This window comes from Aplidium turbinatum, chromosome 7, assembly GCF_918807975.1.
Source record: "Aplidium turbinatum chromosome 7, kaAplTurb1.1, whole genome shotgun sequence".
Classification (NCBI taxonomy): domain Eukaryota; kingdom Metazoa; phylum Chordata; class Ascidiacea; order Aplousobranchia; family Polyclinidae; genus Aplidium; species Aplidium turbinatum.
In genome coordinates this window covers 26,536,348-26,608,436 of record NC_137478.1, presented here as the reverse complement: position 1 = coordinate 26,608,436, position 72,089 = coordinate 26,536,348, and the positions used below count along the sequence as shown (strand labels likewise).

At 38.8% G+C, this 72,089-nt stretch overlaps 1 protein-coding gene across 1 annotated transcript; it reads right to left on the bottom strand.

Annotated features, from left to right (window-relative positions):
* Positions 1-27,222: 27,222 nt before the first annotated feature.
* Positions 27,223-66,612, bottom strand: LOC145774825 (uncharacterized). The gene is made up of 10 exons (XM_082586148.1): positions 66,472-66,612; positions 65,981-66,170; positions 54,587-54,699; positions 52,571-52,743; positions 51,437-51,682; positions 47,511-47,665; positions 46,613-46,798; positions 35,138-35,329; positions 34,776-34,979; positions 27,223-27,434 (listed from the first exon to the last, which is right to left on the bottom strand). The coding sequence occupies exons 1-10, from the start codon at positions 66,534-66,536 to the stop codon at positions 27,333-27,335; spliced, it is 1,626 nt and encodes a 541-aa protein (XP_082442274.1). The 5' UTR covers positions 66,537-66,612; the 3' UTR covers positions 27,223-27,332.
* Positions 66,613-72,089: the final 5,477 nt, after the last annotated feature.

The window sequence follows — 72,089 nt, the reverse complement described above, 5'->3', positions numbered from 1 at the left end:
CACTACAAACTTGTCCCACACAAAGATCGATGAGTATAGGCCTACATGCAAATTGTATAGTGATTTTAATTTGTGTAAATAATCGTGTAAACTTTCCAAGTACAGCATTTCAAAAAAAAAAATTTATTGCAAAATTCAATACCAAACTCAAGTATTTCCTGTGACGGTTGCTAAATAGTTGCACTTTATTAACAAAATCTGATAGTAGTGATAGCAATTGAAGGCAGTTGTTTTGTTGGCTTATTAGTATTCAAGGCTTTATTACAACTAAGAGTTCATTTGAGTGCTGGGATATTTTTTACATGCAAAGTTTGTAAGTTTAGACAAAAGGTCCTGAGATGATTGCAATACAATGATGACATCATGTTGACTGGGATATCTGCGCCAAACATTGATCTTTGTGAAAACGCATGTCACGTTATGAAGCAGAGATCGTCACAACAGTCAGAAACACGTAAATAGTCATGAAAATCAACTATGCTTTTTCCTGATGACTTATGTTTTGCCAAAGTTACTTGCTAGTGCAACTTCATGTTGCATTTTTTTTGGAGACCCGATAGAAAAAAATTAACATAATTTTAGCATGGTGTCGGCATGATTTCGGTGTGTCAGGTGGAGTTTGTCGTTTAAAAAATCAAAGTCGGATGTTTCGGCTTGACCTTATAGTGATTTGTAGAGCCGGAATCCAAAGGGCGTTGGTATTCGTTTTGGCAAGTCAGTCAATGGAATTTGCTGATTTGAAGAAGTGATGGTTGACGTCGGACATTCTTGATTCAGTGCGCAACTTGTTCTTTTTCGGTTCCCATAACATTGTTTAAGTCACTGATTACACTACTTCTCATAAGACACTACAACTTTTCGTGAACAAATTAATTGCGCAGTTAAAAAGTTTACTTCGCTCAAATGAAGTCTAATTTGACAATCCTTGTAACACAAAACGCACACAAAAGCAAAAAACGAAGAACATGTTTTGTTTTTACTTTTCATTATTTACAAGAAAGTTTTGAAAGCCGCCGTAGTCGTTACATGAACCATGGCGATGAACATATCCGTTCAGCCTGGCTCATTGATGCAAGATCCAAAAGACCACTGCCAGCATAAGGAGAAGAGAATTTCCACCAAATCTGACGTGGTTCTTTCCAGTTGCTGATGGTACAGTTTCGACCTAAGACATATTATTTAATTTGTTAATTACTATAATTAGCCTATATAATCGCAATTCAGTCGAATTCAATTTGATAAAACTGTTACCATGTATATTTTATGTCATGCTATATTTAAAATATAGGCTAAATTGAAAATATGATATTTATAAAAAACATTTTTGATTCTGTTGCAAATTTTTAATTTTTATGTTTTTTTATCATCAACAACCAATGTCAAATTTTTAGGCAAGAACTTGCTTCAATTTTCCAAACAAGACTAAGTTAAATAACATGATGCGTTCTACTGGTGCAAATTAAGCTAAAAAAAACTATCACAAGATGTATAAAGTGATAATCTGCTTTTATTGACTATCTGCTATTATTTAACTAAATGCCCGGTGAACAGCCTCTATTAGGTATTATGCTGTCGTCGCTGTTAACTGCAATGATTTTTCAGCGATTGTAGCTTTTTCAATTTTAGATTGGATTTACGAAGCGGCTGCATTTTTATGGTCACTTTTTGTGCAGAAAAGAATATAATTCATACCATTCTAAACATTTTAAGTATGATCTGGTCGGGAATCGAACCATCAAACTATCTGAACCATATAACGTTAACTGGCATGCCAACGATTCGAAGATTTTGCAAATTGGCAGCAAAACCAGCTGGTGTAATCAACAAAGCATGTGGTTGCGGGAACTTTCCTGTAGCGCAATCCAATTGGGTAATCTGTCCTAAGACAAACTGCACTGAAAGCAGGAGCAATAAAAACAGTTTTTTTTAACTTACCACACGGTCTGGACTTCCAGTGGCAGTCAGTTGGAGCCTCAGAGGAGATTCGCCAGTAGCTGTGATTGCAATGTAAACTGGTCTTGATGCTGAATTCTTCACACTTCGCTTTTGCTTGTCCTTTTGCTTAAAAGTGAACAGGCCAACACTAATAGACAAGCCACCGTCCTGATTATCATTGATCACAATGTCTACACCTCCCTAAAAAAAATTGTTCAGAATCATAGCATATATTATAAACTGTAATCAAAATAGGCTCATTATATTACAGAAAAGTCGTTTTATTTACTACAGTATTTTATTGTAGGCTATGGTTTTTTTTTCTGTGTCGACCACAAATTGAATAATTACCCCGCTCAGCGAGAAAGAGGCGTCGAAAATTACAGAGCTTGGCTTTGGAACGGTTGCAGAGATGTAGACATCACCAGTGGATGAATTTGTTCCCAAATCAAAATTAAGTGTTACTGATCCACCAGCAGGCAATTGGGCTTGGGAGTAACCGGTGTCTCCCGGATCGACAGTCATGTCCACAGGGCTGGTGTCCTGAAAAAGATATTTGTTTGAGTTTATGTCGAGTTTCTGTCCAATTTTACATTCAAATGAACCACACAAACGCCAAACATGAATCAAGAAAACTTAGTGGATGAAAATAAAATACTTTATTAAAAAACAAGACTTTCAGAAATAAAAGCTCATGGGATCTGCCTTTAAAAAACTATCTAATCATGTGCCATAGCTGCTAGCTTTTTTAGGGTTCTTCTTCTTTCGTGTAAAACAGGATTGTTCCGATTTCAGGGCAGGTGATGGAAAGTCAAGTGAGTGTAGCTTCGTCCAGTACTGCTATGCCTTGCATCAGGGGTGGCTCGTCCAAATATACTATAATGACTGCAGCCTATACCGTGGTAAATAAGAGTGATGAATAGGCTATAGTTATATTTTTGGGTCAATGGATAAAAATAATATACAAATCTTAAAATTTATAAAAAAGAAGAGGTGTACCAGCAACAATTTAATATATTGGCCCATGATACAAGAAAAGAATCCACAAAGGATACGAACTGATATGCATAAATTAATAACTGAATAAAAAATATCAGTAAACTCTCAAGTAGCCTATAGGCTATATGTAGCTTCACACAAAGTGAAAATTACGAAACTTTTAATTCATTTCTAGTCTGCTTCAACATCAGCAAGAGGAAAGTTGATACAGGCAGATAACCTTGAGACAGACAATAACTTTTCTTGTACCCCACAGATTACCATCTACCGCTGTGCAGGGGCTCCCACAGAAATCAGGACTGGTCTGAAGCAATACTGTTCGCCCGTTAGTTCAGTGATTACACGCTCGGCTCAAGATCACTTTGAGATTACGACTTTCTCAAAAGGTTTTGCACACTTTGTGGGCTTTTCTTGTATAGTTAACTTTGCAATGCTCATTAAACGCACTGCAAACTCAGTTTAGGGAGGTGGTGGCTTCTCAATTTTTTTACAACTTCTGAAACACTGTTCTTCTCCTAAATATTCCTCAGTTTCTGATTTATCGTCCCTGCTCTCATCAACAATTTTTTTTGTGACTGATACGCTCTATTTTAATAATTTCAATTTTCCTGGGTTACTCCATTCTATATTTTTTATGCAATTTGGTCTATTTTCCTTTTAATTGATATTTGCAGTGAATAAAACTCGTTGTCTTTTTGGCACAACCATTCTCTTTTTTTCATCTACTGTAGCCTATTGAACAACCAAGTGAAATCATACTCTCCTAGTCTTCGGTTATGTCTTTCATACTTTTTAAATAGATTTTTCTTTTTTCTCTCAACAGTTAATTTATCTTGTTGAATTGCAAATTTGGCTTATTCCATAACTGGTTTACTTCGCCTGTTATCAACACAACTCTCTCATTTTTGCTTTTCACACATGAAGATAAAGTTTTGCATCTATCGAAGATATGTTTTTCTTTGGCATTTACAATAGCATTTAATCGAGACTATTCACAGTTGTATGCTTTTTCGAAGTTTTATATTTCTGTAATCGCACCGAATTTAAAAATCTTTTTTTTCCCCTTTTCACGTGGAGGTGCAACTTTTTAAGTTTGTAACTTTCAAGTTTAAAATACTGTAGAAGTCATTAAAACACACTTCAAAATATCTTATTACCGTGCAATGAGAGAAGAATGTACGTGACAACGCTTTCAATACAGAGGGTGAGTTTTTTACTTAGGCTTTGTTACTGATCAGTATTTTCTTTCAAAACATGAAAAACCTGCACTCGTGATAACATAGAAAATGAAAGATTTGTCAAAAAAAAAGTGTTCATTACCTTGACCAAAGGTATAAGAAAAGCTATAAAAAGCAGGAACAAATACTCAAATTGAAGGTTTGCCATGTCAAAATAACAAATAAAAATAACTGCAAACTGCATTAAAAACTGATAACCTGCTTTTTTTGTAACTTGGGCATGTTACATTTGCTTCTTTTCACTAACCGAAAAATATTCTGCAAGTTTTTTCTGTATATTTTGATGATTGATATAGTCTGTAACCAAATTTATTCGTCAATCAAAACAATTACAAACCACAGTGATGATTTTAGCTTTTTTTGGTTTATCTATGTATTGTTGATTTTCATTGAACAACAAATACTATTAATACTACAAAAAGTGCTCAATGCCAAGCAAAAAGCCAAGCAGAGCGAATTAAACCACATATAGTCATTAATCTCTAAGCCAGTGGTTCTCAACCGGGGGTCCGCGGACTCCTTAGGGTCCGCGAAGCGATTTCAGGGGGTCCGTGAAAGTTTCCGAGTTTGCAGCATGATTAATAAATTACGAAATTGCAAAATTGGTTGGTTGTGCTTTATTTGTGTAACTTATTATTACCGTGATTTTCAAACTGTACTTTCCAACGAACTGGTGACAAAGGTTTGGTTTTTCCTAACTAAAAAAATGTCATATAAATGAGTTAATTTTTTAATAAGGCGATGTTCAACTTAATTCTTTTGAGACAGCGGTTTATTGATCAATGCTTAACTTAAAATGCAAACGTTAGTCAGCAGTCTTTCACCACTCACAGTTTTCAATGACTGTGATTATAACGAATTAATATTGATTAGAAATGAAAATAGGAAAAACTCTTTGTAACAGTCGCAAAATTCTATTGATTTTTGATAAAATTTATAGGAAAACATCAAATCAACATAGGGGAGATGTGGGACCAATGATACAAGGGGACCAATACAACACAGCTCGTTTTTGATCCCTACTAAAAATTAACTATTTTTTTGGTAGTTATTGGAACGAGATTACATAAACCTTCTTTGCCACGAGGTTTGAAAGTTAGGTTGTTGCAAATGCAGAAATGAGAGACAAAAGTATGTTTTTGGCAGGCAAAAGTAAAAAGTAGTACTTCTGGAAAACTTTCAATATTATGTTCAAGTGTGTATTATAGCAAATGCTAAGTTTTTCATGTACTAGGTAGGAAGGTATTCTACAAGATTGGTAGGCTTTATGAGAGATAATAAGTCGAGTTTTGTGAAACCATCGTTTAATTCAAAGTTTTTGAGATGGGGGAGCTTTGAGACACTGTCAATTGAGACCATGTCTCAAAGGTCCCTGTCTGAATTTGAAAGTATTTTTTGCAGAAAATGCCTATGTTAAAGCCATCTGAAGGCTTAAAAAGGAATTTTTTAAATGAAGCTTCAAATAATGCTTTGCATGACATTGTTTAATATAACTTATCTGTGAGAAAAGCTGCCAAAAAACATAAATTTGATCATACCACTCTTGGCAGATACTTGAAGGATGGATGAAAAATGAGCCATTTTCTGAAGTGTTGTCACACTTCATTAAATTTATGAATTTCTCCAAATCAATCTAGGTATTTCTGGAAACGTACAATGTGAGAATTCTGTAACTTCTGATGAGCATCACCAAACAGGAGAAACTGAGCCTTGTACCTCAGCTTCTTTACAAAAAAATGATTCGATTTTGTTATCTTCAATACGGCCATATCCAAAAGGAGTTGCAAAGGGAAGAAAGAGAAAATCACGAAAACGTAAATTAGTTGTGAACATCTTCAGAATCTAACACAAGCAGTGTTGTGGAAGTTCATCTAGAAACTGACGTTGAGAGTGTTTGCACCGATACCAGTGATGTTTCATGTGAAGAAAATGCATTGCAAAACATAATTCCTGATTGTCTTTCTACTGGAACCTATGTAGTGGCCAAAGTTCATGCAAATGCAGATGTTAAATTTAAACATTTCATCGGCCGGCTTGCACATGGACCTGATCAAGATAATGACTATGAAATGAAGTTTTTAAAACTAAATTGAGAAAACATCGGACAAAATGAAGGACTGTTTTGTGCTCCCAGAAAATAAAAATGTGGCTTATGTGTCTCATTGTGATATTGTATGTCTTGTGCCAGACCCAACCTCTGTTGCCAAAACGAAACGCTTGTCTGGTGTTTTGAAATTTGCAATAAACTTGTCACAATATCACATTGCTGTCTGTGACGACCCCTCCCCAGCCAACTGTTACTGTTTAAACAATTTTGTATTGAATCAGCTTGTTCGTTCTTCCATCTGTCCATGTTCGTTCTAGAAACTTCTTGTTCTTTGCTTTTACACAAAATGCAATCTTTCTTCAGAAAAAGTACAGTTTTCGTGTAAGTAGTAAACCTGTCTCATTGGTCCCATTGGTGTGTTGCAAAGGTCCCACCCAGGTGGGACCAATGATACAAAAAAGTGAACTTTTAAAAAGTGAAATAATTTTTTAATCTCTGGTCCAATCCGAAGCCTTAGCTATGCATAAATACAGTAAGAAGATGTGCTTCCCTCAAACGCTTAAGTAGCCCTGTACTGCGAAAATCACGCGCGACAACGGAAAAAATACTCATTTTGTTTCATTGGTCCCACATCTCCCCTATAGAGTAATGATTTTTGATGCTGTGTGCCAACATAATGCTCATAACATAATTTCGTCAATGTCATCAATCGGCATAAGTGCGTAGCGAGTTCAGCAAATTTTTCTAAGTGTGTCGTTTCGAAACTTATGAAACATTTGATTCCATTATAGGAGAAGCGATATACTAAAATTTCAGATAAATTTTTTAAGGGTCCGCGACCGCTTCGAAGGTACCACAAGGGATCCGCCAAAACAAAAAGGTTGAAAACCACTGGTCTAAACCATTGGTAGCCTGTTTCACTTTAAAAGGGGGATCATCAGAAGGTCCTTATCCTTATTCAAATAGAATCTGTAGATTCTTTTAGGGTGAAACAGACTGTCAAGGGTTGAGTTGATTTTTATTAAATGTTGTGTACATTCCGTGATGGTGCAGGTTCGTTTCTTGCACCGATTATTATTTTCAACGATTTTTCATCGCATACTCCACCTTTATCCAATCTTGTCTGCTTCATTTTTGACTTGTTTTCCATGTTTTTTTAGATGTCCCCATTTCCTCTTCCCATCCACCTACAAACCTTAAACAATTCTGAGAAAGTTGTCGAAACCTTAATCGTGACTCTTTATTACTAAGTCTTACGTTTTATTACCTTTCCCACAAACAATATTGTGACTATTACCAGTGTTGTACGCGCCAATGAAATAAATTGACGGCGTCAGCGTCAGCACGAATTGCCTAAAAATTTTACGGCGTAAAGTAAGAAATTGACAGAGTCAGCGTCAGCGCTATTTTAGCCAGGGTCTCACAGAACGGAAGTATTCGACTTCTAACGAGTTTGGTTTTAGAGACTGTTTCGAGCTGTGAAAGAGGATTTCGTCTTTTCTCGACTCAGATTAACCCGGGATACGATAAACAAACTTGAAGCTGCATAATTGGATAGAGGAACAGCTGCCACAGAAAAAGATTGTTCATTGCTATCAGTCTGAAAGTCAAAACGTCAAACAAAATTTAACTCTCATTGTGAAACGAGATTTTCCATGAAAACATAAAATGACGCTTAGCGCTTAACGCTTAAAATCAGCAAAATAGTTGACGGCGCTATCACTTCCGATAACTAAAAAATAAACTGACGGCGCTAGCCTCAGCGTCAACAAAAAGTTGACGCCGTCAACGTACAACACTGTTTATTACTAAGTCTTACATTTTATTACACTGCCCACAAACAATATCGTGACTCTTTATTACTAAGTCTTACATTTTGTTACACTTCCCACAAACAAAACACTTGCCAATCTTGTTATAGTTGTTGTTACATATCTTGCATGTAGGCTACCCACTTTTTACACTCTTTGCATTGCATTGAATTCAGCATCACTATTTTACCACGTGTTGTACATGGATCCACTTTGTTTTTAACAACTGTTTCTTCTGCTCCTTTTACTATCGCTTTTGCATTATTTGTCAAGATTTACTTTTATACCCTTAATCTGGAATGCTTCTTTCTATTTTTACAGTTTTTTCCAGCCCCTCCATTCTAAAACTTACTTGTCAAGACAAGATCATCTGCATATAAAGTTTTACTTAGTCCATCATTTCTTACTCCTTCAATCACAGCATCAACAACGACAGCAAATATGAAAGGTCATAGTAGCTACTTATCCTTGGTCTATACCCCGGTTTGGATTGTACAAAATCTCATCTGAATGATCTCATTCCATTCTCACTTTTGTTTGTGCGCCTTCTACATTGACATCGCCACCGACTCTTACCAGCACCTCTGAAATAAGCTACTTCGTTTCTTCATTGCCCAATCCATCACCTTTTCTTAAAGAGTCTGCAAATTTTTTTTTCTGAATCCGCAAAAAAATATGCACAAATTTTTTCTACAACAAGAAAAGCTAAAATCATTATGATTGTTAATGAAGATTCTTGGCGAGGAATAAAGTTGGCTACAGACTATCATCATCATCAAGCTATAGCCTACGTAGAAAAACTTGAAAAATACTCTTAAGGTGATGAAAACAAGCAAATGTGACATACCTAAATACCCAAGTTTAAAAAAGTTCATGTACTTAGTTGTTAATGCACTTTATAGTTGTTTTCGCTTATTCTTTTGCTATGTCAAGCTGTCAATTGCAATATCGTCATTTGTCCTTGCTTTCTATAGCTTTTCTTACACCATTTGTCTATAAAGTATGTAGAAATTTCTTGAAACAATTTCTTTTGCATATTTGAACTAAAATTAGTAGTTACATTAAGTTACAGCGATTTAACTAAACCAAATTTAGGGGGTGCGGAGGTGGTGGTAGTGGAAATCCGGTGACTCTCGTATTTTTTGTGGTTGAATCTGACCTAGAATAGTCACCAATTTTCAATGGCACAAGTTGAATTTCCAAATAAAGAGAAATGATGCACCCTAATTTACATGTCTTCTTTTAGTAGACTTTTGATTTTTTTTTGCAACAAACTTGGTCCATGAACAATTGTACTCTCCCCTACGTAGCTATTACCTGAAGTGCAACAGGAAAATCGCACGCTTGTTGCAGTCGTGTTGATAACGCCTCGGTGAGATCATCAAATCTTGCTAGCTCGAAAACGTACTGCGCAGTCGGAGTACTTGCTATGCTTTTGATTTCCTCCTCATTGTAAGAGTTTCCTACGCCGACAGCGTAAACAAGGACACCGTGACTTTTTATCTGTAACAGTAGCCTATGTCATCAATTTTTAATCAAACATATTAAATTAAGTATATGGCCTGAAGTAAGTTTGCAGTTTCAATTTTTTTTTTCTAAGCTTTAGCGGTGAAATCTACATCTAGCGATTTTTCAACCGCTTTGGTTCACTGGTTTTGTGATATATACAATTATACATAGACTATACATGTAATATAATACATATATTTGTACAGTGTTGTACGTTGACGGCGTCAACTTTTTGATGACGCTGAGGCTAGCGCCGTCAGTTTATTTTTTAGTTAACGGAAGTGATAGCGCCGTCAACTATTTTTCCGATTTTAAGCGTCAAGCGCTATGCGTCATTTTATGTCTTCATGGAAAATCTGGGAGTTTCACAATGTATTTTGGCCAGCGCGACTCATCCGAATTACCCGCTTTCGCGTTGGATGGAATGTCTCCCTGGAATACAAGCGGAAGAAGTTCGCCAAATGGTGATCACTCATATCGTGAGCAGTATCGAGAACGAGCAGGATCAGAGAGAGAAAACGAAAAATCAATGAATGTCATCGCGGAGGTTGAAGAAACTTTATTTCAAGAGCTCTATACCCCTGAAAAGAATGATGTTGGTGCAGTGGACCTCGTTAAAATAAGATTTATATAATATATAAATCTTATATAGCATATTATGCTAAGCTATCACAGCAAGTGCTAGGAACAATTATAGGCTACCTTTCCGAGTAAACGTTTTCAAGACAAGCCGCGCTGCTGTGGAACGCATGTTTTCGCTTGGAAAGGACTTATGCGTCCCAAACGCAGAAGATTGTCAGACAAACGTTTTGAAATGCTTGTGTTTCTACTGGGAAATAACTAATAAGCTAAAGCAGCTAATTACAATACAGTCTCAAAACATAACATCTACTCTTTAAAAACAGAGAGAGACTGTTCACCAGGCATTTGATAATAAAATTAATTGGCGTTCTTCTGGTGTCTATTTACTAGGTTACCTCCTAATGATAAAGATGATAACTAGCTTTTGTATTTCCGACGTTTCGTCAGTCAGCAAGACTGACTTTTTCAAGGTGGCTAAAACAGGTTAACACAACCTGTTCAGCAACGATGGCACAACACAAAAACATACTGATAAAATGAATAAAGTAAAGCAGCAAGATGCGTGTTTTAATTTGTTGCGTGTTTTAATTCTGATTCTTGCTGCTTTACTTTATTCATTTTATCAGTATGTTTTTGTGTTGTGCCATCGTTGCTGAACAGGTTGTGTTAACCTGTTTTAACCACCTTGAAAAAGTCAGTCGTGCTGACTGACGAAACGTCGGAAATACAAAAGCTAGTTATCCTCTTTAACATCAGGAGGTAACCTAGTGAATAGCCACCAGAAGAACGCAAATTACTTTTATTACCTACTCTTTATTTATACCTACTGGTAGCCTACACTTGGTTGAAGTGCTTCCGTTTTGTGAGACCCTGGCCAAAACGCTAAAGCCGTCAATTTCTTTAAGAGCTTACGCAGTATTTAACGCCGTAAAGTTTTTAGGCAATTCGCGCTGACGCCGACGCCGTCAATTTATTTCATTGACGCGTACAACACTGTATTTGTAATATATACATGTGCTGTGATTAGTTAGCCCAAAGATGTCACTCAAAAAGCAACACAATGTTACACTGGCCGGCCTAAAAAAGTTACTTCACCAAGAATTTAAAGTTTTGTAAGCCTATGACCTGGTCACACTACATCGCTTTTAAAAAAAAAACACATATGAGTTTGACAACTCATTTTTGTTTGAAGCTTCACAGTTCGTAAGCAACAGCAAATCTAAAAGAAGCGCTTGGTCATATGTCCCCTAAAACTAAGAAATGTGCATTTTTACGATAAAACAAATCAATATTTGTGAAGTTATTGCTCTTATGCAGGCCCAATTAGCTCCTTTGGCGCAAGTTTATCGCCTCCATTAGCTTACTATCTTTTGGACGACATATTTGAAACTTGAAGCTACGGTGCTTCATCAAAATATTTTTCGTCATTTGTTACAGTCGATGATTTTCATTTTAATACGTCTCTTGGGATCCGCCTCACCCGTTGTTCCAGACGGTTGTTCGCCTGGTCAAACGTCATGTAGAAACCGTTCGGGTCTACTGAATATTACGTCATGGAAATTCCTAAAACATGAGCCAAAATTGCACCATCGTCCGTAAGACTCGTGTCAAACCTGTTTAAACCTGTTTCAGTTGAAACCTGTTTGGACATGAAATTGCGTCACACGAACTGCTCTCGTGCCTTTGAGTTATCACAAATTTTTCTGATTCATTCTCGAAGTTGTTTGTTGGAAGTCGGTCGCACATTTAACTGGTTTATTTGGTGCTTGCTAGCTGGACAAATTCTCCGTCTTTTATCCAAGTAATCTGTATCGTAGTGACAGTTTTTAGAGGTGCAAGGTGTTGCATTTCGATTTCGATAGCCGCGGGCTAATTTTACAGGAATACACTTTAAGAATAGACGTTTCAAGAAGTGTTTCTTTCTCGGTCGATTCATACAGACGAACGGATTCGGGAATCTTATGTTACAATTTTCCCACGAAGAGATTATGGTTTACCGCTGTGACCATAAAAAATAAAAGACGAGTTCTTGTCAGTTGGTAGGTCAAGAAGAAATTAAAGCAAAAAAAAATAAAAAAACGATTTGTTAGCTGGTAGGCCAAGAAGCACTTGAAGGCATAAAAATAAACGACGTGTTTGTTGTCAGCTAGTGCAGAAGAACTACTTAGAAGTACAAGAAATAATAAAAAAAGATTTGTTGGTTGGTAGTCTACACTCTTACAGAAGCAAAGAAAAGTAAAGACAATTCTTCTCAGTTTGGTACAGAAGAAAAATAACTTTGACATTCATTGGCAAGAAAGAAGATTAAAAGACAATCCATCTGTGCTTGTAGATTCAAGTGGAAGAATCCAAGCAAGTTTTGTGGACTTTAGGACTTCATACCCGTACAGCTACGGTATCGTGCATTTAAATTCTTTTTTGTATTTTTACGGTCTTGGCAGTTAAGTTTTTTATAACTACTGTAGCCTAATAATTTTGTGTGTTTGTGTAACTTCATTTTTTTATATGTTAATTTAGCCCCAACATTTAATATGTCTACACTCGGTGGCGACAAGGACTCGACCGCCGTAGACTCGACTGAGTTTAAGCCTGATGATGTTCTTTGCGGTCGGGCAGGCCATTCTGGGGAGGGACCCAATAACGATGAGGCTAAGTCAGTTCGAGAGGCCCGGCATCTTAGACGGGATATTTTGACTCAAATTGGGGAACTTTCTGTAGCCCTAGGTTCTTTGAGTGATAAGCAGGAACTGTTAATTTTTAGATCTAAGTTATCTATTTTAGAAGAGGAATTGCTGCATTTCCATGCTCTTTTGACTAAAATCTTTAACTCTGCAATCTTGGCAGAACTTCGTGATAGGGTAGATCCCGAATTTAACTCTTTAAAACATAACTTCGAACAAAAAGAAAGTGAGTTCTCAGATAGGTTGGATGCTGACATACATCCTGAGGATAGCGCCTCAAACGTAAGCACTAGGATGTCTGAGAGCTCGTCACGGATAGTTACACAAATTAACCTACAGTTAAAACGAGAGGAGCTCCAGATACAAGCTGAGGCCGAAGCGAGAGCTGAGGCCATACGAGCTGAGGCTGCTGCGAGAGCTGCAGAGGCCGCCGCGAGAGCCGAAGCGAGAGCTGCTGAGTTCGCACTCAAAGACGCTCAGTTGAGGGCTGAACAACGAAAAGAGGTAGTTTTAGCTGAATATCGATCAGAGGCGGGCTCCCGGCGTAGCTCTAAGAAGAGCTCTTCTAGGCATTCCAGAAATGAACATCAATCGCAGTTTAATTTACATAACCTTTTCCAAACGCCCGTTCAACCTGTGAGTGGACCAGGGCAATCCACACGTTTTCCAGCTGTTTCAGGAGGTCTTGGGGCCGCGGCTAAGGGTCTTCCGAATGCTGTAGAGCCAAGGTCTGCGAATTACAACCGAACTCTTCCCCCAGAGCGTACAGGTCACGGGGCCGCCATTAGCAGTAATGCTTTGCCCCCTTCAAAGTTTTCTGCGCCGCTAGTTGTGGACCGCCCAGTTACACGTAATTTGGGTGGTTGTGAGAGGCGTATCGCGTCTCCTGATTTTAACGTGTGTGAGGATCGTGATCGGGCTGTGCACGTGACTGAGCCCACTCAGCCCCTTAAGGGATATAGCTTGTCTTCTCCCGCTAAATCGAGTTCTCAACAGCAGGATTGCTTTTTTGAATACCAAAATAGTAGCACGTTTTTCGATAAGGCGGCCTTGATTGGTTACGATGGTAATAATATGCCATTTATCTTCTTTAAAAATCGTGTTACGGCCTTAATGGCAGCTTCGCCCTTTAAGGGGACTCGTTTGACTTTGTTACAAGCAGCTTGTGTTAGGACAGCTGCGCAAACGATTGCTAATTTGGTTTCTGACACCCCTGGCTTGTCAGAGGAAGACAGGATAGAAATGTCGTTAGCTCGCTTGTCCCAGCGTTTTGGGGTTCGTGGAGGTCTTTTTGCAGAACCGGAAATTAGAAAGTATCGCTATGGTAGCAAATTGACTTCGACCTCTTCCAGTGATCTGAAAGAGTTTAAAGATGAATTATCGCAGTGTTTGCTTTACGCGCAAGCTTATGGTCAGCGTGACAAATTGGACGGACGTTTTGTTTTGGATTTGGCTAAGCGACTCCCGTTTGACGCTAAGCAGCGTTATCTTGACTTTTTAGGTGATCAGTATGGTGGCACTGATGAGCCTACCTTTCAGAGTTTGTTTGAATTTGTAGTACGGGAGGAAACGCGTAAGTCGACTGATTTTAGCATTATGCTAATGGGCGATTCTGGTGAGTCGCAGCAATTTAAAAAGTTTGGCAAAGGAAAATTGCCTTCATGTCCGGTTAGGCAGACGTCCGTAAAACCCCATGTCAGGGAGTTCGCAGTACTCGACTGTTGTTGGCGCACCGCGCGGTGGTGAAGCCAGACGTAAAAACCTACCGGCATGCATTTGTTGTTCGTCACGTGGTCAAGCTGAATATCATTTTTTGTCTAATTGTAAAGAATTTTTGCGCTTGACACCTAAAGATCGGAGAGATGTCATTGTGAAAGCTGGCAAATGCTTGAATTGTTTGCGCCAGCATATGGTTAGGGATTGCGTTCATGCAAATAACTGTCGTAAGTGTGGGCCTAACCACGATAGGAAACACTATTTTCTTCTGCATGATTTTTATGTGACGTCACGTGATTCTCTGGATTCGGTTGGCAAAGATGATACTGGTGCCAGAGTTCCTGTGCGTAATGTTAAGATTGGAAATGTTAAAGCAGCCTTTAACCGCGTTACTGCTGCTCGTGTTTTGAATCCAATGACTGGCAAATCGAAGTTGGTGTATTGTCAGCATGATCCTGGTTCGCAGTTGACGTTTGTTTCGAGTGATTTGGTGTGTGAACTTGATCTTAAACCGTACGACAAAGCGTCGTTTAAAATGGATACCCTGGCTGGTCAGAAAGCTACTTGTGCTGACCTTGTCAAACTCAACATCCAGTCGTTAGAGACAGATGAACTGTTTTGTGATATAACCTCGGTGGTTAACCCAGCTTGGGCTGATGATGTTAAAACTTTACCGCATAAACAAGATTTAAATGGTTTCCGTCATTTTCATGACGTGAATATGTTTCATTTGAATGATTGTAGTACTGTAGATGTACTGATTGGCAACGACAACGCTTATTTGATGTGTGCAAAAAAAGAGCGTGTTGGTGAAAATCGTAGTGAACCACATGCTTTGCTCACTCCTCTCGGCTGGTTGGCTTGTGGTGGTAAGTCATCCTTAGATGAAAGCGTTGCTAAAGTGTGCAGAGTGCAGACGTCTTCAGAGTCGGATGTCATCTCTGGCTTTCAGCGTAAAATTGAGTCTCGTGATATGGAAATAGCAGACCTGAATAAAGTCATTCAGGATTTGACCTTGCAAAATGAAACCTGTGAATTGTCTCGCAATGACATTTTGGCTAGAGAACTTGTTGAACCGAATATTGAGTTGAAAGATGGTCGATTTGAGATACCTGTTCCGTTGAAGGAAGATATTGATCTACCTAACAATTTTGTGTTGGCGTCAGATAGAGCTGCTGCTTTAAGAAAGAAAGCTTTAAAACAACCTGAACTTCGTGATTTCCTTACTGACACCATGAAAGATCTTAAATCAAATGGCTATATTGAGCGTACTGGTGAAGCAGGAAATGTCAAGGGATTTGAATGGTATTTACCATACTTTGTTACGTTACAATTAAAAAAGCGCATTGTTTACGATGGCAAGTCTGAATTTCGAGGAACTTGTGTTAATGATGTAATGTTTTCGTGTCCTGACTTGTCTCTGGTAGATGTCTTGGCTAGATTTCGGCTTGGTAGATTTGGTCTCATGGCTGATGTGACTAAATGCTTCTTTCAAATAAAGTTGCCCGAGTTGATAGAATCAGCTGAATTTCACAACGCCCTGAGACAGAGAGAGATAAACTGGGAATTTATACCTCCGTATGCTCCGGCGCAAGGTGGCGCCTGGGAGGCAATGGTTAAACAATTTAAAATCGCATTTTTTCACAGTTTGGACTCTTCAATACGTAAGCCCAGTTTTATTGAATTGCTTACGTACACCAGTAGTGCCGTTCGGATCGTGAGCGAACGCCCTTTGGTACCTTTGAGTGACGACCCTAGGGATTTTACTGTCATCACCCCTGCCTCACTTTTGACCCCATACTTAGACCCATACTGTGCTGTTGGGCAACCACATGATCGTGACCAATTAAGAAGGGATTATCGGTTCAATTTGTCACTTTCTCAGCAGTTTTGGAGTAAATGGATCGATTTTTACTTGCCAGGTCTTCAGGGCCGGAAAAAATGGCTAAAAATGGCCGAGAATTTGGAGCCTGGTCAACTTGTAGTGGTAGGTTCTCTCCAGGACATTGGTAAACGTGGGAAGTATCAACTTGGGAGGGTGCATGAGGTAGTTCCACAAATTAGGAAAGGGAAGCCTGTGGTTCGTAGAGCTAAAGTTGCCGTCTGCCCCCGTAAAGAACACCTAAGTGTAAGGGTTTGAGCCTGGTTTTGTCTGCGGTGGCCGACACTTGTCTGAGCCCAGAACAGTCGGTTATTATCGCAACCATGGTATATAGCGTCATTTTTTGCGTGTACCTAATACCTATGGTACCAATTTCATGTATCGTCGTGTTTATTCTTATTGCTGTTCATTCTTTGCATGCCCTTTGTATTTGCGTATTAACTTAAACGTGAATGATTCAAACAATTTGTGTATCATGTGTTTTTATTCATTGGCTCACAATTGTCGTCAATTCTTTTTTAGTTATGCCATGTCAGACTGTCATAACTAGGGGCCGCTATGTTCCAGACGGTTGTTCGCCTGGTCAAACGTCATGTAGAAACCGTTCAGGTCTACTTTTTGAGCAACAACTTCAGCATCACAAACACCATGTTCCAAAAGAAACCGCACCAAAAATGGACATGGAGAAGCCCAAATCATGAAACACATAATGAAATAGACTATATAATTACCAACAAACCTGAAATCTTCCAAAACGTTCAAACTCTTAACAAAGTAAATACTGGAAGCGATCATAGAATACTGAGGAGCATTGTCAAATTAGACATTCAGAAAGAAAGAAGAAAGTTACTTCGGTCAAAAAACAAACCATTAGCCTACGAATAAATCCTTTTCACAAATTGTCATTCCAGTTGGATTTGAAAAATCAGTTTCAAGCCTTGGAAGACCAACCAATCAATTACACAGGAAATACAGTTGAAGATTTAAATAACAGTATCGTTATCAATCTTACAAAAACAGCAGAAAAGTATAGAGAAGTAAAGCCTAACAATGGTTCAAAACTGTCAACAGAAACTTTAAACCTTATGAAGAAGCGTAGAGATCTCAAGCAACCAATATCAGCAAGGAACAAAATCGAAAAAGCAGAACTTGACAAACTCATCAGTAAAAAACAAAGAAGAGACATAAGAAAATACAACTCTGATGTTGTTGAAGAAACAGTCCGGAAAGGTCGAGGTTTTAAAGCTGCCAAAAGGAAGCTCAGCTTAGGAAAAATTCATATGACTGGAATAAAAGAACAAGATGGCTCTATTACGAAATGCAGAAACCGGATAATAGAAAAAACAAGAGAATTCTATCAAAATCTCTATGCTAGCAATCAAGGTCAAGGGCCGGTCGACAACTCCAGTGACAAATCTCAAATTTTAGCAACCACTCCAGAAGTAAATATCTCTGAAATAAAACATGCAATTGGTCAAATGAAACGAAATAAAGCGCCTGGTGAAGATAATATCACGCCTGACCTAATTAAAGATGCAGAAGAAACAATTTCATCACCTCTTGCCCATATGTTTACGGAATGCATTAAAACAAGAAAATTTCCTTCCAACTGGAAGAATGCTATCATCATACTTCTTCATAAGAAGGGAGACCAAAAAGACTTGGAAAACTATCGTCCGATTAGTCTTCTTCCAACAATTTACAAACTTTTTACCCGAGTAATTACCAACAGAATTGCTAAAGATTTGGACTGCCACCAACCGAGAGAACAAGCAGGTTTTAGGGAAGGGTTTTCAACTATGGACCACCTGCATACTATCAACCAATTAATTGAAAAAACAAACGAATATGACATCCCACTCTGCCTTGGACTAATAAATTATAAAAAAGTGTTTGACTCTGTTGAAACATCAGCTGTCATCTCAGCACTGGAAAAACAGGGAATCGACCAATCATACACTCAACTTCTCAAAAACATTTACGCGGAAAATACATCTATAATTCGGCTGCACAAAGACTCTGAACCATTTCAGATTCAAAAAGGGGTAGGCCTACGTCAAGGTGACACAATATCTCCAAAACTTTTTACAGCAACCTTAGAAAAAAATTTTAAGCAACTTAACTGGGAAGAAAAATGAATCAAAATTGATTGTGAATACATAAACCATTTACGTTTTGCTGATGACATCATCCTTATATCTGAGCAACCTAAACAACTACAAACAATGCTAAGTGAACTCAATACAGAAAGCAAAAAGATTGGCCTTCATATGAACTTTAACAAAACGAAAGTTATGTTTAACAAACTGGCAGACATCGGCAGCAATATTCTTTTGGACGGAGCGACTATCGAAAAAGTTGATCACTATATATATCTTGGCCAAAAAATTACAACCAACTCCAATAAAGAAGATGAAATCAAAAGAAGAATATCAGTAGATCTGAGATCGATTCCAGGTCGGGTCAAACCGAAGACTTTAAAAACGGTACCGATTGTGTTCTATCCTGCATAGCGCAGTGAGAATGAGTCGGGTAATAATGTGACAACATCGTAAACCTGATATAAATTAAAAATGAGCCCTGTCGCTAAAAGACCTTAGCTGTTGTAGAGCGACAATAAATAAAACCATAACATTATTATTAAGCACGGCGGTTACCTCAGCGGTTTGATTCTGGATCAAGAGGTTGAAGATTCGATACCTACTGCCGCTGTTGCGATTCTATTTATGCATAACTTATAAAAAGTTTTGTCCCTTTACACTACAGTATATTATGTTCGATTTTTCGTCATGTTGATGAAAACAGTTCGTGCTGCATGGGATGGGGCAGCGCTAATCAAGAAAAAAAATTATCGTTATCAGACATTATCGGCGATAATTTATCGTTTATCGTTATCGCTTAACTTTTTTTTGATTTATCGTTTATCGTTATCGCTTTAGGCATTTTTCGTTTATCGATTATCGTTATTGCTTAACTGAAAAATGAGTTATTGCGCCCAACACTGCTTGTGGTATAACTACATTTGAGGTCTTGATGAGAATGGCTCTTTTTGCGTTTATCAAACGCTGCGAAATCTCAGCTAATAGTTCAATTTCGTCGCTCATGAAATTGGATTCTTTCCTATTGTCATCGCTTCATGAACACTACAAACAAACTAGGTATCTATATAGTATAATCTTATTCTGAATGTGTCTACTTGTTTATACTGGCATAGCCTATGTCTTTGTAGTGCATGCTAGTGAATTTGTTTGGTTTTGCGATATATGGTTATCAAGGATCAATATGGATATCAGATACCACATAGATTGCAAGGTCTGAAATAAACGTTTAATAATTATCATAGAGCTAAATGGGATAACAAAAGTTTTATCAAAATCTATAAAATCTTGTCCAACCTGCCAGATCCCTCCATTTGGATGTGCTGCAGTGGTCAAAGTATATCCAAAATTGCTCTCAACCAACGCGATTCTTTTAAGAAATCCAAAATCGTTGCCAAAAAGACCAGGAATACCTTCCAGCTTTTGAATCGCAGCTTCAACTACAGGCTCTCCAGTAGCGTTTGCAACTAAGGTGAGATCGACTTGTTTATAAAAATACTTTCAGTTGCTATTTTATGATTCCGCGATATTTAAAACTACTCATCACGATTTTATACATGGATAGATGTTGTACCGACTGCTGTCTTATATTCGTCACCAGCCTATATTCTGCAGTGCAGTCCAACGTTCTCGTAATTCTACTGTTTAGCCTACGTTCAAGTTTTATTAATTCATTACCATTGCGTCTGGCAGCACTTGCCAAGGGTGACTGATTTCGCGTATATAAAGAGACTGGTGCGGTAATCTTCTTTCCTTTTTCAAATTGACACAACTTGGCGTAACACGTATTTGTCTCGGCTATCTGATGACATCGACTTGTATGCTGGGTAATCAATAAAGAAACCCTTTCGAGAAGCAACAGTAGTGCTTTGTGTATGTATACAGAATGTTAGCTTAACCACTTCTGTTACAATGTTTTGACACAAGGGAAACTAGACTTTCAATTCTTTAACATAAATGCCGTTATTGTGTAGTAATCAAATTGAAAGAGCAAAATGATATGAAATTCTTTTAAAACCAAACAATAAGTCTCCTAGGTTAACTTGAAGTCACATAGAAACCTAACACATTTTTTCCATCAATTAAGCCTAATGTTGTGTTAATGTAGCCTCAAAGGAAAATAGTATAAGCAACTTACGCTCCATAAGCTGCTCCCAACAAGCACAAACCAACAGTTAAAGAGAAGAAATGAAACAAAGTCATTAAGACTTTATCTGATACAACAGACCCAAAAAAAATTTCCTGACACAATTTTTTGTAGCTGTTTATATGTTATACAAACACTCGCTGCCAATATATACAGTAGATAGGCTACATTGTTTATGAAAGGTTTAAACTAAATTACTGTGCAATCCTTTACATTGACATACTTTGCAAAATATGGAGTTATGAGTTTGTTTTACCGAGCCTATTATACCAATATAAATCTTTCGGGTTACAATAACCTTTTCTACAGTTCCCTCACCATGTGTAGCCTATGGCTGGTCTCAATGATTTCATGCTTTTTCAGCCGTTATAAATGTTTAGGCTAACTAAAAAGTTAAACTCTTTGTTTCATTCCATTTTGTATACAGAAAGTTTCTTTATTATCACTTTAGAATGCGGCACCAAGACTTGTAACATTTTGGTTCTTGCTTGTAAGATTGACTTAGGGGGTTGTTTAAGCAACGTGAAAATATCGTTGACACAATGATAGCTGACAAAAGATGGTGTCGCAATTGAACATTGTATGTAACAACTGTAACTAAAACTATTGAGAAATACCAAAACAAAGCAAGGGGAAACCCAAGTCGTATGTTTGAATGGTTTTAGTTTCAAAAAGGAAATACAATACAGCATGTTATAATGCCAATACAAGTATTGCTTACTTTCTTTGTTGCCACCCAGACCTTAGATTTGCCTGTAGCCTTTCAACACACAATATGTAAGTATGCGAGGACATCATTCGTCTAAGCACAATGCATAGACGAACGATGTCCGAATATAGGTCTGTTGTCCGCAGAACAAACAAAAAAAGTTTTTGAAAGGAGATATTCAAAACCAATGCCCAGAATATTTTACCTAGGCCTATGGTTCCGTCCAACAAGTGCTGAAGAGTTTTTATGTGACTTGAGACAGTCACATGCCCCCTTCTAAAACTTATTAATTAAAGACGTTGAGCAAATACGATAAGGGCTAACATGAGGTAAGCTACAGCCGAAAAATATACACAACATTTCTTTAACTTTCCGGGCGTTCTGGAAATGTACCGTAGCCGGTCGTTTGGGTCAACAGTCATTTGGTCGACAGACATTTGGTCGACAGACATTTGGTCGACAGACATTTGGTCGACAGGACATTTGGTCGACAAGACATTTGGTCGACAAGCAGGGCCTCTGAGAGAAATTTTCACTAGGGGTACGAACTGGGTACGAAGAGTCATTCCGGGCCCCCTTTGTCTTGGGCAAAACGTGTGATGTTTGCTTAGGCGTATTGCACACCATACAACATTTTACTGCAGAATTGGACATTTGTGGGCAATAATAGTATCAACCTGCAATAAAACTATTCTTTAATTTTAATAGACTATGCACAATAATACTGAATATGAAAGAGGATAAATATGTCATTTCCCTCATACGATATAGGCCTACCCCGTAGCCGGTCGTTTGGTCGACAGGACATTTGGGTTAGGGTTAAGGTTAGTTAACTAACCCTAAAATGAGTCGTTCTGTCGACCTAACATCCTGTTGACCAAATGACCGGGTACCGGCCTACCCTGCAGTGCTGCCAGATAAGACTGAGCATCATAGAATACAAGTTTGTAACAACAGAGAATGGCATTGGCCTACCCATGGCCACCTGGAGATGCGGCCTGATTTGTCACATTTTGCAGATTTTGATTACAGCTACTGCCGGTGCTTGACTGACATTTTTTGAGATGTTTTTACTTTTTGCGGTTTCCTAATGACATAAAACTTTTTTGTTGCCTTGGGGAAGCAGCAGCAAATGAGAAAAAGTAAGTTGAAAAACGCAAAATCAGACTGTTATTGAAAATTAACAGTCTGACTAAAATCTTCGAAATCAAATTTTCTTTGTTTTTCAACATGTGAGAATGTTAAAACCTATTGTGTCATCTGGGGAAAGGAATAAAGAAAGCTTAAAAATATAATTTTTAGAAAAAATTATTTAAACGTTCGCCCAAAGTTAGAAAAACCTGGAAATTTCAGCAAAATGTGACAAATCAGGCCGTATCTTTAGGTGGCCATGGCCTACCCTAGATTAAATTCTATCCCATGCATCTGAATAATGACATAATGTAAGGTTTAAGTCGCCCCGATAGCTCAGTTGGTTAGCGCGTGACTTCGTGAACGAAGAAGCTTCAAGATCAAGCGGTGCTGGTTCGACTTTCGGGGTGTGCGCTTGAGCAACGCATTCTAAGGACTGCTCTCCATTCAGTGACACTTAATGGATGTAATAATTTCCAGGTAACAAGACTTCAACAATCAGAAATTCACTCTGCCAATCTCCGTAACCGGCCTTGCTTCAAGAGCCTCTACAACCAGGAATAGCCTATCAAGGCTTTGTCAGTACGAGGATAAAGATTCAAAACCAAGTTTGCCTCCTTTTTCAAATAGTTTTTAAAAAGCACAAAAAATCCCAAAAACACCCGGGCATTAACAAAAACTATCGGTTTGGGATTTTAAAAAAAATCCCGGGTTTTTCTCAACCCTGCTTTTGCTACACTATGCCCCTCCCCCTCAGGACAGGAGAATATCCAACTTTTGTGATTTAATTTAGGGTGCTTTTAACATAACATGTTTGCACGTAAGGCATTGAGTCACCACTTTAGACACCTAATTTCTTTCTGGGCTCTTTTGTTACATTACTGGCCCCCCAAGGACTAACGAGAATAACAACATTTATGCTTGAATTTAGTCGTTTAGGATAGTTTTAACCAAACATTTTTTCGCGTAAATTATAAAATCACAATTTCGGGCCCCCCAACAACCACAGGCCAGGGCCCTCAAGGGTACGCCGTACCCTCCGTACCCCCTCTTGTAGGCCCTGTCGACAAGACATTTGGTCGAGAGTTAGGGTTAGGTAACCCTGGGTTAAGGTTAGAATTAGAGCTAACCCTAACCTTAAAATGAATCGTTCTGTCGACCAAATGTCTGTCGACCAAATGTCCTGTCGACCAAATGTCTGTCGACCAAATGTCCTGTCAACCAAATGTCTGTCGACCAAATGTCCTGTCGACCAAATGTCCTGTCAACCAAATGTCTTGTCGACCAAATGTCTGTCGACCAAACGTCCTGTCGACCAAATGTCTGTCGACCAAATGACTGGCGACCAAATGTCTGTCTACCAAATGACCGGGTACCAAAATGTACTGGGTCTCTAAATTTCTTCCAGGCCCTAGTTCCAAAAGTACTCCTTGGACCTTCCTCTCTTTTCAACTCTATTGCATCTGAAATCGTAGTGTAGGCAATTATATGTGGTCACATTGGGCACAAAATAAAAACATAATATTATTATTGAGCTGATAGGCATGATAAAAGTTTTATCAAAATCGATTAAATCTCGTCCGACCTGTCAGATCCCTCCGTTTGGATGTGCTGCAATGGTCAAAGTATTTCCAAAATTGCTTTCAACCACCGCCATGCTTCAAGCGGGTTGAAAGCAATTCTTCAACTCAGTCACGTGCCCTACCCCTTCTAAATACTATTATTTAAAGACGTTGAGGAAATGGGACATACGTAGCTTATGGGCTAACATGAGGTAGGTTATATCCGAAAACGTTCGCAATTTTTAGTTTATTTTTGTACATGATATTGATCAGCCGTGGGACGTGACTGTTGTTTTTTAATAGCCTAAGGGCCTATATGTTGGGTTTTAATTGCTCATGGCGCATCAAAATTACATTTCTATTGAAATTGTAAAATAAAATGAACACGAATAGCTTGAAAAAGTAGCCTATCTCTGTCATTGATAAGCTAAAAGGGAAACCAAAAACTCACTGACAAAACCATAAAATGTCAAGATCAATTTATTGCGCTCTTGTAAGTCTTCTCAAAGTAGCGGGTGGCAGCTACAGAATGACAAATTTCGGAGTTTCATCATTTCGGGGAAGCTCAGCCCCCCGAAATATGAAAATCTTAATGTAGGAAGGGCGCTCGTTCAAGGTTCCACTTTCAGCTCTTCTGGCTGAACAACAACTTATCGACTGAACAAGTAACACTTAAGGGAACGTTCAAATATTACGTAACGCTTTTTTTCCGAATTTTTGACCCCCCCCCCTCCCCCATGTAACGCTTTTTCACTACGAATTCAGCACAAAAAACTACCATTCCGTACTCGAAAGCGTTACGTAACGTTTGCCTGAACCCCCTCCCCCCCTATGTGACGCTAACGTAACGCTTTGCATAACCCCCCCCCCTCCCCCTCGAAGGCGTTACAAAATATTTGAACGTTCCCTAACAGCTTTCTCACAACAGAACTGAAAAAATACGCGAATATAAGTTGGTAGCAATCGCCGTTTTGTGTGATTAGGTCCCGTATAGTTAGTTTAATTCCATCATGCAATCTATATGTATAGTAAATCAAGCTTTTTGCAAATAGGGCAATAAAGAATGACATAACAAATTTTGTTGCTCTTTTGACATTCTAGATGTCCGCATGTGATGTGACTCTTGCATTGAACAGCCTTTCCCACCCACGTGCCTTAAAATTTATGAAAGTGGATAAAATTTTCAGCGTGCGTTGTGTTGTGTCCTCACATCGTTGTATCAAAGCTTTGTGGAATAGTTTTCCAGCATTGTATAAACACTTCACAACTCTCGCAGAAAGGAAGAATATTAGAGAAACAGATCGGGCCATATTCAGAGCTTCAGAGGTCTCTGCATCAAAATGACCACCAAGGAATTCGTAGAAGATCTGGCGCTTTTAAAAGATTGCCTTTGGCAATTATCGCTTTTGTCAGAAACTCTCCAGACTGAGAATATCAACTTCGTAGTAGCTAATCGTCATGTCAGATTGACTGTTAATTCTCTATTTCAAAAAAAAAGCTGTTCAAGAAAAGTATTACTACTAACTTGTCCCACCCAAAGACCGATGAGTAAGGCCTGCATGCAAATTGTATAGTGATTTTAATTTGTGTAAATAATCGTGTAAACTTTCCAAGTAAAATATTTCAAAAAAAAATTTATTGCAAAATTCGATGCTGAACTCAAATATTTCCTGTGACGGTTGCCAAATAGTCGCATTTTATTAAACGAAATCTGATGGTAGTGATAGCAATTGAAGGCAGTTGTTTTGTCAGCTTATTAGTATTCAAAGCTTTATTACAACTAAAAGTTCATTTGAGTGCTGGGATGTTTTCTACATGCAAACTTTCTGAGTTCAGACAAAAGGTCGTGAGGTGTTTGCAATACAATGATGACATCATGTTGACTGCGGATATCTGCGCCAAACATTGATCTTTGTGAAAACGCATGTCACGTTATGAAGTATACTGTAGGCCTATAGAGATCGTCACAATAGTCAGAAACATGAAAATAATCATGAAAATCAATCATGATTTTTCCTGATGACTTATGTCTTGCCGAAGTTACTTGCTAATGCAACTTTATGTTGTAGTTTTTTATTTTTTTATTTGAAGACCCGGTAGAAAAAAATTAGCATAATTTTAGCGTGGTGTCGGCACGATTTCGCAGTGTCAGACGGAGTTTGTTGTTTAAAAATCAATGTCGGATGTTCCGGCTTGACCTCATAGTGATTTATAGAGCCGGAATCCAAAGGACGTTGGTATTCGTTTTGACAAGTCAGTCCATGGGATTTGCTGATTTGAAGAAGTGATGGTTGAAGTCGGACATTTTTGATTCAGTGCGCAACTTAATCTTTTTCGGTTCCCATAACACTGTTTAGGCCTACTGAATACGCTACGCAGTGCCGGTCTTTGGGGTGCGCAAACCGTGCGATCCCACAGGGCCCGCAATTTACTCAGAAAATGCAGTAATTTTTGTCTTCAACAAGTGAATTCAACAAGGGAATTAGCAACAAGAAAACATAGAGGTTCAACGGGTACAACCTATTTCGTCCCCTGAACATTTCGTACCCTGAAAAGATCAAGAAAAAACAACAAAGCCGAAGTCGCTGATCGGAGTTGCCGCAAACATTTCAAAACTTCTCTCGATCTTTTCAGGGGACGAAATAGGTCGAAATTTGATTTTTTTTTACTACGATTTCAGGGTACGAATTTTTCAGGGGACGAAATAGTTTTCATCCAGACTCAACATAGAGACATAGCTTTATTTCCGAAAAATGCTGAAGAAAGCATGATCTTATCCTTTTGCTATGCCACCGGACAGCACCATTTTACAGTAATATTTATACCCAAATTTTTGTTGAACATGCTCTCAGAATGCCCCAAATTCAAAGTAATTTGTCAAAATTTTCTGGGGGAGGCCCCCAGACCCCCGCCACTGGGTGTCGCTAGCCGACCGTCAAACCACACCCCCTCCACTTTCAAAATACCAAGCTACGCTACTGAATTAGATCATTGTCATTGGGGCCCGCAAAGCATATTCCGCCCAGGGCCCGAAATACCGTAAGACCGGCACTGCGCTACGTCTCATAAGACGCTACACTTTTCATGAACAAATTAATTGCGCAGTTAAAAAATTTCTTTTGCTCAAATAAAATCTGATTTGAAAATCCTTGCAACACAAAACACACACAACAAGCAGAAAACGAAAAACATGTTTTTTTTTTACTTTCCATTATTTTCAAAGTTTTGAAAGTTGCTGTAGTCTTTACATGAACCATGGCGATGAACACATCCGTTCAGCCTGGCTCATTGATGCAAGATCCAAAAGACCACTGCCAGCATAAGGAGAAGAGAATTTCCACCAAATCTGACGTGGTTCATTCCAGTTCCTGATGGTACAGTTTCGACCTAAGACATATTATTTAATTGGTTAATTAATAATTAGCCTATATAATGGCAATTCAGTCGAAGTCAAGTTGATAAAATTGCTACTATGTAGGTATGTCATGTTATGATTAAAATGATAGGCTAAATTGAAAATATAATATTTATAAAAAACACTTGCCTTCAATTTTTCAAATAACATGATACGTTCTACTGGTGAAAATTAAGCTAAGCTATCACAAGATGTATAAAGTAATAATCTGCTTTTATTGACAATCTGCTGTTATTTAACTAAATGCCTGGTGAACAGCCGCATTCAATTTCAAGACTATAAGAATACTTTTGAAAAATTCAAGCTCAAGAATTAAAAGCATTCATGCCAACACTGGTTCCATTCAATAAGCAGATTAATTCATATTAATAGGCATGGCCCACAAGAGGGGGGGACAACCGGTGCATTGCACCGGGGCCCGGTGAGTCCAAGGGGGCCCGACAAAATGTTTAAATTCACGCGATAAAAAGATTCATTTCAACAATTTTGCATAAAATATTGTTTTTATATTAATTCCGTATGATGAATGGGGCCCCCTTATGGGTAGCCTAGGCCCTTTTTTTAAAATTACAGAATTTTCAATTTTTTGAGTTTAGGGGGCCCGACAAAATGTTTAAATTTGTGTGTTAAGGTCAATTTTGCATAAACATTTTTTAATACTTTGAAGTTGATATTTCTTATATTGAAGTTGGTATTTCTTATTGTCATGAACAACAGCAATGCATTCATCCTAAGTTTGCTGCCCTAGTCTCTGCAGATTTCAAGGTCAGAAATGGTATTGTATGTTAATGTAAAGCTGTAAGGCAAGCACACATATGCAATGCTATGTCAGCCATGTCGGATAGTATTGCAATTTTTATCTTTGAAATGGCTGATTTTACCCACTTGTTGCCATGGTTACAATCAGGTGTTGCCAGAGTTAGGAAGGGTTAGAATTAGGAAAGGTTAGGGTTTTGATCTTTGCCCAGGACTAAAAAAAATATCCAAAATACAAGTTTTTGTTTTCAACAGCTATAAACTTTTCCTCAAATTAGGGCAGAATTCCATATCTGACAATGCTATTGAGGCTATATTTACACTATGTAGTGTTCTAGCATTTTACAGCATTTTATCTTTGTGTATAACTAGTGTGTAGGCTATCTGTGAATTTAAAGTTATATTTACAATAGTGCATTGTTTGTGAAATAATGGAGTGTTAATACTTTAACCTAATTTATCCTTTGTAAGAACACGCACCGCAAATTTTGCTTGTGATTGGTGAGATATCACGCGACATGTCGCGCTGGGGGCCCGGCAGCCACATCTGCACCGGGGCCCGGCAGCGAAATTTTTTTTCCACGAGATTTCTGTCTCATTGATTCTAGTCACTCTAAAAGTAAAATTTTCCGAAAGTGTTTTGAGAAATTGGTTGATTCAGATTGCGAAATAACTATTTGCCAATGAAATTGTGCAATGATAATAAAATATAACCTTTCCCTAAACCTACTTTTTTGAAAAGCTCTTGTGCACCGCAAAAATTATTTTAAAGAAAAAAAAAAGTTTGACTTCGACGGGCGTCGAACCCTCTTTCTGACGATGACTAGGCAAGGATGAAACCACTGAACCAACCGTGCCAAAGAGAAAACGCTGAATTCACACGGTTTTAATACAAACTTTTACCAAAATATGCAAATGAGACAAAAATCTCGTGGGAAAAAATATTTCGCGGCCCGGCAGGGCTCTTGGAGGCCCTGTTGATAGGTATTACCAGTGGCGTAGAGTGACCACTTTTCAGCGAACTTAAAGGTTAAGCGTATCGTCTACTTTTATTAAAACAAAACAAACAGCGGAGCCAACTCGGTTGAACGCATCCAGAGTTTTTTTAATACCGTACAAGTACAGTAGACTTAAACTTTCGTAAGAAGTGAACACCGAAAAAATAGTCCTACGCTACTAGGTATTATTCTGTCGTCGCTGTTAACTGCAATGATTTTTCAGCGATTGTAGCTTTTTCAATTTTATATTGTATTTACGAAGCAGCTATAGATTTTTATGGTCACGTTTTGTGCAGAAAAGAATATAATTTATACTATTTTAAACATTTTAAGTATGATCTGGTCAAGATTCGAGCCATCAAATCATCTAAAGTTCTAAACCAAAGTCTTAAACGATAATTTGGCATGGCAACGACTCGAAGATTTTGCAAACTGGCAGCAAAAGCAGCCAGTGTAATTTAACTGTAATATTGGAAACGTGCCCTTAAACTTTTAATTTATTTGAGAACTTGCCCTTTAAGTTTGTACCTTGTGTTTCACATTTTGCCTTACGCGTTTTCCATGACCTCTTGATTGGCCGCTGGTAAATACGCTTTCCTGACAGCGATGCGGCATTATTCTCCAACTCGAGTTCAACTAGTTGTCAAAGTCAATCGTTAGTGCCGCAGCTATGTGGGCGTGTACATTGCCAATTTATGTTTGAGATTCAAATAAAGTTATCTGTTCGTCTTTGGGAGTTCGTCCGAAATAGTCAGACGTAAAGGCGAGCGCGAAACATTACATGGTGTCAGATGGATTCGACGCAAGCAACGAAGAATGAAATGAACTTTCAACGAGGAAACGTCGCTGATAATTTTAAAAAATGGAGGCAGATGATCGAGTTGACGTTTAGTGGGCCTCTATCTGCGAAGTCAAATGTCGAAAAATGCAGCTACTTGCTACTGTACATTGGACAGGAGGGTCGTGACATATATAACACATGGACACTGACAGAAGACGAAAAGAAAAATCCTAAATCAATTCTGGACAAATTTGAGCAGTTCTGCGAGCCTAGAAAGAACATTACCGTTGAACGTCACAAGTTATTCACTCGAAGTCAAGGACTGGATGAACCATTCGATTCGTTTGTTACCGATCTCCGTTTGATGGCAGGTCGTTGTGAGCTTGGCAATCTACGTGATAGCCTGATACGTGATAATGTGGTGAGAGGCGTACGGTCTGACGATGTACGCAAAAGATTGTTACTAGAACTGAATCCAACGCTGGAACGTTGCATCGAAATTGTGCAAGGCGAGGAGATTTCCCAACAACAAATCACTCACGTGTTCCCTGAATCCTCACACGTCAATTACGCGAAGTTCTCCAGCCATCGTCGTCACTTCAAGTTAGAAGATCGAAGACAACAAAGAAGTGGACCGAACTGTTCCAAATGCGGGTATAAGCATGGGAGGAAATGTCCAGCAGAAGGAAAGAAATGCCACAACTGTGGACGGCCGAACCACTTTTTTTTCGTTTGTAGAAATCGACCAATTCATCAGCTAACAATCGAAGACAACAATGGTGAGTCATCATATTTTATTGGCTGCATAGACAAAAATGACTCCAACCCTGATGAAATGTTTGTAAATATCTTAATGGCTGACTACAATTTCAATGTGAAGTTTAAATTGGACTCTGGAGCTCAAGTTAACGTAATTCCAAAAAACGTGTATGAAAAGTTTTCTCACTTAAGTGAACTATCTCCTACCAACGCTACGCTAACTGCTTATGGAGGAACCATCATTCACCCACTTGGAAAAATATCCTTAAATTGCAAGTATAGAGACATCGTTCAAAACCACACATTTTACGTTGTAGATAGTCATTCACCGCCACTTTTTTGTCTAAAATCAAGTACTTCAATGGGTCTGATGAAAATTGTTTTACAAGTTGAACATCGCATGCCGAAAGTCGCTGATAGATATCAAGATTTGCTTAGAGAATATAACGATGTATTTGATGGCATTGGTTGTTTTCCTGAACCTTATAAAATCGTAATTGAGGAAAATGCCACTCCCGTTAGAATTCCACCTCGACGAATACCAATTGCCCTACAAGACAAAGTTAAAGCTGAATTAGATTCATTAGTTTCTCAAAAAATTGTTGAACCTGTGAACGAACACTCTGATTGGGTAAATTCTATTGCTATTACATGTAAAAAGAATGGCAAGTTGCGTTTATGCTTGGACCCGAGACCGTTAAACAAAGTTGTAAAGCGTCAGCACCACCAGTTACCTACGTTTGAAGACGTTGCTTGTAACATTTCTGGAGCTAAATATTTTTCAATTTTGGATGCCAGATCAGGCTACTGGCAAATACCTTTAGACGAAGAAAGTTCTAAACTTACAACATTTTCAACAAGCTTTGGAAATTACCGATTTTTACGACTACCGTTCGGTTTAAAGGTTTCACAAGATGTGTTTCAGAAGCGTATGGAAGAATCCCTGCAAGGAATTCCGAAGCAAGGCGTTATTATTGACGACATTTTGCTGTGGGCTGATACCGAAAAAGAAGCAGTCGAGAACTTGAAAACAACACTTGATCGATGCAGAAAAGTAGGTATAAAGCTAAACCTGGATAAATGCAAATTTGGTTTGTCCGAAGTATCTTACTATGGACATATTATTGGCGAAAATGGTATTAAACCAGACCCAAACAAAATCAATGCTATTACAAACATGAAGCCACCGAATTCAAAGAAAGAACTCCAAACTTTTTTGGGATTAATTAATTTTTTGAGAAAATTTGCACCACAGTTATCAGAGATTACAGCGCCATTGCGAAATCTCCTGAAGCAAGACACGTGGACGTGGAATTCAGAAAACGACGAGCAGTATCAACACGTGAAAGACTACATCACAAGGCAACCAGGTACAGTCTTACAATACTTTGAACCGAAAAAACCTGTGTGTATTCAAGTTGATGCCTCTAAAGATGGACTTGGTGCAGTGCTATTGCAACACAAAGGACCAATCGCTTATGCATCCCGCGCGCTCACATCTACTGAACAAAACTACTCTCAAATCGAAAAAGAAATGTTAGCCATCGTTTATGGTTGTGTTAAATTTCACCAGTATGTTTATGGCCGACATTTTACCATTCATTCTGATCACAAGCCTCTACAGTCCATTTTCAAGAAACCACTTTCAAGTGCGCCACCAAGGCTACAACGCATGATGATCAAAATTCAGCCGTATGACCTCAACGTCGAATTTCGACCTGGAAAATCTATATCGGTTGCAGACACGTTGTCTAGAAATCACCCTGAAGACGTTGGTGAGCCCCAATTTGATACAGACAGCCAAGTTTTAATGATAGCAGAATCGTTTCCTGTTCAGACTGACTGTTTAGAAAACATTAGAAGTGCAACAAAAAAAGACAGAACATCACAAATCTTAACAAAGTATCTATTGAACAATTGGCCCAAACATAAAAAGAGCCTTGATATCCATGCTTGTCCTTATTGGAAACTCAGATCCGAGTTATCTTTGCATAATGGTTTAATTTTGAGAGGTGAACGTATCGTTGTGCCATTTGCACTTCGTAAAGAAATGCTTGAAATGTTGCATGCTTGTCATTTAGGAATTGTGAAATGTACCCAAAAAGCCCGAGATCTGTTTTATTGGCCTGGTATGTCCTCTGATATTAATGATTTGATCTCTGTTTGTGACATTTGTAAACAATTGCAGTACAACAATCCCAAAGAGCCTTTAATTCCTCACGAACCACCCAGTAACCCATGGAAAATTGTTGGAGCAGATTTGTTTCACTGGAACAATGCGAACTATTTAATTGTCGTCGACTATTACAGTAGATTTTTTGAAACCGCTTTGTTAAATAGGACCACTAGTCAAAACGTAATTCATCACATGAAATCCTTCTTTTGCAAACATGGTATTCCAAAAACCCTCCGATCAGATAATGGCCCTCCATTTCACTCAAAAGAGTTTGCAAATTTTTGTGATAGTTGGAAAATTAATCATAAAACTTCCAGCCCATTATACCCACAGTCAAATGGGCTTGTAGAAAAGTTTGTTCAAACTGCTAAACGTTTATTAGACAAAGCCTTAAGCACCAACCGTGACCCTTATCTCAGTATTTTAGAATACAGGAACACACCCATTGGACCTGAAGGATCACCTGCTCAGTTGTTGATGGGGAGAAGATTGCGAGAACTAATACCAATGACAGAAGACCAATTACAGCCCGTCTCAGTTGACCCCGCTTTTGTGAAGAAACAATTTGTAAAACATCGTACTCGCAACAAAAGGTATTATGATCGCTCAAGTAGACCCATGAGACCTCTTGTTAATGGCCAAAATGTTCGCCACAGAGTTGGAAAAAAATGGGAGCCAGCTGTCGTAACCGGTCGTCACAATTCACCGCGATCCTATAATGTGCGTGATTCTTATGGCAACACCTACCGGAGAAACCGGAGATATTTAATTAATGTGGAGCCGACATTCAAATTTAATCCTTTGGTTCCTGATGCACATGTATTTGATCAATCTAACGACGAGCCCAATGCGCCACGCCAAAATAATATGCCAGCACCGTATATGACCCGTTCTGGCCGGGTAGTAAAGCCTCCTGAGAGATATGGTGTCTGTGCAACCTAAGTAGTAGTGCACATAGTGTGATAGTATCGTGGTACGTTTAGATTTCGTGTTGTGCAACGTGCTATAAGTTGTTCTTACTGTTCATCCAAGTTTTTTGAAAGTAAATTGTGTAGTAGATGTGATTTCGTTATTTCATGTGTATCTGGCAGTGTACCACTCTTCATAAGTTCATTTTAATCTGTTTGTGTATTGTGAAATAGTTTTCTTTCTTCAGACAAAGGGGGATGTAATATTGGAAACGTGCCCTTAAACTTTTAATTTATTTGAGAACTTGCCCTTTAAGTTTGTACCTTGTGTTTCACATTTTGCCTTACGCGTTTTCCATGACCTCTTGATTGGCCGCTGGTAAATACGCTTTCCTGACAGCGATGCGGCATTATTCTCCAACTCGAGTTCAACTAGTTGTCAAAGTCAATCGTTAGTGCCGCAGCTATGTGGGCGTGTACATTGCCAATTTATGTTTGAGATTCAAATAAAGTTATCTGTTCGTCTTTGGGAGTTCGTCCGAAATAGTCAGACGTAAAGGCGAGCGCGAAACATTACATTGTAGCGATTGTAGCTTTTTCAATTTTATATTGTATTTACGAAGCAGCTATAGATTTTTATGGTCACGTTTTGTGCAGAAAAGAATATAATTTATACTATTTTAAACATTTTAAGTATGATCTGGTCAAGATTCGAGCCATCAAATCATCTAAACCAAAGTCTTAAACGATAATTTGGCATGGCAACGACTCGAAGATTTTGCAAACTGGCAGCAAAAGCAGCCAGTGTAATTTAACAACGAAGCATGTGGTTGCGGGAAATTTCTTGTAGCGCAATCCAATTGGGATTGGGTAATCTGTCCTAAGACGAACTGCGCTCAAAGCAGGAGTTATTGAAACAGTTTTTTTTAACTTACCACACGGTCTGGACTTCCAGTGGCAGTCAGTTGGAGCCTCAGAGGAGATTCGCCAGTAGCTTTGATTGCAATGTAAAGTGGTCTTGATCCTAAGTTATTCTTCACACTTCGCTTTTGCTTGTCCTTTTGCTTAGGAGTGAACCGGCCCACACTAACAGGCGAGACACCGTCCTGATTATCATTGATCACAATGCCTGCACCTCCCTAAAAAAAGTAAATTGTTCAGAATCATAACATATATTATCAATTGTAACCGAAATAGCTTCATTATATTAGGCTAGAGAAAAGTCGTTTTATTTACTACAGTATTTTATTGTAGGCTATGGGTTTTTTTCTGTGTCGACCAAACATTGAAGATTTACCCCGCTCAGCGGGAAAGAGGTGTCGAAAATTACAGAGCTTGGCTTTGGAACGATTTCAGAGATGTAGACAGCGCCGGTGGATGAATTTGTTTTCATATCAAAATTAAGTGATACCGATCCACCAGCAAGCAATTGGGTTTGGCAGTAACCGGTGTTTCCTGGATCGAAAGTCATGTCCACAGGGCTGTCGTCCTGAACAAGATATTTGTTTGAGTTTTTCGTCGAGTTTCTGTTAAATTTTACATTTTAATGAACCACACAAACGCCAAAGATAAGCCGAGAAAACAGTGGATGAAAATAAAATACCTTACAAAAAAACAAGATTTTCAGAAATAAAAGCCCATAGGGTCTGCCTTCAAAAAACTACTTAATCATGTGTCATGGCTGATAGCTTTTTTGGGGTTCTCCTTCTTTCGTGTGAGACAGGCAGGCAACAAAGAAAGTTGCCCCCCTCCGAACATAAGTCCGGGGGATCCTTACAACGCAGAAGCTGGAATACGATATTTATTTCTCAGCATCTTTTGCTGCCTTTTGTTTTCTAGCTCCGCTCTTATGCATTCTCTTGGACATAACAAAGCACGCTTCAGCGTTTGAAACGATAAAAAATTAAACAACTAAATTCCGTGGCGTATCCTGGTGGGTTGAGCAAGGGAAACAACAAAACTCGTGGGGGTTTAGAACGTGCCGAAGGCACGCGTATTCCAGGGGGTCCGGAGAATGCCCCCCTAGAAAATTTTTTGCAAAATTAGCCTACACTCAAATAATGGATTATAGGCTAGTGTTTTCTGGAAACACTTTTAGCGTAATATTTGTATGAAATTTATTAGCAGATAAACAGCTATTAACTTATAAAAGGCAACTCTTGCTCACGGACGGGCAAAAACTGCGGCTAAAATTAGAAAATACCAAAACTCAGCTACACAAAAATTCAGCTAAACTACTCAGCTACACCTACCTTCTGCTGTAGTAGCTTAAGCCAGTATTCATTTCAATCAAGTCTAGCTTAGACCTCACATATCCTGTCTTATGCTAAAGTCTATCCAGCCAGGATAACAGTGTAGGCTAAAGCTAACATTAGGCTCAAAATTTTCCTTACGAGGTCGATATAACCCTAACAGCGCCTTAGATTTTCTCATTACGTACCCGTACAATACTCAACAGAGTAAGCGATTCAGAAACTACTTCCACAGATTAGTTAAAAGAAATGTAAAACGCTTAACTTGCACTGCTTTTTTTTTGTTTCTCACTTGTTTCTTCGTATAGCAAAAACGAGAGCAAGGGATGCGGTACGAATCTCTGCTTTCGTAAGTTTCCAATTTTTTTCAAAATTAAGCCCGAGCTGAAATCATACGGGAACATGAGTTAGAAGCTGTTTTAAGTCGTATTTAGGTAAAGAAATTGCGAAATCGTTTTACTGAAAAATATCATTTTCTCTTTTTTCAATTTTGACAGGGAAGCAATGCTTCCCTTTAGGATACGCTCCTGACTGAATTACTTGCCAGCTGCTGGTCACCAACTCGTCTGTAGCCTACACTAGTGATGCAAGCCGCGCCGTGCCGCGCTGCGTACGCGGCCGATTTTGACTTTTTCGCCGCGTGCCGCGCCGCGTGGAAAATTGAAATGACAAAGCCGCGCCGCTTGCCGCGTAAACTTTCAAGAAATTAAACTTTCGTAAATGTAAACTTTCAACTTTTCAAGAAAATCAGTTATGAAACTTCAAATTTAAATTGGAAACACAGATCAGGTTTTTTCCCTTTGGAAACCCTAAGCTGGAAAGCTATGCAAATGCAAATTGCAAATGGCTTGCAGTTGACAGGGTTTTGGGGCTGGCTTGTCAGGGAAGCTGTACGAATGTTTTTGGTTAATAGCCTAGCTGATAAGCTCAGCTCCCAGTTACCAGGCTATAGGCCTAGCGCAACTACCGCATTAGTTACTATAACAGTTAGCCCAGTGAGTTCAGGCTATAAGTTTTACTCTTGTGTGTGTAGTTCATATACCTAGCCACTGACATTAAAATTGCATTATTGCTTACAAAAAGTGTTCAAAAGTCCTGATACTGGATCCAGGAACATTGTATTTGTCTTTGTTTGTATTATGTCGTAGAACTTAGATGCATTGCTGATAAGAGAATATAATCTGGTTAGCCTAGCCAATTAATGCACAACTGTACTGGTACCGTACCGTAGGTGACCAGTTATATGCCATGGGTGCTTTTTGCTACAATTGACTTTCTAAAAATTAACGCGTTAAAATATTCTTTAAAATTTTTGTAATTTGCGGTGTGCGGTGCGGTGCAGTGTCAAAGTTCCGGATAAATTGCGGTGTGCGGTGCGGTGCGCGGATAGATGAGTCAGTTGCGGTGCGGTGTGCGGATAGAAATTTTGGGTTCGCTGCATCTCTAGCCTACACCGTCTGAAGTAGAAGCGAAGAGCAATGAAAAATCGATTGTTAAGCAATAACTCCAATAATGACAGATTTTATTTTGATTCTTTAATGAGAAAAGCGAAATTACTACTCCCCCTTTCACCGTGTTGTTGTTAGCTCTTACCACAGCTAGTAGAAGGCAGATCACGGTTGAAAGAGCTTTGTAGCGCAAACAGCAGAATTGGCTTGTTTTAGCTTGTTGGTGGTGGTCTTTGAAAAGTTCTTTAATTTGATGAATATTTCCGCACAGTCGCAGCACAGCGGTTAGGATCATTCGGCACCGCCCGAACATTTTAGGGGCCCTCATTCCTTGCGGGGCCCCCTGCCCCCTCCGGTCGGAGGGTACGGAGGGCGCTTGCTACGCCTCTGGCGACAAGATTGTTCAGATTTGAGGGCAGATGATGAACAGCCAGGTGATTGTAGCTTCGTCCAGTAGGCCTACTGCTATGTTATGCATCAGGGGCGACTCGTCCTAATAGACTGCAAAGTATGCAGCCTACCGTTATAAATTAGATTAATGAATATAGTTCTATTTTCTGGTCAATAGATCAATAATATACCAATCTTAAAATTTATAAAAAAGAAGAGGTGTACCAGCAAACTTTTATTATATTGGCCAATGATACAAGAAAAGGATTCACAAAGGATACAAAGTGATATGGATAAATCAATAACTGAATAAAAAAAATATCAGTAACCTCTCAAGTAGGCCAGACGTAGCTTCACACAAAAAGACAATTTCATGACTTTTTTTTTTTTTTATTAGTTTAACGAAAATTTCTAAAAAAAACATTGTTAAATGCAGGCAATGGCCAATGTTTCATTCTTATGGATCTCTTCAGCGCAGTGAAATGAGAGTAGAGAGTTCTCTTGAGTTGCTTCAAAGTTTCGGATGAGATGATGGTTTTTAAAAATGATTAATAAGCCCATTAAGAATCAATATCGTTATTTAATTTCGGATCTCAGCGAAACTCAATTTTTCCGCCAATTAGAAGGTGAGATTTTTTTGAGAAAGTTGTGCTAAGAAATGGTTTAAATTTGTTAAAAAATAAAAACTTGAAAAAAGGCAGGAATTTGTCACTATAAGCTAGATTGCTGGAACATAACAATCATCTTAGATAGATCTAAAAAATACAAAAAATTAGATACTAGCGGCACAAATATGTATTAAAATTCAAAGAAAAAGAAAGGGTGTACTAGCAAATATCTATTGGATTGACCCATGATATAAAAAAAGGATCCGCAGCAGAGAACACAAACTGATATGCATATATCAATAAGTTTTCGGCTTGTCATACAGCTTTTTTCAAGCCTATAAGAAAAATATATTTTTTTGTTTACATTTCGTGATGGTGCAGGCTCATATCTTGCCCCGATTGTTTTCAACGGTTTTCATCGCATACTTCATCTTTATCCAATCTTGTCTGCTTCATTTTTCACTTGTTTTCCATGTTCTTTTTACATGTCTCCATCCCCTTACAAACCTCACACCATTCTGAGAAAATTGCAGAAACCTTAATCGTAACTCTTCACTAAGTCCTGCCTTTTATTATACTTCCCTTTATTCCTTCCCTTTATTACACTGCCTTTTATTACACTTCCCACAAACAAAACAAAATCTTGTTACAGCTGTTGTTGCATCTTGCATGTGGGCTACCCACTTTTTACACTCTTTGCATTTCATTGAATTCTGCATCACTATTTTACCACGTGTTGTACATCGTACATGGATCCACTTTGTTCTCAACAACTGCTTCTTCTGCTCCTTTTACTATCGCTTTTATATTATTTTTCAAGATTTACTTATATATGCTTGATCTAGAATGCTTTCATCTATTTTTTACAGTTTTTTGCAATCCCTCCATTCTATTGTAGCCTATATTTGCCAAGACAAGGTCATCTGCATATAAAATTTCATTTCGTCCGCCATCCCCTCAGGGCCGGATTTAGCTGATGGGGGCTCGGGGCACTTTTAGATCGGGAGGCCCCGTGCAAAAAAAATTTTCGCGCCTACGGCGCGAAAAACCGTTACTACGTCTGCAGTTCATAAATTGTGTGCTACGCTAAACAATTATGAATTTGAGGTCATACAAGGCAAATTAAGTCATATTAATCATAAACAGTAGCCTACAATAACACGAATAAAACAATGAAATCGACAAACCAAAGAATATCTACATAATCTAACTAGTAGGCGTAGGTTAACACACAGCTGACGAGAACGCTACATCTATGTCCAACTGATCAACAAAAATGCATCCATGGATAAGAGAGCGCACATTAGTTTCAGAAACTTAGTAGCCTATGTAGGATGGAATTGGTGTCCATTATACAGTACAAAAAAGATAAGCTTTTTAAAGCAGTGAGTGATGTTGGTCAAAGTAAACAAAACAATCAAACTATGAAACCAGTCAAGTGTTCACTGTTCAGTTACTGTTACTGTAGACTAGAGACAGTATCACTAGATATAGGCTAAGATGCATTACGTTAAGGCAGATTTAACTTGCACTTTACACAGTTTACTACTAATGAACACTGCGCAAAGGGGAAAATAAATAACAATCAAGTTATTTGTATTATGAAACTTCACAACTATAAAAAGCAAACAACAATAAAACACAGCTTTCTGAAATCAGTGAAACTCAATAAAATTGTTTGCTGCATATAATTTTTATAGTCTGAAACAACTAGGCTACTGCAATTACTGTGCAATGTAGCCTACTAAGCAAGTGAAATTAGGAATTCTGTCACACATCCCATTTTACTGCACCTGCAAAATATCTAAAAACACTCTTTCTTTCTACATTTAGCATCCACAAAATCTCTGATTAATTCATTAAATTCCACCATTTTAAGGACACTGCTTTCAATATTCAGTAGGCACAGAGAACTTAGCCTTTCATGACTCATTGTGCTTCTCAGGTGATTTTTTATCAGTGCCAATTTGCTGAAAGATCTTTCACCAGAACAGCTTGTTACCATCATACTTAAGTAAATTCTAAGGGCAATGTTAACACCTGGAAATGTATCACATAAACCTTCATCATGCAACAAACTGCTTGCTGCAAAGGGGCAAGGCATGACCTGAGCTTGGCAAAAGCTGCAAATTGAACAGCTTCTTCAACAAAGACACTGGTAAGGTCTCCCGGATAAAAGCTTATTAGTTTCTTTGCCTCACTTTTTATCTCTGGAACACTCAGATTGCATAAGTTAACTAGTACGTTGAACCTATCATGCACCACTTGGTACGCTGCTCTGCGCTGTTTTAAAGCAACAGAGAGCTGATCTAAAATAACATTGAAAACTTCACATCTGAATTTTTCTCTTGGTGTAAAAACAACCTCTTCTGAGGTTGTTGATGCTTCTTCATCGAACCGCTTGTTCCTTGTTTTCTGTCTGTTTCTGCCTGATCTATACACCATACTGGTACATAAGTTTCCAGCAACCTTTTCCAACTCATCAAACCTATCTCGGATGGATTGTACAAATTTTTCAAGAGAGTCTATCAAATCCACCACTACTTTCAGGTCAACATTAACATCTTGGAGTGCTTTATTGGTGCTGTTGAAACGTACAAGGACTATGTTCCACAAATTAGCTAGCAGAGCAATTTCCAGACAGTCCATTTTGTCCCTCAATGAACAAGCTTCATGTCTTGCTTCTGGCTTTTGTTCCAGGTTATTTTTAATATTCTCAAGAGCATTTTTAATGGAGTTGTATCCATTCACAAGGGCTGTAGTAGCATCAGCTCTTGCTGACCAACGAGTAGCTGACAGTGGTTTAACCGATAGTGCACTTTCATTTCCTTCTAGAGACTTAACCCAACACCTCCCATCTCTTCGTTGACGCAGAGAAAAATGTGTACAAGCTCTGGATAAAGCCAAAGTAAGACACTGCCTCAACACAGCATGATGCAGCAGCCTGCCCTACAAGATTTAGGGAATGTGCAGCACACGGGATAAAAATGGCTTTTGAGTTCTTGTTTTTAAGCCTTGGCTGCAAAACTGCATAGCCGCCAGACATATTGCTAGCATTATCATAAGATTGTCCTCGACAATCATCAAAACTGATTTCTTCTCTTTCGAGAAACTCTAGAAGAGATGAAGACAGAACTTCAGCTTTGTGAGAGCCAGTCTGCAAAAAGGTTAAAAATCTTTCTACTGGTTTACCTGAAACCACGTAACGTACAATGACGGTTAACTGGTCAACATGTGCTAAATCTGGTGTTGAATCCACTGAAACTGAAAAATACTTTCCAGCTTTGAGTTCTGCCACAATGTATTTTCTAACCTTTTTTGCTATCAACAAAATAAATTCTTCAAAAATGGTTGATGACAAATAGGACTGCCTACCACTTCCACAATTGCCATACTTCTTAATATGACCCATAAGGAATGGATCAAACTGTGCAATAAGTTCGACGATTCCTAAAAAGTTGCCATTGTACTTGGATCCTATTTTCTCATCATCACCCCTAAATGCCAAGCCTCTCTCACTTAAAAAAAGTATGACAGCCACAACACGGTGAAGCACTTCATACCAATATTTCCTGTTTTCTTGCTCTTCTTTTTCTAACTGCTTGTCAACATGGGAAGAAGCGCTACATCGAAGGGTGAACTTTAGCACACTTTTTCTGTGTCGTTGACCTTTTTCATGGCATTTCATTTTTTCCTCTGCTTTTTTCCAGTTTCTAAAACCATCCTTTTTTGAAAATTTGTCCTGGTTGGTACGCATTAAAGTACAGTAAAAACAATAGACAGCCCCTTTTGATGTGCTGTGAAGGAGCCATTTTCTTAAATTTGGTTCACCATTGTCATGTGTAGAAAAAAACATGGTGTTTTTAAAATATCGATAACTTTGACCTGATTCATAGTAACGGCTGGATTCAGGATAAGAATCAAAGTCATTTTTGTTTTGACATACTGGTGTGATGGCAGTTGACCAATGGAATACACACTTTTCTGTGACAGGAAACCACATAGCTGGATCAGGATCGTACCGTGAGACTTCACTATCCTGATCAGGAAAAGTATCTGCAGAAGGGGTGCCACTATATTGCAAATCACCACTATCTTCACCTTGTTTTGTTAAGTCACCTTGGTTGTCTGCAAATGTACTTGAGGATGTGGATGCGGTTTCAGGAATATGCACTTCAAGTTCAAACTGTTCAGTACTGGTACCAGTATCTTGTATGTTTTGCAGAGAGAAAAAATCTGTGAGACGTTTTGTCTTTGCAACAATTGCAGCATTTTTTTCACTTGATTCCTTGGAAATTTTTCTTTTCTGAGCTCCTGAAAGCTGAATTTTCCGTGGCATACTCAAGGTCAGGGCCGGATTAAGACGAAACTGGGCCTGATGCTGCAGCGCAAAAACAGGCCTATTTTTTCTAGGCATTGGTACATATGCATTCGACACTCTGACTCCACCGTACACGCGTAATCAGACCGACCAAAGAGCCTTTATTGCTTTCGACGCAGTCAGCCAAATTTTAATGAACATGAACAATAATAACGACGTGTTATCGTAAAAACTCGAGAGTAACATCAGGCTATGTAACACCAACACAATTCAATACCAATATTGCCTGAAAAGCGGAGTTAATGAAGAAAAGGCTAATCCAGATCAACTTAACGTTGGCATATTGTCAATGCTGCGCTAGTGCTGCTTACTTATACTACTGTTTTTCGAGCCTTAGCAAGCGCGAAATCTTCGATCATGTCAGTGCAGTCAAGGCTGCTCAGCACCTCATGTTCAATGCTCATAAGCGCCAGCATGTTTAGCCTTTCCTCCCTCATCGAGGACCGCAGCTCTCCTTTGACTATTCCCAGTTTTGAGAAGCTCCGCTCGCCGGAGGCATTAGACACCATCAAGCACAGATAGATGCGCAAAGCAATCTCGACGTTTGGAAATGTTTGAGAAAGGTTCAACGACGACAAAAGCTTGTACATGGTAAGCTCTGCTGACTCGTTCACACTCACCGATTTCTGGGTGCGCATAAATGCAGCAAACTGTATGAGCTCAGCCACCAGCGTGTTTTCCAAGTCATCTGGATACGAGGAAACGAGATTTTGAGCTTTATTCTCGATCTGCTTTATGCTCAATGACGTTAGCTCCGAAAGAAATCACGGTGTTAGCTTGTGAACCGGCAATGAAACAACATTGAACTCAACAATAATGATTGCTAACTTGGAGCTTGGTTTTACAATAGTTCCGGGTAGTGAATAATCGTCACGGCCCTAATGTTTGGTGTGCTCCCAAATTCTGCCAAATGACGTTATGAAACCTTCTAAAGTTGTTCGTCACTTTCATTCAAAGCACAACAATCTTGAAGGCAAGCCACTTGAATATTTTGGACGAATATTCTCTGATATGAACGATTAAAAAAAGCAAATGAAAAGATGACGACTACCGAAAAATCCTTTCTTCATGAATCCTATCTAGTTTCTCTACGAATAGTTAAAACCAAAAAAAGCATACACGATTGGGGAAGAGTTAATAAAGCCGTGCATCTTATCTGCGGCTGAAGTAATGAAGGGCCCTGAAACAGCTTAAAAAGTGTTATAATTTTTCATCTTAAATAAGTAGTCTATGCCAAAATCTTGCTTTATCTTACGTGCCTAGGCGTAACACTGTGCCTAGGCGTGCGAAAGTCGGACTACAAATTTCATAATAAGAATTATTTGTGGGTTAATTAAGCAAAGGAAAACTGTTCAACGTCCGGAAAATTCACGTCTGTTTTCGTCTGGGCCTATTTCAGGAATGGGCCTAATGCTGCAGCATCAATAGCATCCACCTTAATCCTGCACTGCTCAAGGTTAAAATATATACTCTCTAAACAAAAACGATATAAAGCTTGAGTGATAAAAAAAAACTAGAAAAAGTGCTATCATATTTGTAACCACCACAGGTTGAGTTATTGATTCCATTTGGCTACCAATAGTAGCTATGCGGACCGCACATACATTAAACAGAGAGAATGCAATAAAGGAGACCCAACACACTGCAGAATCGAGAAAATTAACAGGGTTTAGGTCCACTGAGACCAGAGAGCTTGCAGGGCGTGGAATAGGAGGGCTAGTTATTAGTTAAGCACCATCCAAAGTTACAAATTTATGAACTGAGCTCTAGTAATGGAGTAGGCCAGCATAGGGTTACCAAACGAAAATGATATATGATTTATTAAGCAGTAGCACCAGCAGTCATTTCAGTTCCCACGAATCCAGCAGGCAATTACATCTGCATTAATCTATCAGTAGGCTAGAAATCCGATATCAATCAGTTATTGATCTCTTATTCAAATAGAAATATAAACATTAGATGAAGAGTGTAGGCTACTTACATACTGTATAACTTCCACAATAATAAACATTTAAACCCCCAAAAAGCTGCGTTCGAATCTTCCGCCTCGCCATCAAAAATCAACCTCATGGCGATGACAACATCCGGGAATTTGCATAAAGCTTATTTTGGGAAGGGCAACGCAGTCGACCGAAACTTGCGATGTAAACAAAGGCTACGTAAAGGGTCAGAAACAGTGTAGGCTATAAACAATTAGGAATAATTCGGGACTGAGATTATGAAACCAACAATATTCATATCGCCATAAAAATAAAGTAACTTAGAAGACTACACAAGATAACTTGAAAGTCACCCACACCGTTGCTAATGCCTTAACGCCAAGCTCAGTCGCCACCTTGTGACTAAAAATAAACTTTGGAAGAAGAGGGAGGCATTTTGCAGAAACTTCAATGGTTGAAAGAAAAAATAATAATAACACTAAATCACATTTTTTTCTTCGTCGGGGGGCCCTTCTAAATGGGGGGCCCGAGGCACCTGCCCCCTCTGCCCCCCCTAAATCCGGGCCTGCATCCCCTACTCCCCCAGTCACAACATAAAGAATGATAGCAAATATGAGAGGTCATAGCAGTTACTTATCCTTTCTATACCCCGGCTAGGATTTGACAAAAATCTCATTTGAATGATTTAATCCCACTCTCACTTTTGTTCGTGCTCCTTCAGCCCTTCATACATTGACATCACCACCTTAGCGAGGAATAAAGTTGGCTACAGACTAGCTATCATCATCATCATCAAACTATTCACAGAAAAACTTGAAAAATACTCTTCAAGTGATGAAAACAAGCAAATGTGACATACCTAAATAACCAAGTTAAAAAAAATTCGTGTAGGCCTACTCAGTTGTTAATGCAGTTTACAGTTGTCTTCGCTTGTTATTTTGGTATGTCTAACTGAAAGTTTCAATATCGTCATTTGTCCTTGTTTTCTATAGCTTTTCTTACACCTTTTGTCTAAAGTATGTAGGCCTAGAAATTTATTGAAACTTTATTTTCTTTGCATATTTCAACTAAAACTAGTATTTACATTAAGTTTTAGCGATTTTACTAAACCAAATTTAGGGGGATGAAGAGGTGGTGGTAGGGGAGGTCAGGTGACCCTTGTATTTTTTTAGTTGAATCTAGCCTGGAATGGTTGCCATTTTTCAATGGCACAAGTTGAGTTTTCAAAATGAGGGGAAATGATGCACTGTACTGTACAATTGCACATGTCTTCTTTCAGCTGACTTTTAATATTTTTTTGCAATAAATTCGGTCCATGAACAATAATTGTGCTCTCTCCTACGTACAGTGATGTACGCGCATACAAAAAATATTGACGCCGTCAGCGTAAACGCAAACGTTCGAAATACCATACGCCGCATGGGTTAACGCAACGTGGAAAAAAAGTTGGCGCCGTCAGCGCATACACTAGCGCAAACTAATTTTGTTTGCTAGGTGCCAAACATTCACACGGTATAAACCACTCGAAACAAACAAGTTTTATTTTGAATTTCCACGAAGAAACACAGGCATCTGAAAGAGTTCATCTGACATTTTGCTGTGTTTTGGTTTCAATATGTCTTTGCCCATTGAAAATATTCTTTCAACTGTTGTAGCGAAAAAAATACATTAAAAAATATGCGTTGACGCTATGCGCTAAAAAACCGCAAGTATGCGGCGTATACGTACATCTCTGCCTACGTATAGCTATTACCTGAAGTACGACAGGAAAATCGCATGCTTGTTGCAGTCGTGTTGATAACGCCTCGGTGAGATCATCAAATTTTGCTAGCTCGTAAACGTACTGAGCAGTCGGAGTACTTGCTATGCTTTTGAGTTCCGTTTCATTGTATGAGTTTCCTACGCCGACAGCGTAAACGAGGACACCGTGACTTTTTATCTGTAACAGTTAGTAGCCTATGCCATCAATATTTAATCAAACATTTCAAAATTAAGTATATGACCTAACTGTAAGTTTGCAGTTTCAAGTATTTTTTTTAAGCTTTAGCGGTTAAATCTACATCTAGCGATTTTCCAAGCGCTTTGGTTCATTGGTTTCGTGATAGACTATGAATGTGCTGTGATTAGTTAGCCCAAAGATGTAACTCAAAAAGCAGAATACAGTTTCACATCGGCTGGCCAAAAAAGTCACTTTACCAAGAATTTCAAGTATTGTATGACCTGGTCATATCCGTTTACTTTAAAAAAAACGCATATGAGTTTGACAACTCTTTTTTGTTTAAAGCGTCTCATTAAGTAAGCAATAGCAAATCTGAACGAAGCAATTGATCATGTGTCCTCTAAAACTGAGAAATGTGCATTTTTTACGATGAAATAAATCAAAATTTGTGAAATTATTTTGTGAAATAAGTAGTCAATATTAGCTCTTTTAGCGCAAGTTTATTGCCTCCATTAGCTTACTATCTTTCGGACTAACCTACATATTTGAAACTTGAAGTAGGGTGCTTCACCAACATATTTTTCGTCATTTGTTGCAGTCGATGATTTTCATTTTAATAATTAAACGCATATCATGGCCATCCGCCTCACCCGTTGTAGGTTATTGTTGCAAACCTGGGCAATTGTCTAATTATTGGTTGGGTGTTTCAAACCTGATCAGATGGCACCACAACATCATCGTGACTTTTTCCATCTGTTAGGACAATCAAGACTCTTGCAACGTTTGCAGAAGTGGGGCGAGCTCCAGTTGAAACATTAAATCCATCAGAATCCACTTGCGCAATGGCCATTCCCGTGCTCGTACCCCCTATAAATTTTCATAAAAACAGTACGGTAGCGTAAAGCATAGCCTATCTTTTGATGGTCCTCTGGCTTAGTGTGGCAGTTGTAGATTAAGTAAACTGTAAATCAAAAAAGCCATCTTTTAAGTAACCTGAGTTAGTGTTTTTCCCACAACTTCGTTTGGTTGAAGTCGAAGATTTAGTGGACTGGAAATCAAGGAAGCCAATCTTCGTGTCCACGTTTAGACATGCCATTAAAAGTCCTTTCCAAGACACAGTTACCCACTTCTGAGCGGTATCGAACCGGTGCTCTTTCAAGCTTTCACTAGGTAGGGCTTGCACCACTTGGCTGTATGCAGCCACGACTATCGATTCGTGTCGAACCAAACTGCTTTGGAGCGTCGTACAGGTGGATGTAAGCTACTCATCACTCGACCGTGCCGCCGCCATTGCATGAAAACCATGTGTTGCACAACCACTCTTATAACTTGCAAGCTTTCTTTGAGAAAAGGGTGTTGCACAAAAAAAAATATGCTGAACCATAGGCATACGAAGCCGAGCAACGTTATCAAGTTTAACATATTCAAGTTTATTACATTTACAGAAACACAAACTACGCAACAAATTAAATATCGAACGTTTTCGACATCGCAAGATGCCCTCTTCAGGAATAACGTACACACAATTTAACTACATCTAAATGAAATACAATGGTTTATTAAATCTATCATGAATCTATGAACAAAAATAAAACAAAAACTGCACTGTACTTCTGACTAGCTCAAACTCAACGATATAGGCTCTACGAGAATTATAGGTAACTCCATTAAAAGATGTTGAACAGATCACGTGATGTGGTAGAAAGACAAGTTGCGAAAAAACTAACTTGAAAATACAGAGAGAAAAAAAGACGAGCCGCAAGCATACAATAAGTCTGTTCAAAGGTGGATTGTTACGTTTTATGTACAAGGCTTCTAAGATCTTGGTTTGATACTCAGACCTGACTTTGGACATGATCTCAAATTGCTTGATAGAAACGTTGTTTTTGCATTCTGTACATGAGAAAATGTGATCTTTTATTGCACTTTTCTGTATAGAACTCAAATTCAGATGTTCCCTAGCTCTAGTCGATAAATATCTTGTTGACATACCGATGTATCTCAGGCTTGCATCACGCAAACAACTGAATTTATAAATGACATTCAGGATCAAGATCAAGCGGCGCTGGTTCGCCTCTCGGGGAGTGCGCTTGAGCAACGCACGTTAAGGATTGCTCTCCATTCAGCGGCATTTAATGGATGGAATAATTTCCCGGCAACAGGACTTCAACAATCGGAAACTTCACTCTGCCAATCTCGGTGACCGGGCCTGCATCAGTGATTCAAAGCCTCTACAAGTATGCGAAACAACCAGGATTAAGCTCTGCAAGAAGCTTTCCCAGTCCTAGGTTAAAGATTTAATCAAGCAATCAACATAGAGAAAGGGCGTAGACGACTTTAGCTGGAAATGGTGACTACTTTGAACGTTCTATATCATGGACTTCTAAATAGTATCAGGACTGGAAACTCAGTTTTCAACAGTAGGCCAAACAGTTGGTACAACAGTTGGCCAACAGTGGGCCAACAGGGTTAGTTACTTGGCTGTTGGCCAACTGTTGTACCAACTGTTTGGCCTACTGTTGAAAACTGAGTTTCCAGTCCTGATACTATTTAGAAGTCCATGTCTATATACAGGGTAAATGTCACAATCGAATATCTTTTTAACAATTTTAGCTAGATTTTTTGAAAATCTTACCGAATTTTTTCCCAAAAATGGTACATCCTAAAAGTTGCTAAAATCGTCTTCTTCGGGTATATCTTTTGTTTTTTTTATCCAAAAAAAGCTTTCAATATTTTATCAAAAAATAAGACGGGTATCCATTTAAATGTAGCATAACTTTATTTAAGAACAAACACGTTTTTGGAGTTGAATTACAGTAACTTACTAATGAATGGCCTCAATAAACACTGCACGTTTTTCCGCTATGCAGGCCCACGTAGCACTAGCATGCTTAAGACTTGTTAAGGTTAGGTTGATAACATTCCAGGTAGTAAACGTTTTTCCATAAACATTTTTAAAAAACCTCGTAAAAATATAAAATATCAATTAAATAACATGATGCGCCCTACTGATGCAAATTATTGCATCGTTACATTGTTATGGAAATCAACTAAAATGCAAAAAAAATAATTCAACTTTGTCCTGTGTTTTGCCATGCTAGACAGGTAGTCACTATCTGGTCTAGCCCCAAAAGAAGTCAGTCGTGTCTCATTGACGAAACGTCGGAACAAAAAGCAGATTGTCACTCTGTACATCTTGTGATGTTTCAGCTTAATTTGCACCAGTAAAACGCATTAAGTTATTTAACTAAACAACAAGGGGATGGGATGGACGACAAGTGGCTCCTCGTGCCCCATGCTGTGAGTAACATCTGCGCCCAAGCAGATGCCAAACGAAACTTGTCGACCAAGAGTCTCCACCCGGACGGCACAGCTGCAAGGGGCAATGGACAAGTTCAGACGCCCCACCATTCTGCAACTCAACATAGAAGGCTACACAACAAGCAAGATCAAAGTTGTGGAGCAGCTTGCCCATACCAACCGGGCACTCGTCATCCTCCTCCAAGAGACCCACTGCACCTCTGCAGATAGGCTAGCTATTCCCAACTACACGCTAGCCGGGTCTACCTTAAGCAGGAAGCACGGTGTCGCGACTGCCTGCCTGTAGCGTGGGTCAGCGTGCCCTTGAAGGCGGTGATGAGAAGTCTTTCTGCCCCGAACCAAGATATCTTGGGGTGACACTGGACAGATCGCTCACATACCGCCACCATTTGGTGTCACTGCGCAAGAAACTCACATCCCGCGCTGCGCTACTCAAGCGCCTGGCAGGCTCTAGCTTGGGGGCGAGGGCCGACACTTTGCGTGTAGCAGCCTTAGCTCTTGTCTACTCTTCAGCAGAGTACTGTGCACCTGTTTGGTGCCGCAGTGCTCACTGCCATAACATCGACACTGCCATAAACAGCGCCCTGCGCACAGTGACCGGATGCCTGCGTCCCACACCATTGGACAATCTCCCTATTCTCGCTGGTATCCAACCTGCTGAGCTTCGTCGCAAAGAAGTCACTCTGTCCCTCGGTCGACGGGCACTGGAGCCTAACCACCTTCTCCACCACAAGATCTCTGCTCTCCCAAACGAGCACCCCCGTCGATTGAAATCAATACACTCATTCGTGCCAGCCGCTCAACTTCTTATCACCAAAGCTGATATACAGGACATCTCTGCGGCTGCTTGGGCGGACCATAAATGGAGTTCTGAATGGAAGTCAACCGCCACCAGACTCTATTCGTTCATCCCCGACGCCGACACACGCCCCATCGGTCTAACACTACCAAGACAGGCATGGGTGCGCTTCAACCGTCTCCGTACAGGCGTCGGGCTTTTCCGCTCAACCATGCACCAATGGGGAATGGCCTCTTCCTCCTCCTGTGAATGTGGTGCCGAGGAACAGACCGCAGACCACATCATCAATAACTGCTCTATCTTCAAGCCACCTAACGGAGTGGAAGGTCTGCGTGTCATGGGTGATGAAACCAAAGACTGGGTGCTCTCTAGTAGCCTTCCAGCGTAGTCCGGGAACATCGTGAATCTGGGGTGGTAAAAGGATAGACCCTCGGCCCCAGAGGCTCACACGACGACGACGACTAATTGCCTGGTGAACAGCCTCATTTAATTTTCAGCTTAAAATATCAGTTACTTACCCTTGGGATAACGTGATGCTTGGACAGCAACTTTGAACTCATCGTTAGAAAAATGCTGATTGAAGTTGCTGATGAGGTAGGTTTCCACAGAATATATGGTTAACCCTGCACGAATTTGGTCTTGTGAAATGTTGAAGTAGTCAGAAGTTCTTTCAACAAATTCGAGTGATTTTTGAAAGTTTCCGCTTCCAATGCTGCCTGACCCGTCTAATAGAAACCACAAGTCCAATTTTTTGTCAGTACAAGCTGAAATAAAAAAAATATTGCAAAACGCTGTAAAAAATACGTGCCTGCCATTTTTAGAAATAATTTGTAGCTTATTATCACAGAAGTGATAAATTATTGATATTTTACAGAAGGTTAAATTCTTCAACATATAAAAGCATGTTTTTTGTTTGTTGCAGGTCTACATTTTATTCGACTCCCGGCTTCAGCTGGTTGTTTGTTTGTCGTATCCAGGCTTACACCTGGTGGTTGAAGATTTAGATTAAGTGGACGGGAAGGCAAGGAAGCCAATCTTCGTGTCCACCTTCAGGCATGCCTTAAAGTGTCCTGCCAAAGACACAGCCGCATGCTCTTGAGCGGTGTCGAACCGGCGCCCTTTCGATTGCCGTTCTAGGGTTCTCACCACTCGGCTATGCAGCTGGCAGCTGGTTGTTGAAAACACTGCAACGCCCATCGGTCAGATCATGGAAAATTTCTTTTGGTATTAAACTTAAAGTGTTGTGACAAAACTGATTGGTAGTCAAAACATAGCCTATAATAGCAGGGGTCCGCAAATAGTGGGTCGCGACCAAAATTTGGGTCACGAGACCTTCCAGTTTGGGTCGCGAAATATTTTAAACTTACCATAAATATAAGCATCGCATCTGTGTAATAATGAACTTTAGCTTTTTTAAACCTCTAATTATTATTGCATTCTTACACAGTGACTACATAACAATGCAATAATAGTCGAGTAAACTTGTGCATTGTGCAACCAGTCATGCTTTTTTGTTACAATTTTGCAATACGAGGTTGGCATCAGCTGTGTAAAATTGCTTAAGGGCCAACTCATTGATAGAGTGAAACAAGGAATATATGGTTGAAGTTTTATCTAAAAAAAATTTGTTTAGCATTATTCACACAGCTTACATGTTATGTTTTCATATCGCTGCACAATCTGTATGAAACGGTCCACCGACTCCCCAGGGTGATAATGGTTCATCCACCAGTCCGCTTGGTCTTGCAAAGAGACTGGCATGGGGTCGTTTCCTCTAACGATGTCAATATAAAGTCGGGCAGCAAAAGCTGCTTTTAACGGTGTACTGACAAAATAATAATACAATACAATTTAATGCAGCCTGGCTACTGTGTTTGATGATGCAAAAATGCAGAAGCTTTCGGTGATCGTCGCACCCAGGACTGGACACAATGAAGCGCCCATTGATCTATTTAAAGTTTATATTTACCTCCTGACACAAGTATTTTATTAGCCTAGGTCACTGATTGCAAAAAATAAAAATTGTATTCTTTCAACTGCGTTTAGCGCTGTGTAAATAAGGCTATGAAACCGTAGACAACTGTATGACAAAATTAATCAAGCCAGTTGTTAGCTTGAATGCCTCATCCAGAATCTCAATAGATACTTTTAGACATCTTCAGCTCTTAGTTTTGCCTGTTTACAGTAACTATGACTCTCATGCTGACAAAAACATAAGGCCTATCGTATCTATAACTTATAGATAAATCTGATCAATGACAAAACTTGCCAGAAAAAATGAAGGTGGTTCTAAGCGAGAGAAATTGAAGAGTGGGTATGTTTAAATAAAGTACGTAGGGGAGACCGGGGATAATTCGGACGCGGGGATACCTCGGATAAGGCATGTGACGTCACAGTAGAGTATTGTTAAATCACGTTTACCAAAGCTTTGTGGCTCCATTACAAATCAGGATAAACTTTGCAAGTATGTCTAGTTTTCTTAGAAAGTTGAGGTCGAAAAAGTAATTTTATCAGTGCAGTGCCGGCCTAATAGTAGTTTGGGCCCTGTGCGAAATATGCTTTGCGGGCCCCAATGACAATGATCCAATTCAGTAGCGTAGCTAGGTATTTGAGAGCATGTTCAACAAAAATTTGGGTATGAATATTACTGTAAAATGGTGCTGTCTGGTGGCATAGCAAAAGGATAAGATCATGTTTTCTTTGGCATTTTTCAGAAATAAAGCTGAGTCTCTATGTTTTCTTGTTGGTAATTCCTGGCTGAGATATTTGAATGTTTTATTGGAAATGACAAAAATTACTGCATTTCCTGGGTAAATTGTGGGCCCTAATTTGCGGGCCCTGTGCGATCGCACGGTTTGCACACCCCAAAGACCGGCACTGATCAGTGATGTCGAGATTTCAAAATTGTACGTGTAAGGTCATAATTCCGTTTCAGTTAACCAAAACAAACTTTTTATTGATTGAGGTTGTGGTTAGAAAGCAATACTCCGATAAGCAAGTGATGATTTTGACCAGCAGTTAATCAGGTAGCCATATTTTCTTCATTTACCTGTAGTCACGTGGTCAGGGAAACTTCGGACACAATGGCCGAAGTATCCCCGTGAAAAAAGTCAAACTTAAACAAAATCTTATTTTCAGATCTTTTGAATAATTTATTGGATTTTAAAGACATAATGGTTCGGACATATAAAAGAAAAACAAATATTCTGTATTAACTGTCAAATCAACTCAAAACGTCTGCATAAAATTGCTGTCCGAGATGACCCCAGGCATGTCCGAAATTACCCCGGTACCGGAGTGACTTCGGACATTTGAGGACCGTGTAAATTATGCTTTTTATAAGCATTTCCGGTTTGCTGAAACAAACGATACTCCTACTCTTTTTTGGCAAAGCTTCACGGTTTACAACAAAATAACATTTACGAACCTGCTGTGTAATTTAAAAAAAATATGAGCTGTATTTAAAAAATCGTCCGAGCTATCCCCGGTCTCCCCTACTGTACGCCAGTTCAAAACAATCAATAGTCTACATCAAAACTTTTTAGTGGTGTAGAAAAGCAATGAAGATGCATATTGCATACTTTCAACTCGTTATCTCAAACCTTTGGAAGTACCATCAGTAGCTTAAAAAAGTGGCTGACTTTCAGCAAACTTTAATTATTTCTTACGAAAAATCAGGGTCCGTTAATGAGACGCTGTCTGCTCCTAACTCCTGCGAAGCATTATCAACGGCCGCATGCGTGTCTCCACTTGTCAGTCTAGACTGGATCTTGCGTGTGATCTGTAAAAATGCACTTGCTTTGGTATAAGTTTTATGTTGACTCTTGTTGTAGGCTATCAATTTTGCGAATGCACAAACAAGTCCACCCGGTTAGCTCAGTGGTTACGCGCAAGGCTCAAGATCACGCGGCGCTGGTTCGACTCTCTGGGTGTGCGCTTGAGCAACGCATTTCAGGACTGCTCTCCATTCAGCAGCACCTAGTGAATGGAATAATTCTCCGGCAACAATACTTCAACAATCGGAAAACTTCACTGTGTCAATCTCGGTAACCGGCCCTCTACAAGTATGCGAAACTACCAGGAATAACATATCAAGGCTTTGTCAATCCGAGGATAAAGATTCAAAACCAAACCAAACCAATCTTCAACCCAGCTTGAACCGGAGCTGGAGCCGAAGCCGGAGCCGAGAACCTATCGTTTTCTGACTTGACGATGGCACGTTCTCGGACCACGAAGTCGACTAATGAAGAGAAGCCTATCCTTGGTATCAAACGAAAACAACTTGAATTCAAGAGGAATTAAAATATTTGCCAATTGGAAAAATATTAAAAAAACACTTGTCTTAAAGGCTCAACAATCTTATAAATTATCAGTTTAACAAAGGTTATTTAGCACGAAAGTCGGAATCTTCATCCTCAAGTCTTCACTCTTCATCTAGAAGCGGTAACAGCACGCTCGATCATTTAGATTGGCAAAGCAAAGTTTTCACTTGTTGTTGCTGTGAATCATTCTATCACTAGATCCTGTTGTATGAATATCTGTCCTTAAAGTGCGTTGCTCATGCGCACACTTTAAGAGCTAAACCATTGTTGCTTGGTTTTGTAATTTCTTTGTTTGTGAAGACGTGGGTTTGAAGTAACGTCTAATTCTCGGCTGCGTTGCCAAGTAGTGAGAACATCTGAGCAATTAACGCTCGGAAGAGTGTCAATTCAACACCGCTCCGGAGTCACTACTTAAGTTCTTTCGCTCTTTCCAGTTGCCTGTTGTTTTACATCTGAGCAGGTCCGTTGAGAAGCTACATTGAACCTGGTACCAATAACATTCTCAGGCTTTCAAAACATGACACTACTAAATAAATGCATTATAGCAAAAATATACGCAAAATTTCTTTAACTTTCCGGGCCCCTGAAAAGGTTTTGGGCCCTTAAATCATTCCAGACCCTGATTCAAAAGTACCTGTTGGATCCCCATTTGTGGTCAACGCTACTGCATCTGAGATCGCAATGTAAGCATCTGCATGTACTCGCAATGGGGCATAAAATAAAATCATAGCATTATACTGTTTGCTGATGACTTGTGTTGTCTCTGGCTCTCTGCCCAAGTATTAGTGGCATGAGAAGTATTCTCAAAGTATGTGAACAATATGCTCAATTGCATGACATGGTCTTTAATTGTGACAAGTCTCAAGTAATGTACTTTCCCACCAAAGGGCTCAAACTCAGTGGGGTATCCTGGTGGGTTGAGCAAGGAAATCAATCAAACTTGTGGGCGGACCCCGGAAAATTTTTGCAAAATTACACTCAAATGATGGATTATAGTGCTTTCTGGAAACACTTTTAGGGTAATAGGCTACTTGTATGAAATTTATTAGAAGATAAACAGCTATTAACTTATTAAAGGTAGCTGTTGCACACGAACGGGCAAAAACTGCGGCTAAAATTACAGAACACCAAAATTCAGCTAAACTGCTCATCTACAGCTACCTACTGTTGTAGTAGCTTAAGCCAGTTTTCATTCTAGTCAAGTCTAGCCTAGACCTCACATATCATGTCTTAGGCCAAAGTCTATCCAGCCAGGATAACAGTATGAAGCTAACATTAGGCTCAAACGTTTCCTTACGTAGCCGATATAACCCTAACAGCGCATTAGATTTTCTCATTACGTACCGGTACAATACTCAACAGAGTAAGCGATTCAAAAATTGCTTCCACAGATTAGTTAAAAAAATGTAAATTGAGTAAACTTTCCCCTGCCTTTTTCCTTTGTTTCTCACTTGTTTCTCCGTATAGCAAAATATAGCAAAGTACACAGGGGCGCCGGAAGCGGTTGGGCAAAGGGGTGGATGCCCCTGCCCTCAATTTTTCTGTGGATGGGGGGCAGGGGGGCCATGGTGCCCTTTTAAGGTCATGTAAGCTACTGCACATTTTGCAGTACGATATAACAATTTCAGCTATTAGCTTTTAGCCTAATTATAATCTTTCATTTCTGCCTCAAAATAATATTTACGACACAAAATTCTGTATCACAGTAGGTAATTAGCTTACATCATCATAAGATAGCATGATGCCCTCCCGTGCCATTATTCTTTGTATACCGGACACTTGTATCATTACTCGATGATGAGCTGATGGATGAGCATTATTGCTCTATCTTATCTTAAAACTTTAAAAAAAATTGGCCTTTCAGCAACAAAAGTGCCCTTTTTCATGATCCTGCCCCCCAGGTCAAAAACCGTTCCGGCGCCCCTGAAAGTATAGCTTCCGTAACTTTTGCTTGGCTCAAACTTTTCTTTACGTGGCCGATATAACCCTAACAGCGCCTTAGATTTTCTCATTACGTAGTGAAATGAAACTATACTGTACATTGTATTTGCTTTACTAAAAGCTTAAACTAACTTATCACGAAAGTGTCTAGAAAACAAAAACATGCATTAAACCTTCATTTAACAAAGATACGTAGGCTATACTAACAAAACAGACAACCTGACGTTAGGTTGACTACCAGTACCAAGCTATTGTTAAGCATGTAGGCTACAGTTTGTTGCAACAATGCAACAATCGGTTAGCAGCTACAGGCAAGATCACGTTGCACGCCGTGCAATCACTTTAGCTATATGCTACACGTAGCCTACTGGTAAGCAGCAGGCTACAATGCCCAACAGAGTAAACGATTCAGAATTTGCTTCCACAGATTAGTTAAAAGAAACGTAAATCGCGCAAACTTTGCGCTGCTTTTTCCTTTGTTTCTTCGTATAGCAAAAATGAGAGCAAAGGGATGCGGTACGAATCTCTAGGCCTACTTCTGTGAGCTTCCAGCTTTTTTAAAATTAAAACCGAGCTGAAATCATACGGGGACATGAGTTAGAAGCTGTTTTAATTCGTATTCAGGTAGGCTAAAGAAAGTACGAAATCGTTTTACTGAAAAATATACTCTTCTCTTTTTTTCAACTTTGACAGGGGAAGCAATGCTTCCATTGAGGATACGCCCCTGCTCAAACTTAATATAATCCCTAAACTGTCTTTTTAATTCCAAACTTAACTTTTTTACCGAATTAAAGTCCAACTGCACGATGACTTTGACCGCACTTTATCTGAAAGAGCATGTTTCAATCTATAAATACCAACCTCGCCCTTACATTTTAAGGCTATATTTATCTCAATAAAAATTATAAAAACTATGGTTTTCCACGCGCTTGTATTTTTGACCACATTTCTGCAATGGCGGATTGCATTGCGCAACACGCGGATTATGACGTCAGTTGGAGTCAGACCGAAGCGACAATCGCTTTTGCAAGTCCTCTACTCCTCTGTCCTTTAGTTGTGTTTGTCCTAGTTAGGAAGGAGGTTTTTTTTCGCTGCTTCGATCTTGTTACACGTGCTTTTTATGTGAAGGCAGTTAGTATAGGCTCTTTGCAATCTCGAGTTTGAAAAATATGTATAAGCCAGGTTTGTTGACTTATCCATTAAAATTGTTGGTTAACCCTATATTGCCCAGGTGGTGCTGAATCAGCACCAAGCACTTCAAATGTGCTGTCGCGGCTTAACCACTGGCTCCATGCATCCAGATTTTTTTGACTTTTCCTAAATATCATCGAATTTTATTGTGTGTAAATTTGGGCCTCCAATGTCTTATACTTTTCATGCAAACATATGCATTTTGAAATGCAATTGGTGAAATTTTGCTAAATTGCTCTTTCCGGAGAAGACTGTGTGTTTCTTTATTGCTCATATGGAGCGTCGCGCTGGCCGAGAACTGTCTGAAAACAAAACCGCAAAAATGTATGACTCATTTTCTGGTTGGTGGTTTCTGCTTTAGCGTTGTCAATCAAAGATTTGTGCTGACGCAGGATTTTACTTCATACACAAACCTTTCATCCAATAACATCATATTGCTGCAGTAAATGTAACATCCCCAGGAAATGTTTAGAAGCGGCGTGAAAAACCGAAGTAAATTTTCTTGGTAGATTTCAATTTTTATATGAAAACACTTGCTACTAATTTCATCGTTTGAACGCAACGCTGATCTTTAGTCAATTTGCTAAATAAAAAATCTTTTTGTTTGCTGTGTGATTCATAGCAGTTGTAACTTATGACCTCACAATTCCTTGATCTTCAAACGCAATCTATGAATTCCTTTTCTAACAACAAAACTGTACATATTTATCTATTTTACCTTCAAAACTGGAAAGTGGCGATGACAATACAAAAAGCTTTCATTCAAAAACGTCATATCACTGCAAACTTGAATTTTCTGCAGTCGCCTAAATGTTCAAATGCCACTTGCAAAATGTAGGCTATCCACATTTTCTGGACAGATCTCAATTTTTCATGAAAGTGTTTTGTGAGAGTTTCATCGTTTCAACGCAAATGCTGATTCGGTCAATCTACCAAGTCCGCAATTTCTTTTGTTTGCGTTTGTAGACAATGAATCAATGTTATGAGAGCGAATTTGTTCGCTCTGCCATACCTAGAAAAAAAACGAGCATTTACTCTAATAACGTACGGTTTTCGAAGTATTAGATCAGAACATTGATCACTCTTTGCTGTGTACGTGCTTGTTATTATTATTTTTTTGCATCGATCATCTGCTTTAGGTTACGTAACTCAAAGAAAATCATAATTTGTTGCCGTCATAATGCACCGGCTATAAAATCCATCACAGTAAAATCTTCCAAATATTTTTAAACCTTTGTCAATATTTTTAAACCTTTCTTCCACTGATTAAACATTAATGTCAACGAAAAGGCGCCAACTTTTACATAAGTGCTGAGAAGGAAGCATTTGAAGTGAGCGTAGATACCTTCTTGTAAATCGAGGAGGGCTGACGCCTATATCCATTAGGATTTAGGAATGAAGCTACCCTCTTTTTCCTAAGCATCGCCCAGACAGACATTTGCAGACGTTGAACCAAAGCTAAAAAGGATTAATTTGGTGGCTGGTCTTTCATGTTCATGTAAATATTTTTTTTTTAAAGTCACAATCAGGGTCTCATTTTATAAGTTATTTTGATAATTATGAATCCATTTATCGAATGTGGGCAACAATTTCTAACATCTTTTATGCCTTTAACTTTCTAAAGATTTAGACAACTACGCTATACTTTAGAAAATAGACTGTATACATAGGTGATGTCAGCCGAGTGGCTTTTAGAGCGAAGCATAACTTCCAGTTGTGGGCACTGGTTACTTTCAAAGTGATTGAGTTACAGTTACTTCGCTCAAAAAGTAACTAGTTTCAGTTACAGTTACCGTTTTGTTAAAAGTAACTTGTTACAGTTACTTTTCAAAGAAATGGATGTGTACTGACGTACAACTACTCTTCTTTGCATGAAGTACAAGTTGAAAAATACATGATAAAGGGCAAGACGATACTTTGTTCGTAGCTGTTGCCTAACTACAAAACAGCGACCACTCTGCTAGCTCTCCACATATTATAATGCTTCTAAAAATCCATAATCCAAGCCCAAAACGTACGCCTACCAAAAATAAAAAAATAAAAAATTGAAAAAACGACATGCCAAGGACACTCCGTACTTATAAGCAGAAGGCCGTGTCAATACTTTTATACCGGTATCTAAAATGAGCGAAGAAGCACAACATCAATTTCCTTTCAGAAACAACAGCATTTCAAAATGTTGATCGCTAAGCCCAGCTCGCTTTGGCTTCAAAATGTATTTTCCTTCCAAAGTCGCTATGTTCAATCTGCCGCGAGTCTCAAGCAGGATTTTATTTAGTCGTCATTGGGCAATTTCTTGCAATGCAAAATAAAACAGGCATACAATAGAAAATTTTAAATGCACAATATTATAAACTGCTTGTGCTGCATTGCAACACAAAATTTAATAATTCTCTGATCTTATTTTTGATTGAATAAATAATTGTGGCTGGACTATGAAATCGATGTAGTTGCAGTGACGTTGCCGTTTTTATGAGGATTTACCCAGCTACTAAAACGATGTATTTTTAGTACTGAGAAAAAAGTCTACAGACATTGAATCAATGCAAAATGCACAAATTTTTCTTGCCGGGTAGTGCTAGGCAAGTCGGCATGGACTTCAAAACTTATTTGAGGTTTATTCGTGCATTTTTTTAACTTCTGTGATGCTGCAAAAAATTCAACTGTTTTTTGCTATTACAATCTACTTTGTGACAAACGGTCCTACTCAATACAGTTTCTTTTACTAAGTTAAACAAAACTTGACAACACCATAGAATAAATCAAAAACAAATATTTTCATTCTGGTGAGTGGAACAAACTGCAAGACGTTTTTATAAAAAAAAAGTGTCCAGAGTGTCGTGAAGATTCGTTTGACTCGCACAGAACAAGATACTTCTCAACAATACAAAATTGTGTGAACCATAGGCTATAGACGAAACAGCTTGAATTGTTTCTGACTATCCTGAAAGACAACAGTGAAACCTTTTCAAGAAAAGCAATTCTACTATTGCGTTATTCAAAATCAGACTAACGTGTTATTCAAAATCAGACTAACTGTATACAATATATATTTGTGTTCAACTCCGACACCGTTCCATGTCAAATAAGCTATGACACCACACGGGTGTGGCAGACTTGATGACCAGTTCGGTCCTTCTGCCACTCCCATCATCGTCAGCAAACATTAAAACAACCTAGTTCACATTGTAATCTTGTATTGTTTTTTCCACATGTGCTGTTGATGCAAATAAAAAGAACTTCTCACTTCTCTTCGGACGTTAAAATCCTTTAAAATGAACAGCTACATTGAGCGCTGACAAATCCGTCGGCAAGAAAAACCGCAGACAGAAAAAATCTTAAAATCATTGTCAGCCTTCAGTCTCTCGAGAGAATGGAAACCGCAAACCGTGATGACGTCAAAGAGTGGGAAAAAACGAACATTTTTTCTTGATTGCAGTGTTTCTTTATTTTAAATGTGGTAAAAAAAGTCCTGCTTGTGTATTGCTTTGAATCAAGAGTATTTTAAGCAATTGAATGACAATTTTACAATTTTCATAACCCCAGATAAATTTTCTATCTGTTGTCAAAAGATGGTAATGATGAGACTCGTAATAAAAGAGTTATAAGCGCTTAAACTGGGTGCTGAATCAGCACCACCTGGGGATTCGGTGGAACTCAGAACCTAGGGATAATAGGGTTAAGGGACAGACCAAAGCTGTCATAGGCCCATGCGAGGTACGGTAGCCTACGTCTTAACCAATGTTATGTGACATTCTTGTAAGCTTCAAGTCTTTCGTTCAAATATATCTCTACGAACTTTTAAAACAAAACATTTCTCTTGCAATTTCAATTCTTAGTCTTAGATTATTGTACTGTAGTTCTGAGCCAAACATTTAAAATGGTAAAAATTTGCTCTATCTGTCACACAAAATTTGTTTCTGGTGCTAAGGTGGCATCTCCATGCAATGGTCAATCCAGCAGTCCTACAAACCTTCTTCAGGGTTGATAGGAAGAATTGGGAAAAAGATGGCAAGCCCAGAGGACGCGATAAAAAGTTGTCAAATGAGTGAGTTTACTTGAGCTTATTTACTGTTCAACAGCCTTTCAAGAACTGGTTCGTAATTGTTCTATTCACTATTAAACGAAGCTGTTATATCTCCCAAGCAATTCATGTTGGTCGCTTCTAGGCACGTGCTGGAGTGGCTGTTGGATGGAGGTGCTGCCATCCTGCATTGTCTCTTTCATCCGCAGAAAGTACCCCAGCGACGACGAAGATTATGCTGGGTTCCGAAGACCAGTGTTACCATTTTAATCTTTTTAAAATCAAATCTGATTTAGCCTACTTGCAACCGTTGGGTTTTTTTTTCTCGATTTGGTGTGTTTTTTTGGTTTGGTTTGTTTTCGATTTGTGTGTCGTAATGCGATTTGTCATCAGTATAATATGTTGGTTTATTTTTTAGTTTATTTCTGCTTCAATTTGGTTTATTCTGGTCTTTTTTTAGCTTCATCTAGATTATTTTTTAAAAACCTAGATGTCAACACTGCCGAAGACAGTCCCAATGAATGCTAAAGCGTTATCGCATGGTAGTCGAATGTACTATGTCCTACAATACAATACAAAATGTTTTCGATATATTAACCAAGTTTGGCTGTTGTAATCTACAAAACTAGCCCTCGGCGATGGGTTTCGCAAACCACTCCTGGCACAAAGGCATGAACAACTAAATTTGTATAATGCTGGCTGAAAGATGCGTCTTCCTTATGGATGCCTAATAAATTTGCGCATTCACTATCAACCAAGCTTATCTCGGCTAGTTTGGTCTCCACGAAGTTCGACTCCAACTGACGTCATATCACTAGGTGGCGTTGACGAGTTTGCCACTTCCAGGTAGCGTGAGAGAGAAGCGCTAGAGAACGTGGGAAAAGAGTCGGTTTCTTGGCTGTGGGCCTCAATTGTGAGGAAGTAAGTTTTTCAACAGGTACCGGATGTCTTGGCAATGGATTCTTGCCAATGTTAATTCAATTGTGCAGTTGCACTGTACTTAAGTGTGCATCTACAGTACGAAGTGACTTGCATGATGATTGTGATATCACTAGACAAGTTCGCCCCTTTCATTGCTCTTCAAATAAATTAAGAGCTAGATTTTCTAGATGTTCTCAACTAGTCAAAAATACCTTATTTTGATCGTATTGTATGCAAAAGTGTGTGGAAGCCAACTATAGAGTAAATTTTTGTTCTGGTATTCATCGTCTACGAGTGGCGTATAACAGTGTGTATAACAATAACAACATCAGCGTCAGTGAGCTTCAAATCTCTTGTGGTATAACTACATTTGAGGCAGAGGCATATCCTCAATGGAAGCATTGCTTTCCCTGTCAAAATTGAAAAAAAGAGGTGATAATTTTCGGTAAAATGATTTCGTAATTTCTTTATCTGAATACGAATTAAAGCAGCTTCTAACTCATGTCCCCGTATGATTTCAGCTCGGTTTTAATTTTGAAAAAATTGGAAACTTACAAAAGCTATACTTTGCTATACGGAGAAACAAGTGAGAAACAAAGGAAAAAGGAAACTGAAAGTTTACTCAATTTACGTTTCTTTTAACTAATCTGTGGAAGCAATTTTTAATCGCTTACTCTGTTGGGTATTGCACCGGTACGTAATGAAAAAATCTAATGCGCTGTTAGGGTTATATCGGCTACGTATAAAGGAAAAGTTTGAGCCTAATGTTAGCTTTACACTGTTATCCTGGCTGGATAGACTTTGGCATAAGACATGATATGTGAGGTCTAGGCTAGACTTGACTGAAATGAATACAGGCTTAAGATACGACAGCTGTAGGTAGCTGTAGATGAGCAATTTAATTTCATGCATAGGCTTTTGTGATTGCTGTAACTTAAAATAAAAATTACATTTCAGTCAGCTGAATAACCAATGAAAATGGAAGTTAATCTATTTTATGGTCTGTATAAGCCAACGGTGGGCAAACTGCGTCTTGTGAGTCGCATGCGGCTCACCGACATCTTTCTTGTGGCTCTTTCAGCTGAATAGTAATGTTGAGAAAAGTTTGTATCAGACATAGCTCAAACGTTTTCAAAACAAACTTAAGGTTTTATAGAGACAAATGTCAAAAACATTCTGTCACATTCGCAGTGTCAGTATGAGAACAAATGTTCTTCTGAAGAGGCAAGGTCAGACAAATTGAAAGAATACAAAATTAAAGTGCAAAGATTACAGGAGGAGTTGCAAGCCAGATTTGCAGGAGTTAAAACCATGCTTTGATATCCTTGTAAATTCCTTCAATGTTAATGTAGCCAGTGCTATGGCTGTCCAAGTGTCCAGTTTGTAACAGGCACGTGTGCTTTAGAAATGATTGATTGATTGAATCTTTATCCTCGGACTGGGAAAGCTTCTTGCAGAGCTTAATCCTGGCAGTTTCGCATACTTGTAGAGGCTTTGAATCACTGACACAGGCCCGGTCACCGAGATTGACAGAGTGAAGTTTCCGATTGTTGAAGTCTTGTTGCCGGGGAACTATTCCATCCATTAAATGCCGCTGAATGGAGAGCAGTCCTTAACGTGCGTTGCTCAAGCGCACACCCCGAGAGTCGAACCAGCGCCGCTTGATCTTGAAGCTTCTTCATTCCAGAAGTGACGCGCTAACCAATTGAGCTATCGGGGCGGATAAATGGAACTGAATGAAATGCAAGACATGGCTCTAAAAATTTTTACTTAATGCCAATTGAGTTTGGAAGAAAGATTTCAGAGTGTAAAAGACATTTCTGCATTTAGAAGGATACATTGTTGTGAATATTTATTTTCTGCTGAAGTTTGTAAAATCATGACATCCTGCAATCCTAACAATGAATTTTCGGCAGAAGAAACGCTAAGATATTTGAGAAACTTTTTGTAAAAACTTTCATGGGAGTTCTGCAGCACCGCAGCCCACACTAGCAAGCCGCCCCTGTTTTGAGTAGCCTAGTAAAGACGTAGTAGTGCCACTGTTGATGTTCTCAATTTTCGCCGCAGTTTTTGGCCGTTTGTGTGTAAGAGCTAACTTTAATAAGTTAATAGCTGTTTATCTGCTATTAAATTTCATACAAATATAACCCAAAAAGTATTTCCATAAAGCACTATAATCCATTATTTAAGTGTAATTTTGCAAAAAAAATTCCGGGGAGCATGCCTCCGAAACTCCCTAGAATATGCCTTCGGCAAGCTCTAACCCCCCACCAGTTTTATTGCTTCCCTTGCTCAACCGACTAGGATACGCCACTGATTTGAGGCCTTGATGAGAAAATCTCTTTCTGCGTTTAACGCCGCGAAATCTCAGTTAATAGTTTAATTTCGTCCGTCAAGAAATCAGATTCTTTCTTATTGTCATCGCTTCATGAACACTACAAACAAACAACGTATCTTGTATAATCTTAGTCTGAATATGTTTACTTGTTTATACTGGCATAATAGCCTGTGTCTTTGTAGTGCATGCTGCATGCTAGTGAGCTTGCTGAATTGTTCTTTTCGCTTCATATGGATTGCAAGGTTTGAAATAAACGTTTAATAATTATCATGGAGCTAAATAGGATGTCAAAAGTTTTATCAAAATCTATAAAATCTCGTCCGACCTGCCAGATCCCTCTATTTGGGTGTGCTGCAGTGGTCGAAGAATTTCCAAAATTGCTTTCAACCAAAGCGATTCTTTTAAGAAATCCAAAATCGTTCTTGAAAAGTCCATCAATACCTTCCAGTTTCTGAATCGCAGCTTCAACTACTTCCTTTCCATAAGCGTTTGCCTCCAATGTAAGATCGACTTGCCTACAAACATACTTTCGGTTAATATTTTATGACTCCGTCATATCTACTACACTACTCAGTACTCATCACGATTTTATACGTTGATGGATGTTTTGACACAAGGGAACGAAACTTATAATTCTTCAACATAAATACCACTATTGTGTAGTAATAAAATTGAAAGAACAAAATGCTATGAAATTCTTTTAAAGCCAAACGATAAGGGTTTTGGGTTAACTTGAAATCACACAGAAAACCAACACATTTTTTCGATCAATCCAGCCTAATGTAGCCTTAAAAGAAAATATTATAAGCAACTTACGCTTCATAGGCTGCTCCCAATAAGCACAAACCAACAGTCAAAAAGAAGAAATGAAACAAAATCATTAAGACTTTGTCTGATACAACAGAGCCAAAAAAAAATTTCCAGACACAATTTTTTATATGTTATGCAAAACTCGCTGTCAATATATAGTTAGTCAATCAGTTTGTTTTTATTTCTGACCATCACAATGAAAAAAAAATAAAATATATATATATATATATACGAGTTGCGCATGATTAGTGTAAAAGTACCCGTACTCCCATCGATTCTCAGCGAAAAAATCACTTTTATTACGCTGAATCAATGTCATCAATCGTTGAAGCAACGTAAAAATCGAAAGTTTTCCTGTTTGAATGAAAGCTAAGGGATATACAGTAGTATTAACATTTTCTAGATGCGCGCTAGAATGCGCGGGAAATTATATTCTCAAAACAATTGTTCGTGCTATGCAATGACGATTTGTATTACTGTGTTATTTCTCGGCGGACAAATACGACCGATCTAGATGGTACTTCCCGCGGACATTACACGCTGTGACGGCGGACATGTCCGCCATGAATTTCGAGGCCTGAAACATTTTTTTTGGCTTAGGCTACGTCTTCTTGAAGGCATTTTGGTAGTAGTTGGACAGGATCGGATGTTTGCACATCTGCTTCATCGGCCTTCATAATTTAAACAAGCTTTAATAGACATTAAAATATGACAAACTCTTCTTTGCTGTTTGCAATTGCTTGAGAGCTGAGCGTTTTCTATTGTCTCAAAAGTTGTCATTATGACCAGTGGCGGCTCGTCATAAGGGACTGCGGGACTGCAGCTCCCCAACATTTTTGTGCATATGTGAATTATATTACATATAGAAAGTTTTGACATGTTTTTTTAATTTCTTTTGCTTGAAAAATTAAAAAAATTCTTAATATTAATTTTTTTGTAATAAAAAAAAATTAGTGTTACAAAAATTAATTGGCAACTCTGGGTCTGCAAATTCTGCGGAAAAACCTAGAACATCACATAACTAAGGCGAAAGAGAAAATTGAAGTGAGTCCTGTCTTTGTCATGAGTTACCAAAGGGGGTGAGGGGACTTATATACCAGTCCCAGGTATACAAGTCCCCCCCACCCCCCTTGGTAACTCATGACAAAGACAGGACTCAATTCAATTTTCTCTTTCGCCTTAGTTATGTGATGTTCTAGGCGTTACCAAATTCTGCAGGTCCGGTGTTGCTTGTTCTTTTTTTTATGACGTAAGTTTTTCAAAAAAAAGTTTTCTAGCGTCACTGAACAAGCGCTGTAGGCAGTGCCGGATTAACCATTAGGCAAAGTAGGCACGTGTCTACAAGGCCAGTCAAAAATCCAGGCCACTTTAAAATCAGTAAAAATTTAGTCATGTTTTCAAAATAATTATTTTCTAAACTAATAAGTATTCATCTTAATAGCTCAGTTTTTCCAGATGAATTAAAGGTTGCAAAAATCGTAATTTCGCAAAAATTGCAAAAATTTTCCATAGACTAGCTTTATGGTGCAATTGAAGCTGTGACTTGTGAACCGTTTCTTATCGGACGTTTTATGCTTCTAAGAAGCAAAAATGTAAGTTGTTAGTTGATTATTGATATGAACTTTCTAGCCTAATGTTGTGATTTAGAGCAGGGTGGTCTAATCCAAACGCGGGCCGCATGCTGCCCGCGGACATATTTTGTGCTGCCCGCAGAGCACGTTTGATGCACAAGAAACCATTGGGTAGCCTACCACAAGTTTCAAAGTGCTCTCCAGGAAATCTCTGGGGATGCTACTCAGAATGGCAGCACACGAAATGTAGCAGGTGCATTGGCCAAACACATGAACACCCTTGAAGTTGCGCTAATGTGCATACTTTGGAACAATATTTTGCAGCGCTTCAATACTAGTAGCAAGTTGCTTCAAAGTTCCACTATCGAACTGACACTAGCCATTGGTCTGCTGAAGCTTGGATAAACTCTTGGATGAGTGCAGAGAGAATTTTGACTGTTATGAGCAGCAGGCACGTGATCGCTGTGGCAGCAGCATATATAAATCTGAAAGTCGGCGAGCACCAAAGCGGCAGAAGCATATCAGTGATGGAGCTGCTACAGATGATGTGGAAGGAATGTCGGGCCAGCAAAAATTTACAATCAACACGTTTTATGTGATCATCGACCAACTGAAAAGTGCACCACAGAAACGTATCGATGCATATTCCATGGTGCTGCAGAGGTTTGGAGTTTTGACTGAGTACGACTCCATGTCTGTTAAAGACATCGATGTTGCTGTTGCAGGTCTGGTTGGTGTGTATTCAAAGGACCTGTCTTCCGACTTCCCATCAGCATTTCGTCAGTTTATGTGCTGGTATAAAGAGCAAAGACGCGATGAAACAACAGCAACAGGAAGTGCCCAGAAGATGTTTAAAATGCTGCACACTAGCCTACTGGTGTTTATAATGCATGTCCGAACACTGAAATAGCACTTAGAATGTACTTGTCTCTATTGGCTACGAATTGCTCGGGGGAACGCTCGTTTTCACAACTGAAACGAATTAAAGACGTTAAACGATCAACAATGTGTCAACAACGTCTTAGTACACTGGCACTTTTGTGTATTGAAAGCGATCTAGGCTACTCCGTAAGATTGACCTCCAAAAACTAGTTAATGCGTTATCAATCGCAAAAACGCGCAAAGGTGCTATTTAATTAGGCATAATTATATGACCAAGTTTTTGCACGGTACCCTGTGTTATAGTTGCAACAACGATCTTTGTGACAATGATTTGGCAACACTGATAACTCTAATTTTTTAGTTGGCAACCCTGATTTTCGGGCCACTTATAAAATGTGCCTACAGGCCAGCAGACCCTTAATCCGGCACTGGCTGTAGGGACTGCAAATAGAACAGACTCTGGTCAGGGATTCCAACTTTGGTTCTCGTGAATCTTTATGGTAAGCGTGTGGAAGCTATCGGTGATTAGGTTGAGGGATCGTAGGTTACTTTACTTGATCTGTGTTTTGAGAAGTCACTGAGACAGACTAGTTTTGATGTGAAGTAAAGCCAATTACTGTAATTATTGGTGCTCTTCACAATTCGTCCTTTTGAAATGATGACGTCATGAAACGTCACACAGGTTGGAATGGACTATTATAAAGGAGGAAGTACGGGGTGGAAATGCACTGAAAAACACCTGAAGAAAATTGTCTCCCATTTATTCATTTGTTGTTCAATTTCAACAAATTTGCTATCTTTGGAAAGCACAAGCATAGATCTAACCAACTAAGTTAATACCAAGTCCCAAAATAGTACTAGCTCTATCTGGTGACGACCTAAACTTGACCAAATTCAAGCCATTATCAAAAGTTTACTTTAAATGATAAAAACATTAAACGACAGCCAATCAAAAGAACATCTTACTGTGTTACTAACCCTAACTCAGTGCATTTATAACTCAATCCGGTACAGGTTTATAATTACTTATATTAGGTTAGCTTACTGGTTGATGCAGCCCCCCCCCCCCCCATGTTTTGAGACCACGAGCCGCCACTGATCATGACTTGCTCTTTTGGATGCCGAAGGTTTGCTCAAATATAATGCACAATTTGGTAATTGAGATAGTATGGCGCCAGGTAGGGGAGACTCAGGTAAGTTGGCCCACTCTAAATATTTTTTTAAGTACAATAGTTATTGTGACGTATCATACGCATACCGAGAATATGCTGTTGAAACTACCTTATCACCAGGTTGGGAGGCTCTAGCAAGCAATATAAACATGTGAGCACAATTTTTGTACGAAAAAGCAAAATTTTTAAAATTTTTGGATTTTAGAACTTTTTAAATGTCGAGTGAGTTTTTTCTTATTATGTTAGAAAGGTTATTATTTAGTAAGTGCAGTGGTAAGGTAGTTATTACTGCTCACTTTCACGGTGAAACCGTTGTTAAAAGCTCGATAGTTTGACATAAATTTTAGTTTTTACAATATGGCTGTCATGTAGGGAAGTTGGCCCATTTCGTGGGTGGGTACGTTGGCCACCATGGCCATTGACCAACTTGCCTTCATAAGGTTTTATATAGAATGATAATTGACTAATTAATACGATGACTTATTTTTGCAAGATTGAAGCATCATCAAGTATCCTAAGTAAGTAAATCGCGGCTTTATATCAGCATTAAGCGATCAATAACAATAATACCGGTCGGTTGCATTGCCGAGTGGTGAGAGCCCTGGAACGATGCTCGAAAGGTCATCGGTTCGACACCGCTCATGAGCATACGGCTGTGTCTTTGGCAGGACACTTAAAGGCATCCCTGAAGGTGGACATGAAGATTGGCTTCCTTGACTTTCCGTCCACTTAATCTAAACCTTCAACCACCGGGTGTAAGCTTGGATACGACAAACAAAACAAAAACAATAATACCTTCTTAACGTCGTTTTTATGCCACAGATTGCAACAACTTATTTCTAACCCATATTGTAATAATAGAATAATGGTAAGCAATTATATCAAGAACACCAATCGTGGAAATGTGTCTCAGCAGGTGTATGAAGAAGGGCTAAAGATGTTGAGGAATGGTGTGAGTCAAAAAAATATGCAACCACTTCTCAAGCGACGGTTTAAAACGTTTCTCGCTCGCTTTGGAGATACATTAAAAAATGTTCCGATACTGGTACTCATGCAAAAATGGGGTTTGTACTGCAAACAAGGTCCTACCTATCAGTATCGTTAAGGTGACCAGATCGTTAGGAATAAAGGCATCCCGTTCCAACTACATGATATTTGATACAGCCTTCGTTATTTTCGAAAGTTTATTTCGTCTACTCATGTAAGAAAAGTTTACTGATGTAAAATACTGCATTATAATAGTATAGATTACATTATAAACCATACATGAATGCATACATGGAAAAAAATATGTATGTAGCCTATGCCTGTATAAAACCAAGCAATAATTAGAAAGAAAGTAAAATTGAGGAGAAAGAGAACTTTTCCACTGTTTAGTATACCAAGAGATGGACATGTTGGCCACGTGGCCAACTTACCTTCCATGGTGGGCCAAATTACCTGCACAGGTGGGTAAGACGGCCCATTTTAATTTTTTCGGAAAACTTGAAAAATTACATGCATCAAAACCAACATTCTTAGGTCCACTTTTAGAGTGATAAATTCTCTACTCTTCAATAGCATTCGCCTTAACATGTTTTGTTATTAGCTCACAAACTCAATTTTACATTTTGCTGGGCCAACTTACCTGAGTCTCCCCCTAATTTCGAAACTTTCAATTCATAGGACAACTATTTTCCTGTTCTCTCATCAAATTCATAAACAGTCTTGTTGATGTCATGTTTGTGAAAATGAAGTTTACATACGGTACCTAACAATTACAAACATTTTTAAACAAAACCGACATTGCATTTACAGACTAATTAATTTGCATTTACTTGCTTTGTACATATATTCATCATTTCGCAGTAGCCTACAGGCATTTGTGAAAGCTGTAATCCAGCTCACAGCTCAGCTAAGAGTAAACACTAAACAGCTAACAAGCATCTGACAATGCAAAAACGTTGTCAAGGAAACATTTGCTGGCTCAAAAATTGTTTCGAACAATTAATCTATATCT

Bases quoted from the DNA above. Each gene is read 5' to 3' on its own strand.
- LOC145774825 (XM_082586148.1), bottom strand. From the start codon at position 66,536: ATGATTTTGTTTCATTTCTTCTTTTTGACTGTTGGTTTGTGCTTATTG. The intron at 46,799-47,510 runs GTTTGAAACACC...TAACTGTTACAG, and splicing joins TTGTGGTGCCATCTGATCAG to ATAAAAAGTCACGGTGTCCT. The intron at 35,330-46,612 runs GTAATAGCTATA...TATCTTGTTCAG, and splicing joins ATTTTCCTGTCGTACTTCAG to GACGACAGCCCTGTGGACAT.